At 43.1% G+C, this 66315-nt stretch overlaps 3 long non-coding RNA genes across 5 annotated transcripts; all 3 read right to left on the bottom strand.

Moving 5' to 3' along the window:
- Window positions 1–20714: 20714 nt before the first annotated feature.
- Window positions 20715–22260, bottom strand: LOC143122434 (uncharacterized). Its single transcript, XR_012986680.1, has 3 exons — window positions 22161–22260; window positions 21410–21475; window positions 20715–20994 (listed from the first exon to the last, which is right to left on the bottom strand). It is a non-coding gene; the product is annotated as an uncharacterized LOC143122434 (long non-coding RNA).
- An 11047-nt stretch (window positions 22261–33307) lies between these two features.
- On the bottom strand, window positions 33308–35412 carry LOC143122433 (uncharacterized). The gene is made up of 3 exons (XR_012986679.1): window positions 35337–35412; window positions 33453–33487; window positions 33308–33338 (listed from the first exon to the last, which is right to left on the bottom strand). It is a non-coding gene; the product is annotated as an uncharacterized LOC143122433 (long non-coding RNA).
- Window positions 35413–37636: 2224 nt separating this feature from the next.
- On the bottom strand, window positions 37637–41145 carry LOC143122432 (uncharacterized). Of its 3 annotated transcripts, none has more exons than XR_012986676.1 (4): window positions 40831–41145; window positions 40668–40751; window positions 40521–40581; window positions 37637–38827 (listed from the first exon to the last, which is right to left on the bottom strand). It is a non-coding gene; the product is annotated as an uncharacterized LOC143122432 (long non-coding RNA). The 3 variants fall into 3 exon arrangements; XR_012986678.1 differs by having other exon boundaries at window positions 40521–40578; XR_012986677.1 differs by lacking the exon at window positions 37637–38827 and adding an exon at window positions 39526–39934.
- Window positions 41146–66315: the final 25170 nt, after the last annotated feature.

Below are 66315 nucleotides of genomic sequence, written 5' to 3'. Positions count from 1 at the left end.
CGATGGTCAGGGACAGACCTCATGACCCACTGACCTGCTCCAGTTCTAACAGACTCCTAAGGAGGTCACTGACAGCAGTTTTCACTTGCTTAATCTTTGGATAGTATCCCACTTCTCCCCGTTTCAGTGAGAGTGTTAATTCAATAACAAAATGACAAAAAAAATGGACAAAGCAGATTTCTCTTCAGTTTCATTCACAATTAGCCCTGAAATAGATTTATCATCAAATGGAAACAGTGGTAGACATCTAGCTATAGTACTGACATCTACTCGACCTCTTGTAACTTCATGGACAAGTCTAAGATTAACACACTTCAAAAAGTATGTTCATAATGTTTAAGTTCAAAGACTTCAGTTCCATGTGAAGTGTTGGTCCTGTACTTTCATGGCAAATGTGCATTAAGACTTTTTGAAGGTGTTATGACTATAACGTGTGTGTGAGAGTATTTAAAGGTGGATTAACTATAACATACGTGTGTGAAAGCATTTGAAGGTGGAATGACAGTAGGTGGAATCCCATGATGCATTGCTTTCATTCTAATGCCTGTCTCCAGGCCAGGCAAACGAGGCCAGGATCAGCACTCCGTCAACAGCACATGATCACCCCATCCCCTCCATTCTGTCACAGATAAACAGGACAGTCACTGATGCAGCATACGTCTGTGGTATCACGTACACATACACATACACATATCTACAAACACACACATGCAAACACACAGAGGCACACATGCACACATAAGCGTCAACATGCACACACTCACACAGTTGCATGCACTCTCTCTCTCTGACACACACACACACACACACACACACACAAACACACACCTATGAGAACAAAGAGAATCTTAGAAATTAGTTACGAACTGGTTTTGCTCTCTCGAGTTACCAGATCTGGTAACAATTGCTAACAAACAGTAGCATTTTGAACACTAACAGCTCGATTTTTACTGTCATGTCAATTCCAGTTACCAGTTACCACTTACAAGATAACTGGAATGCAGCCAGCTCAGTTTTTCCATGGATGTAATGTCATTCCCAGTTACCAGTTACCACTTACATGACAACTGGAGTGCAGCCGGCTCGGTTTACTCAGATGTGGCATCTTTTCCAGTTACCAGCTACCACTTACGAGTGCAACTGGAGCGCAGCATTAGCCCACAGCCTACATGGTGCCTGGAGGGCGTTGGCCTGCGTTCAATGCTCCCTGCCCCAGGGGAGCCCAGGGTCAGAGGTCAACAGGTCTCTGTCACAGGGCCTTGGCCCCTAATGGAAGATAGACCTCCATCTTGAAATAACTGCCCCCCCCCCCCAACACACACACACACAGACAACACACACACCATACTCCAAAACCACGAGGGCTTGTTAAGTGCTGAGGTGAGGCTTACTCAGAGGGTCCCACACGAGGTTTGTTGACATTTGAGGGCAAGAGGTTACTGGTGGCAACAATTTATGGACACTAGTACACACAGAATTCTGTCAGTTTGGCCAGAAGGATGTCAGTGACCAGGTTCAACACAGGTTAGAGAGAGGGGAAAAACATATAAGAATGGGGAGTTATGATGATTTACATACATGTTTAAAGGGTTTAGTTAACAATGTATGACACTATTTTTCTTGAATTGTATTCGCCCCATCTATTTACCTCTTTTCATGTGAAAATCTAATGGCTTAGACCAGGATGATGAACTATAAAAGTATTCCCGTGTTAATCTCTCCTAAGTCTATATGTGTGCTTGTGTATGGTAAGATATATGTGAGTCTGGGTGTGTGTGTGTGTGTGTATATGGTTAGATGTGTGTGTGTGTGTGTGTCTGTGTGTGTGTGTATGTGTGTTACAGTGTATGTTTGTGTGGCTAGATGTGTGCGTGTATAATGTGTATGGTTGGATATGTGTGCACATATGTGTTTGTAAGCATGTGTGCATGAGTGTATCTGCATGGCTTACAAGTGTGTGTGTGTGTGTGTGTGTGTGTGTGTGTGTGTGTGTGTGTGCGTGTGTGTGTGTGTGTGTGTGTGTCTTTAGCTGTGGCATGTCCAGTGATCCCCCACCCTGGCAGTCAGTGTGTGTGTTTGTGAGTCAGGGCTTAGGGCCTCACCTGCAGACTCCTTTCATCTAGGGCCAAGACTGCCAGCTTGGGGGCAGCCCCACAGACGAGAGAGACCAGCTCCATGTATTCCCCCGCGGACCTGAGACCAGCCCCACCTCTTCCCCCACAGACCAGAGAGACAAGCCCCATCTCTTACCCCACAGACCAGAGAGACCAGCCCCATCTCTTACCCCACAGACCAGAGAGACCAGCCCCATCTCTTCCCCGTGTCCGTCCGCATGACAGAGGGCCAAGGGAACACCTCTGCCTAGCTGCTGCCTATTCTGTATCCTGTTACAAAAAAAACCTTTAACTGAAAAAGATGTGTTATTGTAAAGGTCAACTTGCAGCTGATTCAGTTCTGACATGGTTCTAGCCCATATCTGTCTGAGATACAGCAGATATGCCAAAAAAACTTGCAAATATGTTAAATCACTTTCAAAGACCACAAGAGAAATTCAGTGGTATTGACGGAGAGTAGGCTTATTCTGGGTTAAATTGTGATTTTATAATGTGAGCAGATGGGACAGGACATATTTTCCAGATTGCTGTTTGGTGCAGCAATGGCACACAAGTCAAACATGGATGAAATGCTCAAAATTGGTTCCAATGCTCACAATGACCCTGCAAAGAAATAAATGATCTCAAATTAACATCTACAATCAAGAAACCTGAAGATGCTCTTTCCTAGAGACTGGAGAAAGTAGGACCGTTCATTAAGGAAGCACACACACACAAACACACACACACACCTTCCTTGCGCAAAGAATAGTAGGCCACTTGAAAGAAGTCCTTTTGCTGCCTCCGATGCCTTTGTTGGTTTTGGTTTAGTGCCCCGCTCTCTCAACACCATGCAGGAAGCGTTTTAATCAGAGTCCCAACGCCCGCGACGCACGGGAGCTCGAGGCATTGTGCACCCACAGAAGGGCTCGCGGGTGTCTTTACTCAGGCCTGCTGCGCCCTATTTGATCTCTTTCAGAGACGAAAGAAAGGGAAAAATGAAGGAGGAATATTGGGGATAAGAGTCCCTTATGCGGGCCTACTGGGCGATCAATGGGTGCTTGTAATCTCCATTGTATCGCTCAGAGGTAGTCTCAAGACAATTAAATTCCCCCTCGGCGAGCACAGCTCACCTCAGAGTCCCCCCTTCGGAGACACCTGTGTGAAGAAATACGATAGGGTTTTGCCAGACAACAGCGTGTTCCAGTAAGACTATATATAGGCTACGGCCATATAAACACGTAGGCCTACATTAATTTGGGCTAAAAATTAATTTGAATTTACAATGGCTCGTTTAGATTCAGCTTTCTCTGAACCGAGTAGGCCTAGTGGTTTCACTGTGACAAGGCAGGCTAAGTATAGCTGAGTCTACACGGGTAATCTGTAAACTGAAAAATGGAAATGTACGAAGATGATACATTTGTTACAGATGAACTGAGAATATTAGTGATATAGCCTATCGTAGGCTAACTGTGGCTAAACAAGGTTATCGGGAATATTGAACAGTAGTAGGCTATAGGTCCCTAATGTCTTTTAAAAAAATAAGATGTGTGATGTGACTTGTCAGCAATTGTAAATAACACAATAATACACACAATAATAGTACTAGTAATAACAACAGCTTGCGTTATCTTTGAGCAATGTTTTTGTTACTGTATTACTAATAAAAACCTTGTCAGACAGCTATTGCCATCTAGCGGCAAGATTTAAGTAGTGCATCAGGATACCTGATAGGCTTGAAATCTTGCTGTTTTAAAAAATAACCACTTAGCCTACATCTTTATTTGCACACCACAAAGAAATTCCCTTATAGACATAATGGAAGTTGTATACAGTAAAGTGACACATCTAACATATCTGTTTTCTCCAAGTTTCTCTTTTCTCATATTCTTCCAAATAAGAAGGACTAGCACAGTTGGTGCAGACAATCTTTAGGATGTAGCCTAGGCCCTCTCATAATTTTATTTTGCAAGACTTTTTTGACCAATAGCCTTGAAACATGAACTGGTGTGTGTGTGTGTGTGTGTTTGAGAGAGAGAGAGAGAGAGAGCGAGAGAGAGAGAGTTAGTGAGTGAGTGAGTGAGTGAGTGAGAGAGATTTGCTTGAAGACAAGGTACTCAAAGAATTCAGAAAATTGGATAGGATGCCACTAGAGAGCTTTTATTTATAGGAAAGTTAGGCTACATAGCCCAAGTCTAGAGCCATCCATTTAACAAGTTGCTTCAGAAATAAAGAGGGAAGAAGTGGAATTTGATTGGCTGTCAGGCTAAAATGTCACCCAGAATTGCAGATTGGGGCCTAAACCTTTAAGATGCCTTGTTTTACCATTCACATCCTCTGATATTCACTCTGTGCTCTCCTGCACCACCCTGTGGTGAACAAAATTCTCATCAGGCAAAACTAGAAGTGAATGAGCCAGCCATAAAGCATCTATTTGGGCTTCTATGATCAATATCCTGTTTTCAAAATATTTTCACATAGTGAGGTTGTAGTCACTTTAGGACAAAAAATAAACATGGGAATCTGTGCCATCACAATCCTTCATCTGGTTTATTTAATACAAAAGCAATAACAGGCAGTATTCCACAAAGCACCCTGAGCAACAGCTTTGGTTACATTCAAGATGGTCATAAAGCACACATTTTTCAGTGTACAGCACACACAGTGCTCTTGCACGTCTCTTTCAATAAGGATATATGTATAAGGGGCATTTTACAGTTTTTCTCAGTTGCTTTGGCACATTTCTCAGATCAGAATGGTAATTCTAAAAACTGTTTGTTCAAACTCCATATCATCTTATCACGTGTGCACATCATTGAAGCAGTTTCTCCCTAATGTCATGTTGGTCAAAATGCACTATACTGGTTCCCTGCTGAATAGTCCTACCATTAAACAAATTGGCGTTATTTCATTGCTTGTGTCATTACATGCAAATGTGTTGAACTAGTTGTCACATATACGTGACCTGACAGACAGAAACGTCAGGATGTATAGAAAGATGTACAGTGGTGCACAGCTCTGACCAAGGGGTGTTTTGCTGTATATTGGCCATTTTTCAGTTGCACAAAGCCAGTCTTGCAAGTCTTGCAATCAACCCTACATACAAATTGTGTAACTTTGTAGTTTTGAAATAGAAAATAGTGCTGCCTTGTGCATTGTTCATTAGAAATTACTTACAGAGTAAACTGTCATATGACAACACAAAACAGTTTGACTATCTTGACATAAACAATGGCATCATGACTTGATACACGCTTTTGCAGGTTATCCATTATGTAGTGCAGTTTGCACTATTTGTTTTGAGAAATACACTAACAGTTGTGCAAATCAAATGATTATGATTCGAGAAATGCACTATAGCGACTGAGAAAAACTGTAAAAAGAAGATGTTAAACTGCCAACCCATCATTGGTGGATCAGGGCGGCATCAGTATTCGGTATGGGTGACATGATCGGTATCAGTGCCCACACACATACAGAGGTCTGAAAAAATCAGAATATCATGGAAAAGTTAAAGTGAAATATTTTTAATGATTACGGCTTACAGCTCAAAAAAAGCAAACAATCAGTATCTCAAAATATTAGAATAAAAAGGTTACAGAAATGTCGGTTTCCTGAGCCTTTATTCTCTTAGTGTGGTTCAGACGTTCAGTAAACACTACCATACTCATGGGGAATACTGCTGATTGAATAGTTGTTCAGAAGACACTCATTGACACCTCTACAAGGAGGATAAGCCACAGAGGGACATTGCTGAAAGGGCAGGGTGGTCACAGTGCTGTATTCATAGGAAGGTGACTGGAAGGGGAAAGCATTGTAGGAAAAGGTGTACAAGCAACAAAGATGACCGCCGTAACGTTTCCGCATTAGCATCCACCAACAGGTTATGGGATACTCAAACGTCAAAACTACTCCTCCCTAATCTAAGAACATTATACACATTATGCACTTATTTCTAACATAAAAACACAATCATACAAGTATTAACCCATACAAGTTACCTAAGCCAACCTAAGCCAACATGTCACATCAGAGTCCAACCCTTCACAACCGTGCAGCCACAGCTCCCCCCTCTGTTGAACAGAGGAAAGGAAAAAAGGACAATCAGAACTTACCCCTCTTTCCAGACACCCAAACTCCAGCAGAACCTACAGAACTACTGTAGGTTCTCACACAATAATCCCACAAAGGACTTGAATGTATCCAAAGGAAAGAGTAGGGTTATTTCATGCGCACCGGGAGGGGAATTATCCCCTAAAAGGACACCCAGACAAGGGAAAATGTCTTTAATCCATTCCCCACTGGAAGTAGTTTTATTGATGTTTTTGTGTCCAATATATAAAAAGTATAAAAATAAAATATAAAGTCAAAAATTACAAGTAAAAAATACAGATAAAAAGTTACAAAAAGGAAGAGCACAGTAATCCGTAAAATGAATCTCCTCAGCACACTTCACATGTGCCACAGGAACACACAAGGCTGCTCTCAAACCCCTTCAAACTCTATTTATATGTGACTACCCATAGCTATATATGGCTTGGTTCCCCATTCCTACTACTGATTGGTAATTTTTGTTATTTTATTTTTATTTTTTACTCTAACTTTCTGTCAGTCAGGTGGTTGACTGTGTTCCGACCCCCCACCCAACAGGATGTACATGTCTGGTTCTGCTCCACATGATGTTTCTCGGTACTGCTCCCCCGAGACATTGTCTAAGCACCCCATGTTCTTTTGTGGTTTTATTTTTTTTTTTTCAATTTAATTGTACTTATAGAGCGCCAAAACATTACACGTCTCAAGACGCTTTACAGAGTGTTAGACAATCGGAGAAAAGAAAAGAAAAGAAGAGAAAAGAAGAGAAGGCCCATGGGTAACAGGGGCGAGGAAAAACTCCCTAGAATTGGAGATACATATATGAAGAAACTTTAAGCAGATCCACGACTCAAGGGCCTGACCCATCTGCCTAGGGTCAGATACAGGACAGTAAGGTCTGTATACATGGCAAATGCGTATGTTAGTCAGGTGTAGAGAATAGGACATGGTGTTTAATGCCACCTGAAGTGAATGTTACAAGAGGTGGGATGGTTACGTATCCGGTATGATAATGCATTATAATCCTAATTTAGTGTCAGAAAGTTCAAATAGTCCAGCGTAGGAAATGGAATTGTCCAGGGGATTAGGAGTTGTCATAGGGCTAGTGGTGGGTCGTCCGTACGGGCCAGGAATCCAGGCAGAGTTGTCATAGGCCAGGTGGTGGGTCGCTAGGCTGTGCGGGCCAGGAATCCAGGTAGGAGGACAGAAATACAGATGATAGGGCAGTTGTAGGGATGGGACTTCAGGCGAGATGAGTGAGATAAGGGCCAAGCACACAGATGGCTGATGACTGGTGATGGTATACCTCACAAGTGAGGTAAGGGGGAAGAAAGAGAGATGTAGAGTGGGTTAGTATTACTGAAAATCAAAATGGTTAATGTCAATAAGTAAATCAATGGTACTATATATTTTTACAGTATACCATAGTGAGAATAGGCAAGAGAGGGAGAGTTGAGAGAGAGAGAGAGAGAGAGAGAGAGAGAGAGAGAGAGAGAATAGGAGGGGGGGGGTTGTACGGTGTGGCACATGAAAAGTCCATGACAGCACTATGCTATAGCAGCATAACTAAGGCATGGTGAGGGGTTGTCAACACCAGCACAGGTATGGTCAGTGACCACCATCGCACGCATGACTTGGGTGCCAGTCACACGAGGACACAGCAGGGTGGTCCATTCAAAAAATCCCTGAGGTGGGTGAAGTTCCTGTTCCTAACACAGCAGCCTGTGTACCTGGTTGACTTTATGTGCCATAGTTCATACATGGTTACATAACATATCTAAACACTTTAACTTTATCTACTAACAAGTGATTATTTTGTATACCAAAATTACCTGTCAAAAGTTTGGTTATGTTGCATACCAAAGCTGTTTGTTATACAAAGGTTATATGTCACACACACCGTATCCATCACAGAGCTGCAGTATGCAGACGATAATGCTATTGTAGCCCTCTCAGAAGAGGACCTACAGTGCACCTTGACTGCTTTCGCGAAAGCGTACAAACAGCTTGGTCTGGCCATCAACATCAAAAAGACTGAAATCCTCCATCAGCCACCACCAAACAGCAGCACTCCCCCAAACATCTCCATTGACAACACCAGGTTGGAAAATGTGGACCACTTCCCATACCTTGGCAGCCTCCTATCATCTAAAGCCACCATTGATGAAGAGGTACACCACCGTCTTAACTGTACCAGCGAGGCATACTGTAGACTAAAGAAAAGGGTCTTTGAGAACCGGGACCTCCAGTCAAAGACCAAAATCTTAGTCTACAAAGCAGTACTGCTCCCCACTCTCTTGTATGGGTCAGAAGCCTAGACCACATACAGCAGGCACCTGGGAGCACTTGAGGCCTTCCATCAGAGGTACCTCCGGAGAATCCTCAGGATAACCTGGGAGGATCGACGGACCAACACCAGCGTCCTGGAGGAGGCTGGCATCTCCACCATCACTGCCGTCATCGTCCAACACCAGCTCAGATGGACTGGCCACGTGATTCGAATGCCTGACTCTCGCCCCCCCAAACAAGTCATCTACTCACAGCTTGTCCAAGGAAAGCGTGCCCCAGGTGGCCAAAACAAACGATACAAAGACAAGATGAAAACAAACCTCAAGAAGTTCCACATAGGCCTTAATACCTGGGAGGCCACAGCAACTAACAGGGCAGCCTGGAGACAACTTGTCCGAGATGGAGCTGCACAGTACAACGACGACCTCCGTAGTGCTGCAGAAGACTCCACTACGGAGGTCGTCGTTGGCGCAGAAAGGAAATCGCCTCCACCAAAAAGGCTCCACCCAAACCCACAAGCGCTATTGCCCACCCATGTCCACATTGCCCCAAAATATGCGGGTCCAGGATTGGCCTCTTCGCCCACCTGAAGACCCATAAGGACCAAGAAGGAGGACCGACATACTCGACCACGAGTGTCCGCCGATGATGATGATGATATGTCACACAAAAGTTATATGTCAAACAAAGGTTATATGTGACCAGTTGACTATGTTGCAAACCAAAAGTTATATGTCAAACACAAGTCATATGTCATACAAAAGTTACAGGTCAAGCAAATGCAATTTCCCATTTTGCCTAATGCTTGAGGTGTGTTGTAAAGCAAAGCAATTGCGAAGCGCAGCAAAGCATAGCAGCAGCAATATTGGTTTGTCAAGGCAGATCTCTCATTCAACATTCATAATCATATTCTCAATGATTTCCCTCACCATTCCCTCGTGTCTTATTAGTCTCTTCTTTATTAACACAAGGTTCAGGTGTTACATCTCACATTTCAGTTTCTCCAAAGTCTTTTGACAGCATAGTTTGTTACATTGTTATTATTTTCCACCACAGCCTTGAGAGAATTGTCAAGCAAAGTCAATTCAAGAACTTGGGGCAACTTCACAAGGAGTGAACAGAATCTGGAGTCTGCATCAAGAGCCACCACGCACAGACGTGTCCAGAAAAATGGGCTTCCATAACCCCCAAACAGTACCATACCACACCACATTAATGCAGTAATTTGTGCAGAAGCAGTCCGACCAATTATTGAGTGTATAAATTAACTAATTTAGATTAGTCAGATTATTAGTGGGCCGTGGCCCACTGGTTAGCACTCTGGACTTGTAACCAGAGGGTTGCCGGTTCGAGCCCTGACCAGTGGGCCATGTAGACATGCAGGCATATACATACACACACAGGCACTCACACACACAGACTCGCACACCACACACACACACATAAACACAAACACGTACACGCATGCATGCACACACACACACACACATAAAAACACACACATGCAGGCAAGCAGGCACAAGCTCACACACACATAAACACACACACACACACACAGTCCATTACCCCCACACACCCATTCACAAGCGAACCCACACACGCACACACACATATACACAAAAGCAAACGCACACATCCACACACTAATTTACATACACAACAGTTTTTAAGGAGAAAATGTGCAGGACTGGGCGGTGGTCATATTTTATTTTGTAAAATATATGGTTTTTGTACAATTTTCTACAAATGTGGGTTGAGAAGGTGAAATGGTATGAATGAATCATTGAATCATCAAAAAAATTGTTGCCAAGTTCAGTCGTCATGACCCAACCCAACCATTACCTGAGGCAGAGGGCAGTAGTCTGAATGTCTGGTCCATACACATTGCACACAATCCTAAAACACAGTTCAGGTATTCTTTGTGTTCATTCAATAACAATTTACCAGGCTAGGCTGATTCAGTATGTAACCCATCAGGATATGAAGAACATTTATGGATGTTTTTGTATGTTCATGCTATTCCGAAATCACATTGGTGAATTGGTTGGACATTCTGGTAAACTTAAAATACATTTTACAAAGTGTTTGTCGTTTTCTGTATTTTACAGTTTTCTGTCTGTTTGTGTATTTGTCAAACATCCATGCCCATAGGAAAATGACTCAATGCAGTAAAGACACACAGCCTATCTGCATGCATATGTTTACTCATCTCTGAATCTGACCTGTCAATAATATTAATAATAAAAAAAAACTATGGTCACACCAAGACCCTCCCTAATCTCACTCTGATTATGAGCTCTGCAAGCAGGGGCGCTGCTAGAAAATTTAGGCCCTATGACAAACAATAATTCTGCCCCCCTCCCTTCTCTGGGGGGCCCCTTAGAATCGTCCTAACTCCCCTAGCGGCACCCCTGTCTGCAAAGCTCTAGCCTACTCATCTCCACTTTTGGGGCAATAAAAAAATACCTCAGTCGAATGTGGTTTGTTTCTATTTCGTCCATAGACTCTATACAGTCTATGGTTTCGCCAGTAGGCTATTACAGTAAATGCCATTCGGCCCTGGCCTTCCAGAAGACAGACTAGGCTGATACCAGACAGTCACTATTTCTAGGAGACAATAGAGTAGCCTACTGAAGCCATGACATAGCGTTGTCAAGGTAGCATCTACACAAAGCAAAATATTCATCATGGAAACAGTATGTGACAGTTCGGTACTCTATCCCCACTATAGTTTTCACCATAAGGTATTCCGTTCCACTTCTTGTTTCTGTTACTGCAAGAATTTCTTGGTGTGGTCCAGGCTAGCTTTCCTATGTTTCGGATCAGGCTGACCGATCTTTGGGCTTATGAAGTCGAAAGTAAAAGTGAAATTCAGATGACTTTAAATGAAAAGAAATAAAATAAGATAAAAAGTGTCAATGTAACCCCCTTTACTCATCGGAGTTGTGTTTTCCTTCAGTGGAGCAGCATGGATATCAATACAGAATGTGCTAATCCTAACAGAGACTTAATGAAGACTTTGTCTGTATGCAGCCAGTGTACAGTGCAACCAGTTTTACACATTTTAAAATGGATTCAATTCATGTTTTTTTCCCCCAATTGTATTAATCTATACACAATGCTCTAATACTCCACAAAAAAGCAGGTGTTTTGAAATGTATATACAAAAAAAAGACTGAAATATCCCATTTACATAAGTATTTAGACCCTTTTGTTATAACGCTTGCAATTGAGCTCTGGTGCATCCTATTTCTGTCAATGGTCCTTTACTCTTAAAATTAATGTGTTGAGGCACCCCTGTAGAGTGGATTGGTTGAAAAATCCTTACAGGCATTCACATCACAAATAGTTTTTACAGTCTTTGTTTTGTCCTTCTTTACACTTCTCTCATCTTCTCAAAGGAACTCTAGATCTCATTCATAGTGACCATTGGGTCCTTAACTACATTTGCAAAGACAGTTTTGAATCTGTATTGAATTATTTTCTATCAGTTTCAGTTTTTGTGTATTTGTCACACATTCATAATGCCAAAGGAACGTAAAGTAATGTTGTAAACTCACAGCCTACCTGCATAGTTTCTTGTCTCATTGGAGACCAACAAGTCATTCAAAAACTGCAGGCCTTTTGAGCAGCTGTGAGAATGCATGAAAAGAGAGTAAGGGGCATTTAGAAGATGACGGACAACTGCTTATGTGAAAGGAATTGGTGAAATTAAATCTAAATGATTTGCAGTTTGAATGAAATAAATTTTTCTAAAGGTTTTTAGACCAACATGTTTTAAATTGGTATATTCAGTAGCCCTAGACGTGGGCTTCCAATTCACAGTGTTTAGGTAATGTTCCCTGAAAGTTGATGTTCTGTTTATGCAAACTTAAACCTCTGCCTCTTGCAATGATGAGCTTGAATATGCTGTAGGCTACATACCATGCAGCCTTTTTTCGCCACAGGAGCGCCAGTTATAGCCTACATTGGATGAGTGCTACGTTACCGTTATCCTTTAGAAAATAATAAATCAGATTGTCAAAGGCTGCCATTGACATTATTGCTTTTGGTGTTGACACGGCTTATGAGAAAGGACAATTTTTGCCTCCACAACATTTTCCAAAGTAAAAACACATTTTGACAGTTGGACAGAGAGGGGTCGCAAGACTTAGCCAATGTTTTTCGGGGGGTCACCAGATAAAAAGTTTAAAAACCACTGATTTAGGCTATATTCGTGAATTGAATTTGTTTAATCAAAAACATAGCATAGAAGAAAATTAAAGAAAAAAAAAACATATACAAACTTTAAAGTCAGTCACCCGCCTAAACACAGATTTGCACCCCATTTACACCAAAAGTGGCAGTTTGATTGACTATATTTATAGCTACTTAGTTTCAAATACGACTAAAGAACCTGTTGGGGGATTGGGAAAAGCAGTGCATATTTAACAAGGCCTTGCCTGTCTCTTGTGCAAAAAATGTATTCATTTTGGAGTCAATTTGGATAAAAGTGCCAGCTAGATAAAATAAATGTAAATATCAGGAAAAAAAGTAAATAAAATATAATATTCAAACATACATTTTCATTTTCATTTTAGAGATAAAAGATTACAAAAAAGTGCATGTGTGTTTGGGGCCAGAATCATATACATTGGAGACCAAATGTAATAATGAAACTGGTTCATATTGCCGGATGTATTTTGGACATCATTTTAAAGTGACTTAAAAGATCTGAAATAAAATCATAAAATGTCATTGCAACGTTAATCACTTCCATTGCATCTGCATGTTAACAAAGTCTTCACAGTAACAAGATTTGACAGTGATTCACAAAGTACCCGTATTAACAATTAGGCAGTAACAACGTAAAAGGCACATTATGTTTTGGTTTTGGAAGACTGCGCACACACACAAACTGCTCCCTTTGATCATGCATGAATTTCCCCTTGGAGATTCATTTTAGAAACAGGAATCACCATCTTCATGAGGTTGGCCTCACTGTTTGGCACTACTGTAATAGACAGAAACAATTGCAATGTCAATAGAGAGAGCAGAGTCCTGTATAACATCACAGATCTGTAAATACAATAGAGGTCAAGTCTTGCCTGAGCAACTTTCGGTGGAGGCAAATTTGAGGAAAATTATTTGTAAAATATACTTCCCAAAAATATAGACTACCTCTGAAAAAAGACACTTTAGACCCAATTTATCATTCTCAGACACATATGATGGATCAAAGCATTAGGTTATGATTCAAGCAAAGGGCTGGTTTATAATATGAGTAGCTGTCTAAATGTTTTAGGCATAAGGTGTTCTTGCCTGAGGGCTCATGAAAAAGGTCTTGTCATAGTAAACCATGACGTCATGTCCCTCTGGGTCGTCTTCACATTGGACCGGGATCTGTAAGACAACAGCCATAATCTCTCACAATCCTACATTTTGTGGATATACGGTAATCACGCTAATACCTTCGACAACTACCCTAATTCAAGTAGGACAGTGAGGAGTAAAATGTGAAATGGTAACTTTGACCAGAATACCACTGCTTTTTAATTTACACTTCACCTTATCCCTAATTTTGAATGTTTTTTATTATTATGAATTAACCATTGCACCATCAAAAACATTGTTGCCATGTCAGTGGTCATGATCCAACCTTACCTGAGGCAGAGGGCAGTTGTAGAATGTCTGGTCCATGTAAACCCTCACCCCATGGCCCCTGGGGTTTTCTACACATTGCACAGGACCCTAGAACACAGATCAGGCATTGATTGTGTTCATTCAATTAAAAATAAGTTATGCAAAACATATATTTAAAAGGATTTATGGTTCTTTTCATAACTTCATGCTTTTCAGAAATGACATTGGTGACCTGGTAGGCTAGGACATCCTTTGAAAACTAAAATACATTTTACAAAGTGTTTCCATGGTTTTCTGTATTGTATTGTTTTCTGTTTGTCACACATTCATGGCTCAATGCAGTAGACACACAGCCTACCTGCATACGTTTACTCATGGCGTTGCAGACCAGGAAGTCCTTCATAACCTGTAGACCTTTTGAGCAGCTGGGAGAAAGCATGAAAGGAGAGTAAGGGGCATTTAGAAGGTGACTGACAACTCCGTATGTAAAAGGAAAAACATGTTCCATGTATTCTTCTATTTCTTACTTCATCCTGACGGGACACTCTGGATAATTTAAAACCTAATAAAGCAAGAAAGGAGAATCAAAATATGTAAACACATATGCAACAGTTACCACATGCGGCCCAGAAGCAATCTCCGACTAAGAGTGGCCCAGCTTGTGGGAGAAAACCGAGAAAAGAAACTATTTTGTGAGCCTTCAGAAATTCCTACAGTGGTAGCCTACAGACTATGAATGCAACCCTCTGCATAGTCAAACAACGGTTACTTGGCTCTTAATTTTTGTTTATTTGGGTGTGCTTGTAAATTCAATCTGTAATAGTAGAAAGAGCAGTAGAATTTGGCTATGTACTGTATAAGTGTAATTACTCTGTACAGGCGAGTCTAGTGTAAAGCAGATACAGTTTGAAAAACACAAGCATTCTATAGGCCTATACACCTATGAATTAACAAACCGTTTCAATAGGTCAAAATAGACAATAGCACAAAAAGCAGGTTGAAATAAGGTTTTATATTTAATTCAAGAGCTTGACAACAGTGACTATGATTAAGTTAAATAGCTAAGTATGGCCCCTATATTTTATAGCCTAAGTAAATCTGGAATCTGTCCTATTTCCTCAAAACACTGTCTTCCACTGTTTTCAGTCTGACTCTGCCACTTTGTCCTTTCATGGAGCAAGGCAACAAACTACAGTAGAGGAGAAGTCTGTCTGCGGTGTGAAAGAAAGGGATGGAACGTGTAGGGGCATATTTTTCTAAATTAACCCTAGAAAACCACAGCTGCCAGGGCAGAAGGTTGGATCCATAGCATGTTCACACCAGTTTGTACAAAATAACTTCCCAAACTGTTACACCCAAGATGACCAATTATTTATGGTGTGTTGGTCTCAAGGGACCGCTTTGATTTGTGATTTGCCGCTTTTATTGCCACTATCTTCGGTTGAGATTTTCTGGACTGCACTAAATTGCATGTGTATGATTATGCTGACAGCCTCTGGGAGGGTGCCAAGTTTCGTGGAATTCCATCCATGGGGGGCCTTTCAATAAATGAATGTATGTGTACATTTAGTGACTGTACAACGCATCGGCCTGTAGATGGTGGTGTTGAACAATGGGTTGCCGGGGTAGAGACAGACAGACAGACACACACACGCACATACATACACAGAAACACAGACACACAGAGAGAGAGAGAGAGAGAGAGAAAGAGAGAGAGAGGGAGACACACACACATAAAGGTACATGCACAAACACGCGCGCACGCACGAACTCCGTTCGCGTTGCGTCTGCTGCAACAGCTTCAACAATGGAAGTAGCTACACCAGACATGATATAGCGGCGCACGTTCGAAAAAAAGACCAGCCCAGTCTTCCAGTCTTCTAAAATGGATTTTACGCGTCGCGAACGGAACGGAAAGGAAAGGAGAAAACTGAACTGTTTATTTAATCCAGTCATCCAGATGCAAAACACCAACTACCAGGATTGTTTCTCTTTACCAGAATATTTGATTATAATGTGCTTCTAAGCAAGAAGTAGAAACGTTTTACACAGACAATCAGAGTAATCAATTTTCGCTGATGTCTCCGACGCCGATCAACATGTTCAATCTGCCACAAGCGATAGCCTTACACACGTGTTCCTAATGGGTGCTAGCTAAACTCCTAAGTCAACATGGGGGTGAGCATGCGCAGACCCACAACAACCATGAAATGCGCAAGTTTGTTCAGCGGGGCGCTCGTCCACCACCTGACAGCCGCGGCGCTCTGTCGAGTTTGCTACGAGGAGGAGAGGGTAATACAGCAGACTAACAGTTAGACTAACATTGCGCAGCAATGTTATAACTAGCCTACCTGGCTAAAGTTATCGCACAACTGCATTTGAAATTGAATGACCGTTTTAGACTCAATAATACGACTATCTCAACTACAATCGCTACAGCCTAATAATATCAACAGAATATCAAAAAGTCCCAATTGCTGAAGACGAGGCCAGGAAAATGACAAGTTGACGGATTCCATTTCTTATAGCCTACTTACAGTTTCGTTAAATGTGAACCCAGGTGACAGTGTTGTCTCCTCTCGACGGTAAGACTGCTCCAAAGTTTGAGAACATTGATGAGCGAGATGACGCGGGAGGGTGCAGATGAGAGTAAGGACCGCCTTTTGCTACATCGGCGGAGCGAGGGGTGGCTTCCCTGTTTTCACCGATGGAGTTTTTAAGAACTGACAGTTAGACTAACATTGCGCAGCAATGTTATAACTAGACTACCTGGCTAAAGTTATCGCACAACTGCATTTGAAATTGAATGACCGTTTTAGACTCAATAATACGACTAAGATCTCAACTACAATCGCTACAGCCTAATAATATCAACAGAATATCAAAAAGTCCCAATTGCTGAAGACGAGGCCAGGAAAATGACAAGTTGTCTGATTCAATTTCTTATAGCCTACTTACAGTTTCGTTAAATGTGAACCCAGGTGATAGTGTTGTCTCCTCTCGACGGTAAGACTGCTCCAAAGTTTGAGAACATTGATGAGCGAGATGACGCGGGAGGGTGCAGATGAGAGTAAGGACCGCCTTTTGCTACATCGGCGGAGCGAGGGGTGGCTTCCCTGTTTTCACCGATGGAGTTTTTGAGAACTGAATTGGGCAGAGTACGAGCAGGAGGACAGTGTAATGCAGCAGACTAACAGTTAGACCAGTGTTTTTCAACCACTGTGCCGGGGCACACTAGTGTGCCGTGAGAGATCATCAGGTGTGCCGCAGAAAATTACCCAAGTGTCACTCACTGGTCCAGAAAAGCAACTGTTGCATCAAAGAATTTATAACCACATGCTCTCATTGATTGTATGATTGCACTATTTGTGGTATGCAGGCATTGTACAACGGGGCCACATATCCAGTATTCAGAGACAGTGAGACAGAAGATATGAAAGGTAAGATAAACCTTTAGCTTAAAAGGGACAAAAACTGATGAAACTCCTAAAACAAATATACAAAACAGATCAATTTTCAATAAATAACTTTATTATATTTACATACAGCAGTGGTACTCAAAGTGTGGTCCGCAAGCTATCTCCAGTGTTCCACAAGTAGTAGTAGTAGGTAAAATATAATAGATGAGTTGTTTGCAATATTGAACCAACTTGTATGTAAATCCAAACAGTTCTGCAACACTGATGTAACCTAATGGCGTTTGTAACAAACGGAAGTTCGGGAGGAGCATGACGGAATTTGCCACGCCTCCTTCAATCAGACAGGTTACTTATTCGCAGTCTGCCTCTATCTGCCGAAGTTGCAGCATCGCCGTCACTCCGCTTGCAAGGAGAGCTACTCCGCGGACCATATCTTTGATTAGAGCAGGGTTGGATGGAACATAGCTGCACAAATGTTATTTTTAACGACACAAATCAGCACAAACATAGCACAAACGATTGAGACCATTTTGGTGAGTTTTGGACATTGATGGGGGGCTGGTGACCTCACGCGAGTAATAAATAAACCATAATAACTTAGAAAACATAGTAGCACAAATGTTTATTTTAACGGCACAAATCAGCACAAACCTAGCACAAACGATTGAGACCATTTTGGAAAGATTTCGACATTGATGGGGGGCTGAATGACGTCACACGTGTAACAAATAACGTGGAATATCTTAAAAAACATAGTAGCACAAATGTTACTTTTAACGGCACAAATGAGCACAAACGTAGCACAAACGATTGAGACTATTTTGGGGAAATTTGGACAAGTATGGGGGGCTGAGTGACGTCACTGGCCAGAAAAAAATAAAGTTTAATTACTTAAAACCCTTAACAGCACAAACGATCATTTTTACGGCACAAACCGGCACAAACGTAGCACAAACGAATAGCAGTGTTTTTAAAAAAATTTGAGTAACATGGGGGGCCAGCTTCAGGCAGGTTTGGATGTAGGATCGATTGCCCTCGTTTCGCAAGGAAAGCAGGCCTACGTCGCCTCCTCCAACAATCAGTTTATCTTTCCTCTCTTACTATAGCCGATCAACCGAGCACCAGCGCCGCAGCGCGGAGCTCCGTTCCTCCGGCGTCTCCCCCTCTGTTCATGCAACATGTTTTTCAACTCCGCAAGTTATGGCAGCCCGCTACTGCGGCCTCTTTCTCTATTCCTAAACAGCTTTCCCCCTGCTCACCCAACTCGCAAGTTATGGCAGCCTGCGTGCAGCCCTCTACCTTGCCTTCCGCTACTACGGCCTCTTTCTCTTTCCAGCTAATCAACCCTCCCCACTTTTCTCTTTGCCTACCTAGGGTGCTGCGCAACCTCCTCCCCCTTCCCCCGTAGCGACCGCGTCGCTACTTTTTTCCCTTTCCCCATCATCTCCCGCCGGCGCGAACCGCGTTCGAGCCCGCGTTTTTCCCCAGCCAGGGACCGCGTCCCTGGTTCTCCCTTACCCCTCTTTCCCTGGATTGGTGCCACCACCCTATAGGCTACCGTATCGGCATCTCATCTGAGACCATGTCTACATTAAATAGTAATACAATTTAATCTACGTGGTCATCACAAAATGTATTTAAGGGAGCATCGCTTTAACTCAATGCCGGCGTTGGCCGTAAGGCAGCTGATACACAGGAGCTGTTGCTCTGTCGCTTATTGCCAAGAGGGCAAGGAAGTAATTTGTCTCCTTTAAATGTCAGCATATTAAAGCCCTTCCCTATCTGACCAAGGGAGCACCTGCACCTGCGTGTAGCTCTGTCCTGTTCCTCGGAATCCTCTCTAATAACGTGTTGCTGCTCATTACTTCTCTTGCCGTTATAGCTACCGCAGTTAGCTACAGCAGCCTATTTTAATTGCTTAGGCCTTACTAGCCTACTAAACATCGGGGTGCATTAGATGTTGAACTTCACAACCGCGCGTGTTTGGGCTGTCATTTTCAACATCTACTCTCTCCTGCAGCCCATTTGGCTAATTAGTTTTCCATCGCATGGAAAGATCCCCCTCCAGACTACGGACGCTCCGTTAGTCGCTTTCAAACGCAGCTCAACGCTGTTCTAACGCAAATCGGAATCCCAGCAGGCCGTTACATATTTTATGGTGCAGCCACCAACGCGGCAAATAACGGCCTGTCCGATCAAGCGCTCAAAACTCTCGCCCGTGGTCCTCCGACGCCTATCACTCTTATATCAGATCAAGTCTCTTTGATCTGAGGGAATTAGCGCACCTCGCGCTCTCGCGTCGAATTTGTTCGCGTGGTCCTGGCTATAGGGTCCCTCATCTTTAACGCATTTTTTGGGGTGTATGGCGGAATCCTGCACGACTCCTGCCTGCGCAGTTGACTCCTGCACGATCCCGCAAATCACTTCAGGACCCTGGCCAGAGACTTCGCCAAACATGCTTTTCTATTATGCTATTATATCTGTTTGCAAATTACGGAATGTGAACTAGTGAAATGGCGTTTGTAACAAACGGAAGTTCGGGAGGAGCATGACGGAATTTGCCACGCCTCCTTCAATCAGACAGGTTACTTATTCGCAGTCTGCCTCTATCTGCCGAAGTTGCAGCATCGGCGTCACTCCGCTTGCAACCCACCACCTCCCCTTACGCCTCCCGTCTTCCATAGTTCAAGAATAAGGGGGTGTAGCCTATGGCGGAATCCTGCACGACTCCTGCCTGCGCAGTTGACTCCTGCACGATCCCGCAAATCACTTCAGGACCCTGGCCAGAGACTTCGCCAAACATGCTTTTCTATTATGCTATTATATCTGTTTGCAAATTACGGAATGTGAACTAGTGAATGCCAGTTTAAATCATATGAATCCTCTGACACCATAAGCAAGGTGCAAAGACAATAAGCAAGGTGGTTCAGTGAGAAGGCCTATTGTGTAATATACTGTTGAAGTAGGTCTACTGTTTTTTTCTTTTTGCTAGGTGGTCTGTGAAACACTGACAAATAGTAATATTGCAGTCTATTAAAATAATGCAAACACAAAACAAGAACATCCAAACTATGCACAGAATTAACAATGTCCTCTTTTTGCCAGACGATGCAGACATCTGGCCTACAGATCCTTTGTAAGATGGTGCTGGGATTATTTAGGGGAAAAAGTCTGAGCTGTTGTTTCGGGTTGTATTGTCCTGGGGATCCGAAGGGACAACACACAAAACACATTCATTGGCTGTGATGATTCTATTACATTGCTCTTTGATTGCGCTGGGCCATAGGTGGAGCCATCAGGTGTTATTGTGGAGATGTCGCTTTCATCCTCCTCCTCATCTTGATCAACCCGAGGTCTTCTAGCTGGCCTTGGATGAACAGGCTTGATGGCAGTAGAGGTAGCAGGCCCCCATGCCCATGGTGTATCCGAAGTGCTTGTATCAATACTCATACTTTTCATGAAGTATTCTGTTTGGGTACCTAAAGTAAATAAATGTGTATTACTGTCAAGTTACAAGATACTAATAGTACACAGGACATTCACTCTCTTACACAAAACTGTACTGGCACAATGGAAACAAAAATATTTTAGTGACTGCGGTAAGGTGTATGATGTACTAAGTAGCACACCCACAAGAAGACATTCGGTAATATCAATTCTATCTGTTATGCAATTCATGGGTTTCATCAGGTCCATTTACACAGGTGTATTAATCAAGCACCATGCAGTCTGCATTCATAATCGAGGTGCTTGATTTTATACACCTGTGGAAAGTGACCTGAAGAAACCCATGAATTGACTTTCCCAAACATTGATGAGCACATAAGAACCAGTATTAGCCTACTAGAAAAAGACTTCTAGAACTAGCACAACAAAAAAAGTTAGATCACAAACCTTTGCTTCTAACGTGATGACCTAATGTAGGCTAGAAAGCTGTGTAGCCTGACATGAGGATGTGCTCTGGAAGACATACAAAACACTAAGTAAACAGCAAGTAATCCAACAAAACATCATTGTAGGCCTACAAAGGTTAATGTAATAATGGCAAGAAGACATAAATTAGACTGAAATGTAAATACCTGAGCTCTAGTGATAGCAACTTAGCCTAATAGTGCACGGGTATTGTGTTTTTGATTTTCCCTGTTTAGACTAGAACAATATCTGTACTTAGTTGAGCATAAGATATTGTTGCTAATATTATTATTTGTGGTTTAACGCTTAGGTTAGAAGATTATAGGTTCAACAAGCTAAATCTCTGGGTAGTGTGGTCAGTTTCTTATGAGTGTAACGTTAGCTACACCAGGCACGTAACTGAAGCATTCCATTCGCGTTATGTAGGCTACTGCAACAATAGCTTCCAATAGGCTTAATCAATGGAAGTAGCTACACCTGGCGTGTTAGTGGCCTGTAGGCTACGTTTGGGAAAATAGACCATTCCTCTAATGGATTTTACCAGAGCCCTTCCTATTAGACATTCTCTGATTTTACACGTCAACAGAACACTTCAGTTACGTGCCTGGTGTAGCTTCCTGTAATATAGGCTAGCCTAAACCTAGCTTGTACCCTTTTCATGCATGCTAACGTGAAGAATATGAACATGCTATTTTGTAACAGACGTTAGGTGGAAAAGTTTGTTTGTACTTACAGCCTGTGAGCTGGTGGTCGATCGTCATGACAGTACAGAACCAGGTTTTCAGAACATCGATGCAAAACCACTTTCTAACTGTAGGCAGTGAGTGTGGTCGTAATGATTGGAACACAGAACTAATGTTGCACTACTTCGGTGGAGGTGTTCCAACGATAAATCCGAACCATTTCTTCCTCAACTCGTTTCTAAGGCAAGACATGCAACATTGATGTGTTATTGCCACAAATAACACAGGCACGATTTTTTTCTGCCATGTTAGCAACTTGCTGTTAGCTCCTACTAGCTGCAGAGAGACAATCCCCTAGCCGCAAAATCTTCCAGTCTTCCTGTAGGCGGTCACAAGCCAAGGTGGGCGAGGCCATGAATAATCAGTTTCCCTTCGGCGTCATTGGGAAGGGCTCTGTCTGATTTGCTTGTTTTTCCGTGTATTTTCTTTCATTGGCTAATGCGGGTAATGGGGGTAGAAGATCATTTTCACGTGCAGCATGCATATGCAACTTGGAGTGAGCTATAGTATTTCGAAAGTAACAAGTATTAAACGGTTTCTCAGTGAATGAGACCTTTAATATCTTTGGTCGTATTTAAGTAGACCATTCATGTTTGGATGGCTGTAAGATTATACATAATTACATGATATGATCTATTTACGTTTCCATAGCTACACCAAATCTTAAGAATAAAACATTGTTACATTTGTACCGCTGTTACAATTGCACCAGTTCTCCCCTACTCATTATAGGCTTTCCTACCCAGTACTGTTAGCCTGCCAGCGAGAGTCTAACCTCTCAAGTTTTTTCTCTTGAAGTTGAGAAAATGCTTTTATAGATTTAAGCATTCTTAGATTATGTTGAGATTATGTTGAGAAATATAACTTGGACAGTAGGAAACCAGGCCCTACGGTCAGCGTGAGAAGACGTGCTGAAGGTGGGCTGGGCTCAACGTTGCGCTCTGCCCCACGTTGAGCCCAGCCCCGATCTGCAAGCTGCAGCCAGGGGCTTCTTGCCAGGGTCTTCTCGACACCGGTGGCAACATGAGTGCGCCTGTCACTTCACTTGCCACTCACAGGTCCCCCATAACTGGCGCTTCTGTGGCGTCTGAGGCTGTCACTGGTAAGCTTATGCAAAACATCTTCAAGCTCATCATTGCAAGAGGCAGAGGTTTGAGTCTGCATTGCAGAACATACACTTTCGAAGGAACATTATGGAAACACTGAATTGGAAGCCTACATCTAGGGCTACTGAATATCCCAGTTTAAAACATGTTGGTCTAAAAACATTTAGATGAATGCGGCGCACTCGACATTAAATTGCATTGTTGTTCTCAATACAACTACGCACACCATCAGCATCGCATTTTGCCGCCGCCGCCGCCGTGTTGAGTTTTATTTTGTCGGCGCCGCTCCATAAAATTGGTCATCCAGTGTGTTAAAACGTTGGCGCTAGTGTGCGTGGCACATGAGCGCACTCATCTGCACATCGTCAACCGATGCCATTAAGCGCTGTGGACACCGCGGCGCCGCTATCATCGACAAACACCCGCATCCCAAACCCAGATGTGTTCATAAGCTACCCATTCAGGCTACACAAAAAGTTAACACACATACATAATGTAAATTAATTTTAGCCTAGACTATAGGCTCACCCACTTTTACCATTATTGGCAGCTATAGCCTAATAGAAACGCACATTAGGCCTAGCCATATACAAACAAACCTTAATTGCTTCAGTGAGAAGTTGATTTGATTGAGGTTGATTGATTACATTTCTTATAATTACAAATTCTTAAATCCGGCCAAAAAACGGAGAAAAAGTTCTCCTACCAAGACTGTCAGGTAGCGTGGCCCGATCAGTGTTGCACTGGCACTGCCGCCGTGTGACTCGTTTCTCCAAGTGTCAAGTGGTTCATTGGCCCAACTGGAACCACCTACAGCGAGGAGGGGCCAATAGGTTTAGCGAGGAGGTGCTCACTGCTGATACACACGCCTCCTGTACACTCACTCACACACACACACACACACACCTTTTGTGTGATGGGACAATATAACCCACTGGTCTGTTTTGTTTCGTAGGCCTGTTCATTTGTTCATTTTTCTTCACTGAGTCTCATGGGGTTCGTCCACAGCAGTCTAGCGTTACTAGCCCAGCTAACGTTACTATTGTAAATGTAGACTTCTGACATGAACACAGGGCGGGATATGGCCATCGGCATCACCTCCTCCCTGTACATCATCCATGCCACCACCTTTGTTCAATCATTCAATAATCCAATAATCCCCTCGGGTCAGTTTTTACCTGCCTTCAAATCTAGCTTCCATGACTAAGATCAAATCAGTAAAATAAAACGACAGCAGTGATTGGCTGCAAAAATAAACAATGTTGCGCGGCTTGCGCCTCTCACACTGTCAGATATAACCTACAGAGGAATTGACCAATGGCAGCAGTTAAGGCTTCACTGTGGTTTATTCAACAAATATGAAATATGACAGAGGCATTAAAATGCTGCTTGTTTGTCAGGATACTGTTTCACAGATTTATTTAAAAAATATGAGCTATGGCAGAAGTTGGGTGTGAATGTTATATATTCCATCCCGTAATACTGTTTTACTGGTTTATTTGACAAATAATCTATATGGACCTGCTCTATAAGCACCTTATGTCTGATTGGAATAGTTGTAAGAGCGTATTGATGTATCACAGAATAAAGGAATGTCCACCACATCCAGTCTTATTTGTGTGTGTGTGTGTGTGTGTGTGTGTGTGTGAATATATTTCACTTAATTCATTAAATGTAGCTGGATACTCATGAAAGCATGTCTATAATAGCTACAATAGGAGTAATTTTAGCAACACCGTATTTTGAGTGGCCCACGACAACCCAGTGGTTTTCCTGTCTGGCCCACTTGGTAATAAAGTGAATAGCCCTGCTATAGACATTGTCCAAAAAAAAAAATTTGTCCGACAAAATTAAATCTCTCCAGTCAAATTGTCCGATTGAAATTGGCTAATAATCCCGTTCCCCTAACACAATCTGAATTTGAGAATAAGCCTAAAATGTAGGCCTATAGTAAAGCAAGAATACACCGTGCATTGGCTATGTTTTAAAGGAACAGGCTCTACCATTTGAAAGTTATTAAACAACACGCATATGCTGCATAAAGTGCACGCTCACACAGTAACAGTTACACAGAGGTTAAATCCTCTAGTCATTTTTCAACATCGGAAAGACAACATAATACAGTAGGCTAAACTTAAATAAAAAGAAAGTGTGTAAACATTTGTACTGTAAGTCAGAGTCAGAGAATGTCTATGAAAACTATAGGTACTTTGTTGAAAATGCCTATATTTACAGTTAAAACAATGATTAAAAGGTTCTAATCATCTGGAAATGTGACAAACATGCTTGGACAAAAACCTATGGTTATCTTGCCCCCACGTACAGTATGGAGGAGAAGGCAAAAACATCCATAAGAACCACTGTTGGAGAGTTACAGACAAAGGTATCATCTTGGGGTCACCAAGTCCCCAAAAAAATCTTCAAAAGTGACCTCACTGCTAATAGATTATTTAGAGGCCATGCCAGGTAAAAGCCTGTCCAGTCATTTAATTACCAATGTAAATGGCAGGAGTTACTGAATGGTACAGTGACTGTCTGGAAGTGTGGTCTATTGTCAGATGAAATGAAAATTGCGCTCTTTGGGTAGAAACACTTTAGGTGTGTTTGGCATACATAGAAAAATGACTACCGAAAATAATACTTTCATTGTATAAAGTTTTATTTTGATAGGAGTAAAGGAAAAAATAGCCCCATTGTGGTGTATTGTTGTTTGGCCTTACTGGCACTCATCTTGGATTCATGTGAATTAAACATATTTCCTCAACTAGGATTTCTTAGGACTTTTAGAATGCTATTCTGACCTCATATAAATGATCTATGCGGAAAACAATTAGTTTTGTTTTGGCTCCAAAATGAGTTACTTTGCCTGGACTAGTAGGCCAACCCGCTTGTTGGTCAGCTCCACTAATGACCTCAGACACAGGTGACTCCATATGGCGTGGTATGGATGAAGGTGGGACATGTCTCAGTGCATATTAAATCACATCTAAAGGTAGCCTATAGAACATGTAAAGGCTATTTTATCTGTTGAATCTGAGAAAACGAAACTGAGAAGGATGAAGCAGCTGTGCAACGAAAAAGTGCTCTGGCCAGTGCAGGACCATGCCTGGGTGAGGAAGGGGGAAATCTCATACATGTGGTCCTGAGCTTGCCATGAATGCTGACAGCAAATAATCTGTACTTAGCATAATCTGATTGCAACCATAAGAACTTCCTGACATCCGTTTATCTTAAGACCACCTAAAATACACAATAGTACTACTTTTGTGAATTATTGGGTTCTATGCATAAATAAAGAGCAAACCAAAAGGTAGGTGGACATGCTAAGCCAGTAACAGGAATATACTGACATCTCTTTTTTTCCAAGTTCCTCTACTCTCATCTTGTTCCAAATAACAATTACAGTAGGGAGCAAAAAAGGGCTACCAAAGTTGGTTTCGAAAATCTTAAGGATGCATCACATTTCATTTTGCAAGACTTTTTTGACCAACAAACTTGTTGAAAGCTTTGAACTGGTGTGTGTGTGTGTGTGTGTGTGTGTGTGTGTGTGTGTGTGTGTGTAACAGAGAGAGAGAGAGAGAGAGAGAGAGAGATTTGCTCAAAGACAAGAATTTGATAGGATGCCACTGGAAACTGAAGCTTTCATTTACAGACTGTCCAGAGAGCCATCCAATTAACAAACTGTTTCAAGAGCACAGAAGGGAGAAAAGTAATGTAATTGTCTGTCAGGCTAAAATGTCATTCAGAATTGCAGATTGTGACCTACCATTAAGCTGCCTTGTTTTTACACAGATATGAATTCCATTATTTATTTATTTTTCATCTATTCACATCCTCTGATATTCACTCTGTGCTCTTCAGCACCACCTTGTGGTGAACAAAATACTTACAGCTGGCAAAACCAGAAGTGAATGAGCCAGCCATCTATTTGGTATATATCCAAATATTTCAAAGAATTTTCATATAGTGATGTTTCTATGTGATGAAGACAAATAATACAACACAGAAACCCATGCCATCACAATCCATCTGACTTATTTAATTCAAATGTAGCAACAGGCAGTAGGCCTACTTCATAAAGCACCCTCAGCATCAGCTTTGGTCACATTCAAAATGGTCATATAGCGCATATTTTTACAGTGTACAGCACACACAGTGCACATGCACTGCTCCTCCAAGGTGATATAAGTAGAAGAGGCATTTGTTAAACTGACAACCCATCATTGGTGGATCAGGGCAGCATTTGGTATGGGTAACATGGTCAGCTGTCCAGGTTAGTATCAATGCCCACACACATAAATCAGATTTATATGATTGACTTACTATGCCTTGTTAGCATTACATCAATGATATTGTTGCCATGTGGTTCAATGACCCTTGGAGTGGACATCCGGAGAGTAGTTTGTGAGCTAAAGGGTAGGGGAAGCAAGTAAATCAGTAGAGCAACTTCAAGTTTGTACAGTAGCTGCAAATTTCAATCAATAAATCAATCAATCAACCTACCTACCCACCCACCTACCAACCTACCTACATACAAATCCGTGTGAATAATATAAAACTGGTCTTCATCCCAGACTGGGAGTGTGTCTGTCGGGGCAGGATTCACTAGCTTGGTTAACTAAACTCATTCACAAAGTGAATAGAGTCTGGTAACGCACGATTGCGAAACCTTTCCAGGACTTGGTGGCAGGCGCTAACTTTGAAATCATTTTTCCAACCTGAACATTGATCAAGAATTCATAACGTTACTTCCTGCTTCACCTAAACTTTACAAACTGACAATAAACAGCATTGGCAGTCAGGAAACAGTGTGTGTGGGCCTACCTTTTTGCTGTATTTTTTTCACATTCTTCCGACTGCAATTTTTTATGTTTACAGGCGTAGCTAATATGTTTACCTCAGCCCCTTTCGATTTCGAAACTATAGTGTCATCCTCTCTCGTCGCTGATTGGGCAGGTAATCTGCCGACCAATGGAAACGTTAGTGAACTATGGTGTTCCAGACTAGTATCTCCCTAAAAAGAGATCTAGGTGAGCGTAATCAGGCTAGGGATTCGCTAGAACTGGAACCCCACCGTACCCCATTTCACTGTCCAGATATTATGCCTTTTTTTTACCTGAGCTTGGATGTGAATAGCCCGGGTCAAGTCCTCCTCAGAGATGTGTACTCACAGATATTTAAAACTACTCACTCTCTCATGGGTTCCACCAGTCATGAGTAGGGTATAAATCTGCCGCTGCCTCAAGTCCACCACCAGCTCCTTGGGTTTGCTGACGAGATGGAGACAGTTTTCACCTGGCTCCAGGTTTCCAGGTTCTTCACTTCTTCACGACTAAAGCAGTCTCATTAGTCGTTGGAGATGTGGCTCCTACACTACTGTATCATGTTTATCTTCTTCTGTACTGCCTACTGTATTATGTTTATCTTCTACTGTACTGTATGTATCATGTTTATCTTCTACTGTACTGTATCATCTTCTACTGTACTGTACTGTATTATGTTCATCTTCTACTGTACTGTACTGTATCATGTTTATCTTCTACTGTACTGTACTGTATAATGTTTATCTTCTACTGTCTCTATTGTACAGTGGAGTTTTTATATGTATATTACTTTTTCTGCTGTAAGTGCATGTTGTGTGTGATGTCTGTTTGCTACTGAGACCTTGAATTTCCCCTTGGGGATCAATAAAGTATCTATCAATCTATCTATCTATCTATATATCTATCTATCTATCTGTATCATCAGCAAACTTAATGATGGAGGTGGAGCTGTGAGAAAACATGAGTACAGAGAGAGAGGATCGGGACTCAGCTATACCAGGTCTGCATACTATAACTTTTGAAGGCTTCCTCAATCAAAAATCTTCAAAGGAAGTAGTTAGCTCAATAAAGTAGGTGATGCACTCACACTCAGAATGCAACACCTTGTCTGGTCTCAAAGAAAGCGATTTTAAAACCTGATTATGTCTGCATGTGTAGCGACCCAGAGTCAAGCTACTCTTACAACGTCTCCTGTCCACTTCTTCCCTGTTTTCACTGTTGGAGTTCTTGATGACTGAATTGGGCAGAGTTCTTGATGACTGGACAGTGACGGCAACAGTCATCACCAGACTGGTGTTGGTGCATTTGAACTCCTCTACCAAGCTTGTCATAACTCCAAAAATTCCTTTTCCATACATTGTTGACGTAGCTACGACATGGAACCCTAACAACATAACAACATGGCACTGTAAGCCATTTCTCAACTCTGTGACCAGACTGCTCTGTTGATTCATTCCTTCAGTCCCACAACAGACCTGCCAAATGGAACTGGCAGAGTAAACTCTTATAAGTTCTTATATATTTTCTTATTTCTTTCTTATATCTCTTATATTAGCTCTCGCGGTTGAGATATTCTACAAACCATGTCACTTTGATAATACATGATCTCTCATGACAAAATCTACATCAAGTACCACAGGAATATATGCTCCCAATTTGGAGAAATTATAATAGAACTGTAAGCCATTGTGTGGCGATTTTTGATCCTCTTATATTGAATTTGAGAATTATCAAAGACCAAATCGATGGCCCAAAAAGACCTTCTAATGAGGAAACATAGCACTCAAAGAATCCCTCATAGAAATGTATGGGGTAAGTTTGTAACACAAACATGGCAGTCATCTACACATATTCTGCCCCTTCTGCCACCAAAAGTTGACATGTGAATACATCGTGCCAGTCGTGGTATGTTGTGAATACATTGTGCCAATCATGTGTTGTGATCTCGCAGCTGGAGTGAGGTTGATGTGTTGTGATTCGTAAAGCATTGCACACGCGTAGTTCTACCCGAAATAAAATAAAAATAGATGCCTGATAAGTGCCCAAAAAGAGTTGCAATATGTCCACCGACTGGACAGACTTGCCTAAAAGGACTTTGGATGGGCTAGATTGCAGGGTTGTGCACAATTCGAATTGCAATTCTGCTTCCTGTTTGCTACCTCAATTGAAATGCATGTGAAATTCAAGAATTGAATTGGAATTAAGAGCCAGTTTCAATTCAATTCTGGAATTTTGCACAAGCCTGCTAGATTAAGGAAATAGCTTTATATGATTTCCCAAAGAGCACATAATATCGTAGTGACCTGATACGTCTGAGGTTTGGCGCAGAGGTGTAGTTGGAGAACTGCCTGTCCATTGCTGGCATACTGCCAATCATCAGTGTTTGTGTTCTTTCACTCTGGGGCACTGGCTACCCATAGCCACCTACATCTAATTCATAATGTCATTAATGCTTATACAGTTTTGGGTCTTCACCATCCTTCATGTTCTCATAAAGACTTATGTTACCCTTCAGTTAATGCAGTCATAAAGGCTTATGTTACCCCTCAGTTAATGCTGTCATAAAGGCTTGTTACCCCTCAGTTAATGCAGTCATAAAGGCTTGTTATTCTTCAGTTAATGCAGTCATTGTTATTCTTCAGTTAATGCAGTCATAAAGGCTTGTTACTCTTCAGTTAATGCAGTCATAAAGGCTTGTTACTCTTCAGTTAATGCTGTCATAAAGGCTTGTTATTCTTCAGTTAATGAAGTCATTGTTATTCTTCAGTTAATGCAGTCATAAAGGCTTGTTACTCTTCAGTTAATGCTGTCATAAAGGCTTGTTATTCTTCAGTTAATGAAGTCATTGTTATTCTTCAGTTAATGCAGTCATAAAGGCTTGTTACCCTTCAGTTAATGCAGTCATAAAGGCTTGTTATTCTTCAGTTAATGAAGTCATTGTTATTCTTCAGTTAATGCAGTCATAAAGGCTTGTTACCCTTCAGTTAAGGCAGTCATAAAGGCTTGTTACCCATCAGTCTCTGCGTTCCTCTTAGGAAAGCTGTCTGGCGCTGCCGTCCCAACAGACAAGGCAGTTCAGATTATTGTTGTTTGTGGCTCCCCAATGGTGGCACAGGCCATCAGCTGCTACCAGAGCGGTGGCATCCCTCCATCTTCTAGAATATCTTGACTCATGTCTTCTGAGAGTACCTATACACTCTTAATATACCAATGTTATACTATGTATTAGACTACCACCTCTAACCTTAACATATTGTACTTGTACTTACTATGCATGTCTTTCTCCCTATTAGTATATCTCTTAATAGTATCTTCTGGTTATTCTCTACTCAAATCTCCTGCATTATTATTTTGGGTATCCTGTGTTGTTTGTAAGAATGCCATATGCCTACTATTTATACTATTGCACTGTAGCTTGAATGTTGTTGCCCACTTGTAAGTCGCTTTGGATAAAAGCGGAAGCTAAAAATAAATGTAAACGTCATGAAATGAAGGAAATCAAATATAATATTAAATCATATATATTCATTTTAATTTAGCAAAGTTTAATTAAAAGCATGTCAGAAGGCTTCTGAATATATAATCAAGTATACCCAGATATAAAAGATTACAAGAAAGTGCATGCGTGTGTAGGTCAGAATCATACATTGGGGACCGACTGTAATGATGGAACTGGTTCATAGTGCTGGATGCACGTATTTTGGACATAATTTTAAAGTGACATTAGGAATAAAACCATAAAAGTCAATTGGAAATTGTTCTGACATTGCAGTTGTAGCATTCACATATTAACAATTAGGCAGTAACAACTTTGAAGGCACATTATGTTTTGGTTTTGAAGGACACACACACACACACACACACACACACACACACACACACACACACACACACACACACACACACACACACACACACACACACACACACACACACACACACACACACACACACACACACACACACACACACACACACACACACACACACACACACACACACACACACACACACACACACACACACACACACACACACACACACACACACACACACAGAGAATAAGTGCAAAGAAACTATTAAAAACATTGCTCCCTTTGATCAACCATGTAACAGACAGTGTACAATCTGTGCCCTTTTAGAAACAGGAATCACCATCTTCATGAGGTCGGTCTCACTGTTTGGCATACTGCAATAGACAGAAACAATTGTAATGTCAATACAGGGAGCAGCAGAGTCCTAATATCACAGGTACATCAGAGGTCAAGTCTTGCCTGAGCAACTTTTGGTAGAGGCAAATTTGACTCATAATTTTGTTAAATAATATTTAAAAAAATACTTCCAAAACATAGACTACCTCTGAAAAAGACACTTTATGCCCAATTTATCATTCTCAGACACATGATGGTCAAAGCATTGTATTAGGTTATGAGAAAAAGGCCTGGGTTATAATATTAGTAGCTGTCTAAATGTTTTAAGTGTAAGGTGTTCTTGCCAGGGGGCTCATGAAAAAGGTCTTGTCATAGTAAACCATGACGTCATGTCCCTCTGGGTTGTCTTCACATTGGACCGGGATACCGTCAACAACTTCCTTCATTCAGGTAGGACAGTGAAGAGTAAAATGTGAAATGGTGAAAATGTGAAACTTTGACAAGAATATCTGATATTCCTTTTGTATTGACACTTTATCTTATCCCTAATTTTGTTAATTTCGTCTTTTGTTTTTAATTACGAATGAATCATTTCACCATCAAAAACACTGTTGCCATGTCAGTGGTCATGATCCAACCTTACCTGAAGCAAAGCAAAGTTGTAGAATGTATGGTCCATGTAAACCCTCACCCCATGGCCCCTGGGGTTTTCTACACATTGCACAGGACCCTAAAACACAGTTCAGGCATTGATTGTGTTCATTCAATAACAATTAACTAGGCTATGCCGATTCAGTAAGTGGCACATCAGGATATAAAGAACATATAAGAACAAAGAACATGGTTCTTTACATAAGCTCTTGTTTACCAAAATTACACTGATGACCTAGTAGGACATTCTGTTAAAACTAAAATACATTTTACAAAGAGTTTCTGTTTTGTGTCTGTATCATATTGTTTACTTTCTGTTTGTGTATTTGCCCTGCATGCGTGCCCATGGGATACGCCTATGACTCAATGCAGTAAAGACACAGCCTACCTGCATATAATTCTCTGTAGAGACCAGGAAGTCATCCATATCCTGCAGACTGAGTGAGAATGGAGGATGAAAAGAGAATGAGGAAAATGTAAAAGATGACTGACATATGCTTATCTGAAAGGAAAATTGTGTGTCAGGACAATTGTGGTAATTTATTTCTTACCTCATCCTAATGGGACCCTCAGGATCATTTAAAACCTAAAGCAAGACAAGAGAATCAGAATCTGTACCACTACCATCCACGCAACATAGACTAGTACAGGGGTATTCAATTAATCTTCAGCGAGGTCCAGTTACGGAAAATTTCCTCAAGCAAAGGTCCGGAGCATCATAATGTTTAACGTGCGTGTTTAGGCTGTGTATGTATGTATGTATGTATGTATGTGTATATAATATATATATACCATCCAATCCATCCATCCATCCTAATATATATATATATATATATATATATTAGGATGGATGGATGGAGCCTAGTTGTAGGCTGTTTAATGTGAAATAAAAGGAAAAATAGGCAAGATAAGAGTAATTGTGGAGAAAAACTGAGTAGCCTTGGCTACTTAAAATAAAATTTGAGCTGAAACAAGGATGGATATTCCACAACTGGTTCCTCATTAATCAGCAAGTTTCATTTTATTTTTTTAGTTTTTTTATGTTGACCCGAAATGCTGGAAACCCAGGAACATCACGTTGTTGGGCAGTGAATGCATGTAGGCTTAACTAGATTGTGGTGGATCAAGCATTGCCTTCTTAAATAGTAAAATATTCTGTGGTCTGAGTTCTCTGTTGAATGGGCCTAGCCTACCCTATGCTTGCCCAAAATATATGCTTTGTCTAGTAGAGGTGCTTCAAATTGGCGCTTTTAAAAATCGCCTGTCTCAGAATATGTAGAAGAGGTCCAGGGCAATTCCGCGCAAAACTGTCACATCCATATTTAGTTGGCGTTACGGACATGACAGTTTTGCGTGGTATTGCCCGCGTATCGTTATATAAAGCTCTGTTCTCGCTGTCTTTCTCCTCTTTGAGCAATCGATGATTTGAAAATAACTTAGGCTACTTATCGTTAACTTATATATCCATCTGATTGTTTCCCGTCTCCTCTCCTCGTTCGTTTCAGGATATCAGTGAGTCTCTTCCCATAGCAGGCTACTTTACTCACTGACTCGACGCTCCTGAAGTAAATGCTGTTATCCTAACCAACGAAACATTTAGCGCAGCTGACATCTTACGTGAAAATCTAAATTAGGCTTTGGTCCGGATCCGGATAGGATCACGTCAGTCAGGATCCGGACTCGGACCGCGGTCCGCCATTTGCTGATCCCTGGCCTAGTATATAGCTAATGTTTTGTTCCAAAAAAAAAGCCCCTTTCCTCCAAACCATGCATCATTTGGCAAGTTGTCTGAAGTGTATGCAAATTGACTAGGCCTATAGATAGCCTATGCCACAGAAGGCACTTCTGCCAGCAAGCCCATATATTTTCGATGGAGCGTCAGCTGGGTTGTAACGGCTTCTTTCGTTATTTTCAGCTCCTTTTGTGTTCACTCTGGCATTGAATATATTGTCTGTTGAATATCAATAAGTGTGCCACTCTGAGTCTGAGGATGCGTAGGCCATCTCTTCAGTAAGGTAAAAGCAACGACCGAAATGCAGTGTTTCAAGGAGTGTATGAAACACTGACACCTGACTGGAGAAAATCCATTCCTTGAGAAAACTGACCTGACCCAAAAATAAAGTTTTTCCGAGTCTAACTATTAAATCATTGGCTACGTTAAATCATACGTATTCGCACCCCATTTACACCAAAAGTTGTTACTAATACTAGGCTATATTTAAAAGAACAGAGACCCAGTGCAGTCTTTCTTGAGTCCCAGGTGCCTACACCAGCCTGCGGTGATTTCACATTTTTTGATGATATTTAGCCCAATTTTACACTAGGCCTATAGGCTAAAACTTTTACCACCAGAGCTAAAATAAAACCAACAGTAGCCATTCAAAACTCCCAATTATAAGGCGAGCTGGTAGGTTGATTGATTTAGTTATACTTACAGTTTCATGAATACGACCATAAATTCAAGTGGGAAGCCGTGTCAAAGAAAGACCGTCAGACCAGACAGGGCAGCATTAACGGGGGAAAAAGCCTCCAGTCCTTCCTGCGAAGTGCGAACTGCAGTGCGAGAACTTAGGCTAGGGCCTATATACCTGGTCCAGAAAGAAAAGCACTACCCCTATTGGCTAGGATTTTCCGCCTTTGGATTCTCCGCCTTTTGTCAGCCGGATAATACGGTCACACCCACATAATGCTTGTTGCGCGGGTTAAGGTTTTTTCACATACCTGACCCGTCAGGAGAATCTATCCGCACCGACCCGACCCTCAAAAATATGCGCTGATTAACGAACCGAGAAAAAAACAAAAAAAACAAACAATGTTGTGCCTATAGCCTATAACCACCGCAAGTCATCTGTCAGCCGGCATGGAGGACGCACTGGTTGAGCCGTCATGTGACCGCACTTTAAAGACAGATTTTAATTCCAAGACGCTTGCTGAGTTCTGGATTTCAGTCGAGAGGGATTATCCACAGCTATCCAAGGCCGCGATGAACGTACTGACGCCGTTCTTTGCACTGACATATTAAAAACAAATACAGATCGCGTCTAAATGTGGAGGATGATCTCCGTGTGGCCGTCTCCACAATTAAACCAATAATGGACTTGCTGTGTTCCGCGCATAGCGCGCATCCATCTCATTAGATGAGATTAACGCTGAAACGTAGTTGCCAAAATGTAAATTTGCGCAGCAACAATGTACAGTTTGTGGATATTACCCTGACTGAGATATTCTTCTGTTAAAGCAACACCAAATAATTTTTTGTACATTAAAATATTGTTTCCAAAATCATCAACTCGTAACAGGGTGAACGGCACTTCTGCATTCTCTTCGCGACCCTCTATCGGCTATAACCGCACTATGCAAGTTTGCCAGATCGGGTAGCGGATCTGTAGTTCGATGGAATGAGACATAAGAAACTACAAATTTGACTTGCTTCTGATGTCGCAATACATTATACTTTCATAAAATCATGCAACGTACTCTACCTTGTCTGTAGACATTTTATTTCCAAAGCCAGTGCTGGATAAACAAGCGTGCGTGCGACAGGAAAAGTGCTTTGGTGTTGCTTTAAAATGGAAATTAAAGTAATGTTTCAAAGTTAAGTTTGCACATGACAGCAATAATGTGCACTCATGGATATTATTTTTTGACTAAGGTATTCTGCTTTTATCATATAGTAAAGTTCTATATGTAAAATCATAACAGGCTGCTCTGTTCTTTTGTGTTGTCGTTAAGCCCGTGTTTGGATAAGCCTAGTGCGTATGGCCGGTGCGCACATTTTATTTTATTTTTTGAGTCACATCCAGGGATAGTGGGGGTCGCCAGTCTCTGGCACGGTTATTTTGGGGGTCGCGGGTTGAAAAGTTTGGGAACCCCTGTCCTAGGCTATCCTTTGTAGTTCATATGGTAGAGACAATTAACAGGAGCGTGCGGTCCATATGGGCAGGTGGGGCAGCGAACTACCTGAAGCATCCTCCACAAAAATAGTTCCTCAGTAAATTATTGCTCCAAGTCTACTTTTAATAACATGATTGTCACATTAATTATCTATAGTTTATGTAGGCTTTCCAACTATTTTTGGTCTATTGACATCAACTTTTGGATAACGGCGGCGATTCTCGTTGAGTTTAATGTGCCATGCAATGTTGGGGCAGGGCACCTCGACGATCGCATTCCTCAATATATTCATCGCATAACCCTGGCGGCTTCAATAAGGATTGCAATCCGCGCTAAAAGACGCCTCTATGGTCGTAAAGTAGGCCTAGTCTGCCCCATGGTCATATTCTAGAACTGCTCAAATTATTCCGCCAGTATAGGACTATCGTTTCATTTCAAGATGCAGAAATGGCGAGTATAGTGTTGGACATGTTAACCGTGTTGAGTTTGTTAAAAAAAACAAAAAACAATTTGAGAGGTTGAAGTGTCTTCCTTGGTTTAGCAGCTAGCTTCTAGTGGATTTAATAGCATTAGCAATAGCGCAAAAACGAGAAGGCAACGGTGTTCAAAGGTATGGCATATAGGCTGCTGCATTCAGAATGAACTATATGTGGCAAAGCGGTAAAGGGAGGGGAGTGTAAGTCCCCAAATGATAGTCGACTACGCCACCCCAGAGGATTACTATAAATTACCACCCAGGGACAGTATTACCATCACAGGTATTACCCACACAAGTTCAAATGCACTGACAGTAGACGTGAATTCCTTTAAACACATTTATTGAGAATAAAGGCAGGGGAAAGGGAAAGGGGGAATACCTGTTGAGAGAACAGTCTGACGACTCCACCAGTTAGCAAGAGTACAAGAAAATATGTATTTATGTTTATAATGTACCAAATTAGTCAAGACATTAACAGGTTCCTTAATTAGAATAGACTGAGGAACCACATATGTGGAAGGATGAAAGGTACGGCTAGGTAGGGCTTACCTGAAGGGGGCAGTCCGTCCACCAATGTGGGCCTACCCCAAAACCACACCACTCGTGCACGCACACAGTAAGGGCCCGTCCCATTTCTCCCCCCTTAAAACTTCCACTTGGTTTTGATTGCCCTCAACATTAAAGCCCCCTCGACAAGGGAAATGGAGGTGAAGATCTTTCCCTATGAATTGGGACACCACTAAATGCAAATTAGCGTAGCGAACGTGCTCACCTACGTCACGCGGAGCGCCGACGTGTCTACCGGTAGTAGCCTGCTACTATTTTCATTCAGGAACATGCCCATTCCAGCGGTCGTTGTTGTGTGGGCTGTGCTGGTTTATCTACGTCTAGTTAATCAACAAAGATATTCGTGTTCACGTGAACGCCAGAACACCCACCTTAAATATTGACGAAACTACCCAGATCAGATATATAACGTTATTTGATGGGCAGACTCTCTCAAAGCACTCAGCAGATCATGAACATCGTCAGATAGCTTCGTGAGATATTTAACATTAGTGTTCAAAACTCAACAGTCCATCAGATGTGCATCCAGCTAACATATTCCAACATATTCCGAAATTTTAATATGCTTATTTGCGAAAATATATGAAAAATGTGGCCGGCTCGCTGAGCTCCCACGGTATCCAGGGTAATTTCATCTCCCACTTCGTTTTAAGCCTGCATCGGTCCTGGCTATGTTTTGAGGGTTGATTTTAAGGGGAAAATAGCACTTCCCCTTGCTCCCTAAAGTAATGGGACACCCTAGCCCTACACGTGCACGCGCAAAAACGAGGGTTAGGGCAAAAATCTAGGGGTAGGGGAGGTATTGGGACGGGCCCTTAGTGATCTCTGTGAGGGAGGCACTGCACACACAAACAGAAGCTCACACACACAGATGCACACACACACTCCAAGAGGGGTACAGCCTCTATAATACAGCACACCATGCATGCAATATCTGGACCCGCCACCAGGGGACTTCGGCCTCCCTTTTGGACCACCCACACCTGCCTAGAAACAAGAGCAGAAGAGTGTAAGAGACAGGACAAACACACATATAATAACAGTAAGCCAAACTAAAGCTCATGCGAGCCACGGCACAGCAAACCCGACAAATTGCAGTTACACATTCAATAACCAGACATAAAATAATAGCAACATGCAGGCCATGCAATGCAACGCATGAGCAAAACACAAAAGAAAGAAAACCACAAAAGAAAAGGGCAAAACAAAACAAAAGCGATACCCAGCAGCACTAAGCAAGGCAAGCACACACATGCAACATGCACCAATCACCACTCAGGCGACATGCAACAGGCACCATGTCCATTGACCTCTCCAGAATAAGTCCCGCCTCCGTAACTTCCGTATCCATCCAACTTCCGGGCGTGGATTGTCTATGAGAAATAACATGGCGTTTCGAAATATCATACCGGTAAAACATCTGTAGGTAGCGAAGTTGAAAAAGCTGGTGGGCAGATTGGCCTACACACTTCTGCCATATAGTTTCCACTGGATTTTTTGATTGTCGGTGCCGTTTAAGTAGTATACTATAGACTATACTACTTAAACGGCACCGAAAATCTAAAAATCCAGTGGAATCTAGATGGCAGAAGTGTGTAGGCCAATCTGCCCAGCAGCTTTTTCTACTTTGTCACCTACAGAGTTTGACAGGTACGATCTTTCAAAACGCCATGTTATTTCCCATAGACAATCCACGCCCGGAAGTTGGATGGATACGGAAGTTAGGAGGCGGGATATATTCTGGAGAGGTCTATTAAGCCTCCAGTGGGCCATGTGTGACAGGACCGAGAACTGAGCATCAAAACTATGATTACTTCTTGTAGAGGATTAGGCAGGGCAGGCAGTCTGAAGGACAGGCGGAGGCAGAATTATAAATCCATACAAAGTTTTTATTATTTTAGTTTCTAAATAACTTCAGTTAACCTCAGTTCACAGTAAAATGGTACTTACAGTGGGCCCACTACATTCCCCACAGATCAGGCTACACAAGACAGAGACAACAGGCTGACAAGTTAACTGGATTGAGCTTACCGGATGTATACAAACCAATTGGAGCACAATCCCGTACTTCAAGGGATCAATAAAAGAAAATGACTAAACAAAATAATAGAAATTACAGAAATTATAAGCAAACAAAAACCCACAGCAAACCAAAGAAAAGTATCAGAGACACCACAGCAAACCAAAGCAAATAAAGAAACACCACAGCACAAGCAAAGGGATTTAGCACCAAATGACATACACATTTACCCAAGCGTAGCCACCAGCAAGGCGGAGCCAGCATGCAGACAACACAATAACTAAACAAACACAAGCAGTTAAACACTAACATTGACTAAACAAAACAAAAGCGACAGAACACACACATACACGTACATGCTCGTTCTCACATACAAACATGCACACATGCACAGAGACACACGCACCTGCACCGCAACCAACAAATTGAAACCCAAGCACCCACAGATAGCGGACACCCTTCGGCCGACGATAGTCGGCAACAATCTGTTGCCCGCTGAGGAAACTACAGGGCCTTAGCAGAGGCAAGCTAGGCTAGAACACGCCAAGCAGCAGAACGGAACAGAACAGCAGCAGTCCATGAATAGCCTACGACAAATACAGCGTCAATACAATGTCTTAATTAACATCAAATACTGAAATACTATCTTAATAAACCTACCTTGTAATTATGAGAGAGCGAGGAGAGGCCTATCCAAGTGCTAGGATGAGATGGATGACTGCTGTAAACAATACCCAGAGCTTTAGCCATAGCTACCATGGCCAACATCATACAACGGCAAAACGTTAACAAAGTAAATATCTTTACCTGAAAGGGGGAGCTTAGCGAACCCACAATTACTGAGCAGAGCAGTGGATGAGTGCACGCCGGACAACACAAGCTGTATCAGTGCTAAAAAAAGTAAACAGAACGTTCTGAGTATCCAGAATCCCTTAACGAACAACGTAGTCCGAATTAAATGCAAGCATACCTGTAGCACGATGTCAGCAAGTGCGAAGGACCCTGGGGAGACAATGACCAGACACGGAGCTGGAATTCGCAGCGTCTACGGAGGAGAAGCTTTCCGCCATTAACCACTGCACACTATTTATGGAGCCGTGTTAATTTCCCCATTTACAAAAGGGCGGGGCAGAAATGGGAACCAGACAGCCCCACACCCACTGCTCCGAGTCATACTGTCACACATGCATACAGACCGACAGTTGAGATGAGGCCGTGTCACAATCTAGACAAAACCGCAATGCCTATTGGAATGGACTTCAGTAATTATAGCATATCACCTGAAAGGCAGAATTACGACGGAGTATAGACCTCTCCAGAATATATCCCGCCTCCTAACTTCCGTATCCATCCAACTTCCGGGCGTGGATTGTCTATGGGAAATAACATGGCGTTTTGAAAGATCGTACCTGTCAAACTCTGTAGGTGACAAAGTAGAAAAAGCTGCTGGGCAGATTGGCCTACACACTTCTGCCATCTAGTTTCCACTGGATTTTTTGATTTTCGGTGCCGTTTGAGTAGTAGGCTATAGTCTATAGTATACTACTTAAACGGCACCGACAATCAAAAAATCCAGTGGAAACTATATGGCAGAAGTGTGTAGGCCAATCTGCCCACCAGCTTTTTCAACTTCGCTACCTACAGATGTTTTACCGGTATGATATTTCGAAACGCCATGTTATTCCCCATAGACAATCCACGCCCGGAAATTGACCGATCCCAAGCCCCTCCTCCCATTGTCAGTCCCATAGTTACTGTTGCTAAGTCGGACAAGTTTGCAGGAAAGTGCGAGAAGAACGCGTGTTCAACATGGGGACGCAGCACCCCCATTTAGCCTAGTGCAACAGTGTATGCTGGATTTCTGGGCGTCAAGTAATATTGATATATTAAAAAAACAGAGGTCAGAAAGGCCTTCAGTATGCAGAAGGACACATTCACAATGTCCGCTGTCATCAACGAGGTGGAACACCACAAATTGAGGACAAAAAAATCCGGTGTCGTGGATCTTAATGGGATGCATGTTAACTGGATAAACAATTAGCACGTTATCCCGAGCAGGTAGTTTACCTTATTTGCTGCAGATGTGACTCTGATTCAATAAACAGGTCTGTGCGAACATATGGTGTTGACGTGTCCATAACAAAATCTAACCATATTTCGAGGATTAGTAAGACGGGACCAAGTGCTGCAGATCCAAGTTCACGCAACTTGGGAGAGTGACTAGCCTGTTAAGCAGCTCATGTTGGGGAGGTGGAGAGAAGCTTCTCTTCGGTAGGCCGAGAGTCTACTTATTTTTTTGAATGGCTGCTTTAGAAGGAAGAGTTCAAATAAACATGATACAAGTGTATTGAAAAGAACCCACTCCGAGCACCCATACCACGCATGACATAGGCTATCTGCAGTTTGCAGACGCGGTTTGTCTTGCACTAGACTTCATCATTATGCTATAATTAATTTAAACGTGGGCAATGTAGTAGGCTAGGTCTAATATTGGCAATTTCGAGACTGCATAGCCTATAGCAAGGCATAGTTTTGAATCAGCACATGATTCGATCTTTAGAAGACATTGTCTATAGTAGGCTAGTATTGCGTTTGTTGAAAAAATGATCATTAGCCTATTTCTGTCAACAGTCTTCTATCCCAAGTTAAACATGGCAATGTAGCAAAGCTGAAAGTATGTTCTTGATGTGTGTAAGGCGATACGTGATTGAAGGTGTAGCCTTTTGCGCGTCTTCCAATCGTATGAATGTGCGAGTTCAGTTCCTGCAAGGTAGGTATATTTTTTTGCGTAGGCTTATGTTGTCGTTTCATCAGTGGAAACCAGATTTAGTTCTGTTTTTGTGTGTAGTTATGAACACAAATAAAGGGAACATTTTCGTACACACTCAGATTTCTTTACTGAAAAGTAGCAGCCTATCCAAAGTTATGCAAAGTTAGGCCTATGTGTGTTAACGTTTTACACGGTCAGGATATCGGATGTCACTTCTACAAGTATCTCAGGCTTATCTTTGAACCTTTTTGAGCTCTTTAGTTATTTAGTTTCTTAGGCTACTCGCAAAAGAAGCATTATAGCCTTCGCATAACTGGCGTATTGTCATACAGAACGGACACTAGAAAATTCAAAATTGACCGAGGTTGACCGAGGTCCTCCGAAGTCCTCATTGTGACATAGTAAAAGGGGGCGGGGCTTGGGATCGGTCAATTGGATGGATACGGAAGTTACGGAGGCGGGACTTATTCTGGAGAGGTCTATTAGGGCCACACATGAAGGAAAAAATATTTTTGCCATGACGAGATTAAACTCGCCATGTCGAAATTAAACTCGACATTTCGAGAATAAATTTGAAATGTAATGTCGACTTTAATGTCAATGTATCGACTTTAAAGTCGCCATGTCGACATTAAACTCGACATTTCGAGAATAAAGTTGAAATATCATGTCGACTTTAATCTCGACGTGTCGACATTAAACTCAACATTTTGAGAATAAAGTTAGTTTGGAGAGAGAACGACCGCTCGGGACGATTGAAAGGGAGGACGAATTAAACATTCCAGTTTTGTTCGACTGCAACAATGATTAGACATAGGCCTATATCATGTGAATAAAACATTAACCTCCGTTGCTCAGCCAAATACTTTCCTGTAGGCAGGGGCGTCAGTTTGTTTTTAATAGTGGTGGGGACAATAACCATAAGCTTGAGTGTGGTTTGAAAAGTGCGGGGTACCCTTATGTAAGCTATTCATCCATTCAATGGTGCATTAGGCTACAATATTAGTGTTGCGCCGGTTAAGGTTTTTTAACATCCGCACCCACCCGACCCGTCAGGAGAGTCAATCTTCACCCACTAGACCCTCAATATGCACTGATTAACTACCCGAACCTGACCCGACCCGACAAAAAAAACAAAACAATGAGACATCTTTTTGCCGCAACGTGTGTCTGAAAACGAGGTGAAACCGACTGCACTTTGGTTAGCTTGCATTTGCTTTGCTGTTTAGAATGTTAGATTATTGCGATAGATGTCTTCAGACAATAAAAAGTAATTTGGAAGAGAAATTGAAGAGAAGAGTTGGCCGTGATTCCCCTTTGAAAATCAGAGGTTCACAGGCTACTGTGGCCTTGGTCAGTGGCGCCGCAAGCCGCAATCCTGTAGCCTATGTGCGTACAATTCATTCATGAAATCATTCAATACAACAATAAAAATAGCTTGTGTACTGTCTTAATTGAAACATGCTTCACGCACAAATGATAGCCTAGGGCAAAGAGAATGGACATCTCAACATAAGGATACATTAGAAGATGATGATTGGTGTAAACTTTGTCACACGACGTGATAAGCAGTTCGGGCGCTTAAAAACGCAACGTTCCATTCAGTCATAAATCATTCAAACGTAGGCCTAGTGCTCGTCATGAAAAGAAAACAGCAGCTTAATATTTTTCAGGTGTTTAACAGTAGGCCTAGGCGCACTGTAGGCTATCAGTTATGCCGTAGGCAGTGAGATTATTAGGCATTGCATCCTGTCACTCTGTTTGGAACATCGCAGTTCGGGTTGATAAGATTCAGTTAATGCGAGTATGGGTCGTCTCAAAGTTTGGGACAACCAAACAGCAGAGTAGGGAAAGCAAATACTTGTTAGGTTACCAATAGCTGTCTTTTCTCTTGGCCTAGGCCTATCGGAAATCGTGACATAAGCTCGTTGGTTTCTTTTTTCTTTTCTTTCTTGTTCGCGTGTTGGGTAAAGCGATAATGCATTTAAATCAATGTACATCAGAGCCGATATGGCCAGCCCTGATCTGCTGCTCTGTAAAGGTATTTCTGTCCCACACAAATTTGCTGAACTACTTGCGAAGTAGCCTATTCCTCACAGACATCACATGTATCACACGAAAGAGCTTTTTCTCAGCTTTTAAACGATGTTGGTGGTTAGTTGTTGTGGTAAACGGTTCGCGAGAAAAGTTTCTTTAATCATAGGCCATTTGTTGCGCCCGTCTCCCTACCCATTCATCTTGGCTTCGCGAACTTTCCCTCAACACATGACAAACCATATATCAGAATAAACAGCAGACCTTACCGAACACAAAGGTGTAATTAAAGTTTAAAGTTTTCATTAAAGTTTAAAGCACTCCCCTGTACAGTTAGCCATTCCAGAGTAATCCGGTTTTAAATTTGCAGCAATGTCTATATGCATGTCTCCAACTTGTTCACAATGTGTTTAAATTGTTCAATAGGCCTACATGATTTTATAACAGGCCAAATACAAAATAAATGTCGCCTAGATAGCCTATCTGTAAGCATTACAATATACATATAGGGCAGAGCAACGCTCGAGTTCATGCTTTGTTTTATCGCTGGATTTTAGGATAGCCTACTATGGCAACCGATTGCATTCCGAGCTACAGTCAACTCAAGCAGGCATTAAATGACTGGAGGGTCGGGTGGGTGCGGATGTTAAAAAACCTTAACCACGCAACACTCGATCCACACATATCCAGGCAGGTGTGCATGCTGTGAGGATGTCATTGTGCGCGCCTATCGCATGGTTTAGACTCGATGATTTCAGTATGTGGGGATTTTTTCGGTCGCAATTGGTTTGCACTTTTTTAGAAGTGGTTGGGACAAAATTCAAATCATAAATATAGCTGCAAGCAGCAATGAGGGGGCCAAGCAGTATAGGACAGAGTAGCCATGGTGACAAGATTAAACTCAGCAGATACCCGCCATCAACACTTTCAACAAGTGTCACATCAAAATATAACTGACTTTGTAGGGCTGAAACAGAGTATTGCCGCTGCCGCCTCCGCCAGCCAGCCCCCCCCACCTAATCACCCCTGCCCGTCCCACCCCGTCCCGCCCCGCCCCGCTGTTGCACGGACACATTAGAATGAACTGGATGGAACATGTTGTCATCAGTTTCACATCAAAAAATAAAAGATTGATAAAACACATCAGCAACTACTGATCAAAAGGCAATTGCTAATTGCAGCACCCCCTACAGGTCAAAGGTCACCATATTTCTTGGGCGTCCCCCTGATTGGGTCCTGAGTCCATGCACCAAGTTTGGCTTTGATACATGCAATGGTTGCTGAGATATGAGCTCACTTCCTGTTTGGCGGCTTCGCCACCAATTTCGATTGGCTGTTACGGGCGAATGCTTTTGTCAATTTTTCCAAAAAGCAATGCACTGATAAGGCATGGTCTGAAGATGGTCTCTGCCAATTTTGGTGAGGATCCGCTAAAATTTGTGACCTGCGAGAACTTGTACGTGTTTTTGATTAAATCCAATATGGCGGCCGAATCAATTATGATGACATCACAAGTTGGCTTGGGTCGGCCTAAGGACCTCCAACAGTATTACCAGACACCACTAGTGCATTTTAATTCTAAGCACAACAGCAGCTACAGGCCAAAAGGCATGTTTCTAAATTACAGCGCCCCCTAGAGGTCAAAGGTCACCAAATTTATTGAGCGTTCCCCTGATTGGGTCCTGAGTCCATGTACAAAGTTTGGTTATGATAGATTAATGGGTTGCTGAGATATGAGCTCACTTCCTGTTTGGCGGCTTCGCCGCAAATTTTGATTGGCTGTTACGGGCAAACGGTTTTAGTTCCGAAGACGAAAAGGAGTATCTTTTGTGAGGCTTGGTCTGAAGAGCATGTGTGTCAGGTTTGGTGTCGATTGGACAAAATTTGTGACCTGTGAAAACCTTTTAGTGTTTTTGATTAAATCCAAAATGGCGGAAAATCCATCATGGCGGAAAATGACGTCATAGGGTGCGTTGAACTCGGCTTGGTCCAAGGATTCCAACGATACCTCATTTTTGACAATCGGCCATACGGGTCAAAAGTTACGTGTGTGAACGCAAGTCCAACTTTGGCCTATTGGTGGCGCTAGAGCGGTTGAGGTGCCATCATGAAACTTGGTGACATTAATCATGGGAATGTCCCTAATCAGTGTGCCAAATTTCACAACTTTTCACCAGACGGTTCTATGGGCTGCCATTGACTTCCATGGCGGAATAATAATAATAAATATAGCTGCAAGCAGCAATGAGGGGGCCAAGCAGAATAGGCTGGAGTAGCCATGGCGACAAGATAGAACTCAGCAGACATCCGCGATCAACAGTTTCAACTAGTGTCACATCAAAACATAACTGATTTTGTAGGGCTGAAACAGGGCTGAGAATTGCCAACGCCTCCGCCAGCCAGCCCCCCATCTAATCACCCCTGCCCATCCCCGCCCTTGCACGCACGCATTAGAATGAACTGGATGGAACATGTTGTCATCAGTTTCACATCAAAAAATAAAGAATCGATGAAACACATCAGCAACTACAGATCAAAATGCAAAATTGCAAATTGCAGCAACCTCTACAGGTCAAAGGTCACCAAATGTTTTGTGCGTCCTCCTAATGGGGTCATGAATCTATGTAGTAAGTTTGGTTATGATACATGGCAGGGTTGCTGAGATATGAGCTCACTTCCTGTTTGGCGGCTTCGCCATCATTTTTGATTGGCTGTTACGGAAGAATGCTTTTGTCAATTGTTCCAGAAAGCAATATATTGATAGGTTATGGTCTGAAGATAGTCTGTGCCAATTTTGGTGAAGATCAGATGAAATTTGTGACCTGTGAAAACTTTTTGATGTTTTTGATTAAATCCAATATGGCGGCCGAATCAATTATGATGACATCACAAGTTGGCCTGGGTTGGCCTAAGGACGTCCAAAAGTATTACCTGAAACCACTAGTGCATTTTAATTCTAAGCACAACAGCAGCTACAGGCCAAAAGGCATGTTTCTTAATTACAGCGCCCCCTAGAGGTCAAAGGTCACCAGATTTCTTGAGTGTCCCCCTGATTGGGTCTTGAGTCCATGCACCCAGTTTGGCTTTGATACATGCAAGGGTTGCTGAGATATGATCTCACTTCCTGTTTGGCGGCTTCGCCGCAAATTTCGATTGGCTGTTACAGCCGAATGCTTCTGTCAATTGTTCCAGAAAGCAACGCACTGATAAGGCATGGTCTGAAGATGGTCTCTGCCAATTTTGGTGAGGATCCGCTGAAATTTGTGACCTGCAAAAACTTGTACGTGTTTTTGATTAAATCCAATATGGTGGCCGAATCAAGTACGATGACATCACAAGTTGGCTTGGGTCGGCCTAAGGACCTCCAACAGTATTACCAGACACCACTAGTGCATTTTAATTCTAACCACAACTGCAGCTACAGGCCAAAAGGCATGTTTCTAAATTACAGCGCCCCCTAGAGGTCAAAGGTCACCAGATTTCTTGAGCGTCCCTCTGATTGGGTCTTGAGTCCATGTACAAAGTTTGGTTATGATAGATAAATGGGTTGCTGAGATATGAGCTCACTTCCTGTTTGGCGGCTTCGCCGCAAATTTTGATTGGCTGTTACGGGCGAACGGTTTTAGTTCCGAAGACGAAAAGGAGTATCTTTTGTGAGGCTTGGTCTGAAGATCATGTGTGTCAGGTTTGGTGTCGATCGGACAAAATTTGTGACCTGTGAAAACTTTTTAGTGTTTTTGATTAAATCCAAAATGGCGGAAAATCCATCATGGCGGAAAATGACGTCATAGGATGCGTTGAACTCGGCTTGGTCCAAGGATTCTAAAAATACATCATTTTTGACAATCGGGTCATCTAGTCAAAAGTTACGCGCATGAACGCACGTCCAACTTTGGCCTATTGGTGGCGCTAGAGCGCTCATGGTGCCGGTATGAAACATGGTGAAATTAATCATGAGACTGTCCCCAATCAGTGTGCCAAATTTCACAACTTTTCACCAGACGGTTCTATGGGCTGCCATAGACTCCAATGGCGGAGGAAAGATGTTAAATAATAATAATAAGAAATCATAGAAACACAATGGGTGCCTTCGCAGCTTCGCTGCTTGGCCCCCAAATATAGCTGCAAGCAGCAATGAGGGGGCCAAGCAGTATAGGCCAGAGTAGCCATGGTGACAAGATTAAACTCAGCAGATACCCGCCATCAACACTTTCAACAAGTGTCACATCAAAATATAACTGACTTTGTAGGGCTGAAACAGAGTATTTCCGCTGCCGCCTCCGCCAGCCAGCCCCCCCACCTAATCACCCCTGCCCGTCCCACCCCGTCCCGCCCCGCCCCGCTGTTGCACGGACACATTAGAATGAACTGGATGGAACATGTTGTCATCAGTTTCACATCAAAAAATAAAAGATTGATAAAACACATCAGCAACTACTGATCAAAAGGCAATTGCTAATTGCAGCACCCCCTACAGGTCAAAGGTCACCAGATTTCTTGGGCGTCCCCCTGATTGGGTCCTGAGTCCATGCACCAAGTTTGGCTTTGATACATGCAAGGGTTGCTGAGATATGAGCTCACTTCCTGTTTGGCGGCTTCGCCACCAATTTCGATAGGCTGTTACGGGCGAATGCTTTTGTCAATTTTTCCAAAAAGCAATGCACTGATAAGGCATGGTCTGAAGATGGTCTCTGCCAATTTTGGTGAGGATCTGCTAAAATTTGTGACCTGCGAGAACTTGTACGTGTTTTTGATTAAATCCAATATGGCGGCCGAATCAATTATGATGACATCACAAGTTGGCTTGGGTCGGCCTAAGGACCTCCAACAGTATTACCAGACACCACTAGTGCGTTTTAATTCTAAGCACAACAGCAGCTACAGGCCAAAAGGCATGTTTCTAAATTACAGCGCCCCCTAGAGGTCAAAGGTCACCAGATTTCTTGAGCGTCCCCCTGATTGGGTCCTGAGTTCATGTACAAAGTTTGGTTATGATAGATTAAAGGGTTGCTGAGATATGAGCTCACTTCCTGTTTGGCGGCTTCGCCGCAAATTTTGATTGGCTGTTACGGGCAAACGGTTTTAGTTCCGAAGACGAAAAGGAGTATCTTTTGTGAGGCTTGGTCTGAAGAGCATGTGTGTCAGGTTTGGTGTCGATTGGACAAAATTTGTGACCTGTGAAAACCTTTTAGTGTTTTTGATTAAATCCAAAATGGCGGAAAATCCATCATGGCGGAAAATGACGTCATAGGGTGCGTTGAACTCGGCTTGGTCCAAGGATTCCAACGATACCTCATTTTTGACATTCGGCCATACGGGTCAAAAGTTACGTGTGTGAACGCAAGTCCAACTTTGGCCTGTTGGTGGCGCTAGAGTGCTTGAGGTGCCATCATGAAACTTGCTGACATTAATCATTGGACTGTCCCTAATCAGTGTGCCAAATTTCACAACTTTTCACCAGACGGTTCTATGGGCTGCCATTGACTTCAATGGCGGAATAATAATAATAATAATAAGAACAAATAGAAACACAATGGGTGCCTTCGCAGCTTCGCTGCTTGGCCCCCAAATATAGCTGCAAGCAGCAATGCGGGGGCCAAGCAGTGCGCTATAGCAGGAATGACGTTGCCATGGCAGGAGCAAGCACTCACAGCAAGTTTGATTGCAATTGGATAAAGAACGGCTGAGAAATAAGCTCATTTACTTTGTTAGAGCGCCCCTAGATGCCAAATTACACCAATGTCCTTGTGTGTTCTCACAATCAGCTACCATGTCCCTCTACCAAGTTTGGACTTCATACACCAAAGTGTTGCTGAGATGTGAGCTCACATTCTTTATTACAGCACCCCTAGAGGTCAAATGAGACCACTTTCCTTACATGTCCTCACAATCAGCTAATATGTCCATGTATCAAGTTTGGACTTCATACAACGAAGCGTTGCTGAGATTTGAGCCCACTTCCTGTATTACAGCGCCCCCTATAGAGGCCAAATGATGCCAATTTCCTACTGTGTCCTCACAATCAGATACCAAGTCCCTGTACCAAGTGTGGACTTCATACATCAAAGAATTGCTGAGATACAAGCTCACATCCTGTATTGCAGCGCCCCCTGTAGAGGCCAAATGACGCCAGTTTCCTAGTGCATCCCCACAATCAGGTACCAAGTCTCTATACCAAGTTTGGACTTCGTACATCAAAGCGTTGCTGAGATACAAGCTCACTTCCTGTATTGCAGCGCCCCCTATAGAGGCCAAATGATGCCAATTTCCTAGGGCGTCCTCACAATCAGATACCAAGTCCCTGTACTAAGTTTGGACTTCATACATTAAAGCGTAGCCGAGATGTTAGCCCACTTCCTGTTTGGCGGCATCGTCGCCATGTGTGATTGACTGTCACGGGCAAATAAACTTGAAATTAAAAAATCTGACAAGTATTGTTTGTGTGGCTCGGTCTGAAGATCATCTCCGCCAAGTTCTGTGAAAATCGGATGAAATTTGTAACCGCTGAAACTTTTCATAGAGTTTGGACTAAATCCAATATGGCGGAGGTCCAATATGGCGGAAAGTGACGGGATAGGGGTCGATGAACTCAAGATTGTTCAAGGATTCAGACGCTACCTCAATTGTGAAAATTAGACAAAAGAGTCAAGGATCACGAGCATGAACGCATGTCCAGCTTTGAACTGGTGGTGGCGCTAGAGTGTTCAATGTATATGCATGAAAATTGGTGCGAGTGATTGGGACAGTGTCCTGACTAATGGTATCAAGTCTTGTTATGTTAACTCAAAGCGTCACCTAGATGTTTTACCACTTCCTGTTTGGTGGCTTCATTGCCATATTGGATTGGCTGTCACGAGCAAACAAAAATGAAATTAAAAAATCTGACCAGTATCGTTTGTGCGGCTCGGTCTGAAGATCATCCCCTCCAAGTTCTGTGAAAATCGGATGAAATTTGTAACCGCTGAAACTTTTCGTAGAGTTTGGACTAAATCCAATATGGCGGAGGTCCAATATGGCGGAAAGTGATGGGATAGGGGTCATTGAAATTAGGTCGGTCCAGGGATTCCAACGGTGCCTGATATGTGAAAATCGGACGCACCATTCAATGGTCACATGCATGAATGCAATCCAGGTTCGACCCATTGGTGGCGCTAGAGTGTTGGGCATAGAGTTCTGGAAATTGGTGAGAGTGATCATGGGACAGTGCTGAATCAGTGTGCCTAATTTCATAACTTTAGACCCAGCGGTTCAATTTTCGGCCAGATTTTGACCTGTTGGTGGCGCTAGATGGCTGGGTTTAGAGGTCCGTAAATGAGTGTGAATGGTCAGTGGAGTGTCCCGAAACTTTCTGCCAAAAAATCTGAACTTTTTAGCCAGGCGTTCTATGGGCTGCCATAGACTCCAATGGCAGAAGTTTTATAATAATAATAATAATAGGAAAAACTACTAACTCAATGGGTGCCTTCGCAGCTTCGCTGCTTGGCCCCCAAATATAGCTGCAAGCAGCAATGAGGGGGCCAAGCAGAATCGGCCGGAGTAGCTACGGCGACAAGATAGAACTCAGCAGGCATCCGCGATTAACACTTTCAACAACTTTCACATCAAAACATAACTGACTTTGTAGGGCTGAAACAGGGAGTTTTGCCACCGCCTCCGCCAGCCAGCCCCCCCCACCTAATCACCCCAGCCCGTCCCACCCCGTCCTGCCCTGCCCTGCTCTTGCACGCACGCTTTAGAATTAACTGGATGGAACATGTTGTCATCAGTTTCACATCAAAAAATAAAAGATTGATAAAACATAACTACACATCAAAATGCAATATTGCTAATTGCAGCACCCCCTACAGGTCAAAGGTCACCAATTTTTTTGAGCATCCTCCTATTGGGGTCATGAATATATGTAGTAAGTTTGGTTATGATACATGAAAGGGTTGCTGAGATATGAGCTCACTTCCTGTTTGGCGGCTTCGCCACAATTTCGATTGGCTGTTACGGGCGAATGCTTTTGTCAATTGTTCCAAAAAGCAAGGCACTGATAAGGCATGGTCTGAAGATGGTCTCCGCCAATTTTGGTGAGAATCCGCTGAAATTTGTGACCTGCAAAAACTTTTTGATGTTTTTGATTAAATCCAATATGGCGGCCGAATAAATTACGATGACATCACAAGTTGGCTTGTGTCGGCCTAAGGACCTATAACAGTATTATCAGACACCACTAGTGCGTTTTAATTCTAAGCACAACAGCAGCTACAGGCCAAAAGGCATGTTTCTTAATTAAAGCGCCCCCTAGAGGTCAAAGGTCACCAAATTTCTTGAGCTTCCCCCTGATGGGGTCCTGAGTCCATGGACTACGTTTGGTTATGATAGATGAATGGGTTGCTGAGATATGAGCTCACTTCCTGTTTGGCGGCTTCGCCGCAAATTTCGATTGGATATTACGGGTGAACGTTTATAGTTCCGAAGACAAAACACCACAACTTTTGTTAGGCTTGGTCTGAAGATCATGTATGTCAAGTTTGGTGACGATCGGACAAAATTTGTGACCTGTGAAGTTTTAGTTTCACTTTCACTAAAATCCAATATGGCGGAAAATCCATCATGGCGGAAAATGACGTCATAGGGTGCGTTGAACTCGGCTTGGTCCAAGGATTCCAACGATACCTCATTTTTGACAATTGGGTCAACGGGTCAGAAGTTACGTGCGTGAACGCAAGTCCAACTTTGGCCTGTTGGTGGCGCTAGAGCGCTGGAGGTGCCGACATGAAACTTGAGGAAATGAATCATTGGACTGTCTCCAATCAGTGTGCCAAATTTCACAACTTTTCACCAGACGGTTCTATGGGCTGCCATAGACTCCAATGGCGGAAGAAAGATGTTAAATAATAATAATAAATATAGCTGCAAGCAGCAATGTGGGGGCCAAGCAGTAGTTCAGCAGGCCAGATTTGCCATGTAAGTCAATGCCGTTGCATCAGACAAATAGCCTTAAGCAGTCACAGCAAGTTCCATGCCATACAACCCAAGATTGGCTGAGTTACAAGGTCAAGTTTCACATCAAAACATAACTGATTTTGTGGAGCTGAACCAGGGCTGAGTGTCGCCACCCCCTCCCCCAGCCAGCCCACCGCCGCAACCGCCCCTGCCCATCCCACCCCGCCCTTGCACACACGCTTTAGAATGAACTGGATGGAACTTGCTGTCATCAGTTTCACATCAAAAATAAAAGATTGACTGAGATATGATCACACTTGCTGTGATTTAAACAGAGAGGTCAAAAATTGACGTCATAGGGTGTGTTGAACTCAGCTTGGCCCAAGGATTCCAATGATACCTCATTTTGCCATTCGGGTCAACAGGTCAAAAGTTACGTCCGTGAACACAAATCCAACTTTGGCCTGTTGGTGGCGCTAGAGCGCTTGAGGTGCCGGCATGAAACTTGGTTAAATGAATTATTGGACATAGTGTGCAAAATTTTATAACTTTTTACCAGACGGTTCTATGGGCTGCCATTGACTTCCATTGCAAAATAATGCGCATCAGCAACTACTGGCCAAAATGCATTTTTGTCAATTACGTAGCCCCCTAGAGGTCAAATGTCACCAAATTTCTTGAGCGTCCTTCCGATGGGGTCGGAGGTACATGTACTAAGTTTGGTTTTGATGCATGAAAGCGTTGCTGAGATATGAAATCACTTCCTGTTTGGCGGCTTCGCCACGAATTTCGATTGGCTGGTACAGGCCAATGCTTCTTTCAATTGTTCCAGAAATCAATGCACTTATCAGGCATGGTCTGAAGATGGCCTCTGCCAATTTTGGTCAGGATCCGCTGAAATTTGTGACCTGCGAAAACTTGTACGTGTTTTTGATTAAATCCAATATGGCGGCTAAATCAATTACGATGACATCACAAGTTGGCTTGGGTCGGCCTAAGGAACTCCAACAGTATTACCAGACATCACTAGTGCGTTTTAATTCTAAGCACAACAGCAGCTACAGGCTAAAAGGCATGTTCCTAAATTACAGCGCCCCCTAGAGGTCAAAGGTCACCAGATTTTTTGAGCGTCCCCTTGATTGGGTCCTAAGTCTATGTACTTAGTTTGGTTATGATAGATGAATGGGTTGCTGAGATATGAGCTCACTTCCTGTTTGGCGGCTTCGCCGCAAATTTCGATTGGATATTACGGGTGAACGGTTATAGTTCCGAAGACAAAACACCACAACTTTTGTGAGGCTTGGTCTGAAGATCATGTGAGTCAAGTTTGGTGACGATCGGACAAAATTTGTGACCTGTGAAGTTTTAGTTTCACTTTCACTAAAATCCAATATGGCGGAAAATCCATCATGGCGGAAATTGACGTCATAGAGTGCGTTGAACTCGGCTTGGTCCACGGAATCCAACGATACCTCATTTTTGACAATCGGGTCAACAGGTCAGAAATTACGTGCGTGAACGCAAGTCCAACTTTGGCCTGTTGGTGGCGCTAGAGCGCGGGAGGTGCCGACATGAAACTTGGTGTCATGAATCATTGGACTGTCTCCAATCAGTGTGCCAAATTTCAGAACTTTTTGCCAGACGGTTCTATGGGCTGCCATTGACTTCCATGGCGGAAGAAGGTATAATAATAATAAGAAAAGATAGAAACACAATGGGTGCCTTCGCAGCTTCGCTGCTTGGCCCCCAAATATAGCTGCAAGCAGCAATGTGGGGGCCAAGCAGGCAGTTCAGCAGGCCAGATTTGCCATGTAAGTCAATGCCGTTGCATCAGGCATATAGCCTTAAGCAGTCACAGCAAGTTCCATGCCATACAACCCAAGATTGGCTGAGTTACAAGGTCAAGTTTCACATCAAAACATAACTGATTTTGTGGAGCTGAACCAGGGCTGAGTGTCGCCACCCCCTCCCCCAGCCAGCCCACCGCCGCAACCGCCCCTGCCCGTCCCACCCTGCCCCACTCTTGCACGCACACTTTAGAATTAACTGGATGGAACTCGCTGTCATCAGTTTGACATCAAAAATAAAAGATTGATTGATTGATGTGATTTCAATGCCCCCATAGAGGTCAAAGGTCACCAAATTATTTGTGCATCATCAGGATGAACCAGACGGTTCTATGGGCTACCATTGACCTCCATTGCAGAATAATGCAGCAACTACAGGCCAAAATACATTTTTGCAAATTCCAGAGCCCCCTAGAGGTCAAAGGTCACCAAATTTCTTGAGCGTCCTCCTGGTGGGTCCTGGGGACCATGTACTAAGTTTGGTTTTGATACATGAAAGCATTGCTGAGATATGAGCTCACATCCTGTTTGGCGGCTTCGCCGCAAAATTCGTTTGGCTGTTACAGGCGAACGCTTCTGTCAATTGTTCCACAAAAAAATACAGTGATAAGGCATGGTCTGAAGATGGTCTCTGCCAATTTTTGTGAGGATCAGCTGAAATTTGTGACATGCGAATACTTATTCATGTTTGTGATTAAATCCGATATGGCGGCCGAATCAATTATGATGACATCACAAGTTGGCTTCAGTCGGCCTAAGGACTTCCAACAGTATTACCAGACACCACTAGTGTGTTTTAATTCTAAGCACAACAGCAGCTACAGGCCAAAAGGCATGTTTCTTAATTACAGCGCCCCCTACAGGTCAAAGGTCACCAGATTTCTTGAGCGTCCCTTTGATTGGGTCCTAAGTCCAGGTATTTAGTTTGGTTATGATAGATGAATGGGTTGCTGAGATATGAGCTCACTTCCTGTTTGGCGGCTTCGCCGCAAATTTCGATTGGATATTATGGATGAACGGTTTTAGTTCCGGAGACAAAACACCACAACTTTTGTGAGGCTTAGTCTGAAGATCATGTATGTCAAGTTTGGTGTCGATCAGACAAAATTTGTGACCTGTGAAGTTTTAGTTTCACTTTCACTAAAATCCAATATGGCGGAAAATCCATCATGGCGGAAAATGACGTCATAGGGTGCGTTGAACTCGGCTTGGTCCAAGGATTCCAACGATACCTCATTTTTGACAATTGGCCTTACGGGTCAAAAGTTACGTACGTGAATGCACGTCCAACTTTGGCCTGTTGGTGGCGCTAGAGTGCTCGAGGTGCCGGCATAAAACTTGGTGAAATTAATTTTTGGACTGTCCCCAATCAGTGTGCCAAATTTCACAACTTTTCACCAGACGGTTCTATGGGCTGCCATAGACTCCAATGGCGGAAGAAAGATGTTAAATAATAATAATAATAAGAAATCATAGAAACACAATGGTTGCCTCGCAGCTTCGCTGCTTGGCCCCCAAATATAGCTGCAAGCAGCAATGAGGGGGCCAAGCAGGCAGTTCAGCAGTCCAGAAGTCCAGATTTGCCATGCAACTCAATGCCGTGGCATCAGGCATATAGCATTAAGCAGTCACAACAAGTTCCATGTCAAACAACCCAAGATTGGCTGAGTTATAAGGTCAAGTTTCACATCAAAACATAACTGATTTTGTGTGGCTGAACCAGGCCTGAGTGTCGCCGCCCCCTCAACCAGCCAACCCACCGCTGCAATCGCCCCTGCCCGCCCCTGCCCGTCCCACCCCGCCCCACCCTTGCACGCACGCATTAGAATTAACTGGATGGAACTCGATGTCAACAGTTTCACATCAAAAATAAAAGTTCGATTGAGATATGATCATGCTTGCTGTGATTTCAATGCCCCGATAGAGGTCAAAGGTTACCAAATTATTTGTGCATCATCAGGATGAACCAGATGGTTCTATGGGCTGCCATTGACTAAGAATAATGCAGCAACTACAGGCCAAAATACATTTTTGCCAATTACAGAGCCCCCTAGAGGTCAAAGGTCACCAAATTTCTTGAGCGTCCTCCTGGTGGGTCCAGAGGACCATGTACTAAGTTTGGTTTTGATACATGAAAGCGTTGCTGAGATATGAGCTCACTTCCTGTTTGGCGGCTTCGCCGCAAATTTCGATTGGCTGTTACAGGCGAACGCTTCTGTCAATTGTTCCAGAAAAAAATACACTGATAAGGCATGGTCTGAAGATGGTCTCTGCCAATTTTGGTGTGGATCAGCTGAAATTTGTGACTTGCGAATAATTATTCATGTTTTTGATTAAATCCAATATGGCGGCCGAATCAATTACGATGACATCACAAGTTGGCTTGGGTCGGCCTAAGGACCTTCAACAGTATTACCAGACACCACTAGTGTGTTTTAATTCTAACCACAACTGCAGCTACAGGCCAAAAGGCATGTTTCTTAATTACAGCGCCCCCTAGAGGTCAAAGGTCACCAGATTTCTTGAGCGTCCCCCTGATTGGGTCCTGAATCTATGTACTTAGTTTGGTTATGATAGATGAATGGGTTGCTGAGATATGAGCTCACTTCCTGTTTGGCGGCTTCGCCGCAAATTTCGATTGGATATTACGGGTGAACGGTTATAGTTCCGAAGACAAAACACCACAACTTTTGTGAGGCTTGGTCTGAAGATCATGTGAGTCAAGTTTGGTGACGATCGGACAAAATTTGTGACCTGTGAAGTTTTAGTTTCACTTTCACTGAAATCCAATATAGCGGAAAATCCATCATGGCGGAAAATGACGTCATAGGGTGCGTTGAACTCGGCTTGGTCCAAGGATTCCAACGATACCTCATTTGTGACAATCGGACATACGGGTCAAAAGTTACGTGCGTGAACGCACGTCCAACTTTGGCCTGTTGGTGGCGCTAGAGCGGTCAAGGTGCCAACATGAAACTTGGTGAAATTAATCATGGCACTGTCCCCAATCAGTGTGCCAAATTTCACAACTTTTTACCAGACGGTTCTATAGGCTGCCATAGACTCCAATGGCAGAGGAAAGATGTTAAATAATAATAATAATAAATATAGCTGCAAGCAGCAATGTGGGGGCCAAGCAGTCAGTTCAGCAGGCCAGATTTGCCATGTAAGTCAATGCCGTTGCATCAGACATATAGCCTTAAGCAGTCACAGCAAGTTCCATGCCATACAACCCAAGATTGGCTGAGTTACTAGGTCAAGTTTCACATCAAAACATAACTGATTTTGTGGAGCTGAACCAGGGCTGAGTGTCGCCACCCCCTCCCCCAGCCAGCCCACCGCCGCAACCGCCCCTGCCCATCCCACCCCGCCCCACCCTTGCACGCACGCTTTAGAATGAACTGGATGGAACTTGCTGTCATCAGTTTCACATCAAAAATAAAAGATTGACTGAGATATGATCACACTTGCTGTGATTTAAACAGAGGTCAAAAATTGACGTCATAGGGTGTGTTGAACTCGGCTTGGCCCAAGGATTCCAATGATACCTCATTTTGCCATTCGGGTCAACAGGTCAAAAGTTACGTCCGTGAACACAAATCCAACTTTGGCCTGTCGGTGGCGCTAGAGCGCTTGAGGTGCCGGCATGAAACTTGGTGAAATGAATTATTGGACTGTCCCCAATTAGTGTGCAAAATTGTATAACTTTTTACCAGACGGTTCTATGGGCTGCCATTGACTTCCATTGCAAAATAATGCGCATCAGCAACTACTGGCCAAAATGCATTTTTGTCAATTACGGAGCCCCCTAGAGGTCAAATGTCACCAAATGTATTGAGCGTCCTCCCGATGGGGTTGGAGGTACATGTACTAAGTTTGGTTTTGATACATGAAAGCGTTGCTGAGATATGAAATCACTTCCTGTTTGGCGGCTTCGCCGCAAATTTCGATTGGCTGGTACAGGCCAATGCTTCTTTCAATTGTTCCAGAAATCAATGCACTCATCAGGGATTGTCTGAAGATGGCCTCTGCCAATTTTGGTCAGGATCCGCTGAAATTTGTGACCTGCGAAAACTTGTACGTGTTTTTGATTAAATCCAATATGGCGGCTGAATCAATTACGATGACATCACAAGTTGGCTTGGGTCGGCCTAAGGAACTCCAACAGTATTACCAGACATCACTAGTGCGTTTTAATTCTAAGCACAACAGCAGCTACAGGCTAAAAGGCATGTTCCTAAATTACAGCGCCCCCTAGAGGTCAAAGGTCACCAGATTTTTTGAGCGTCCCCTTGATTGGGTCCTGAGTCTATGTACTTAGTTTGGTTATGATAGATGAATGGGTTGCTGAGATATGAGCTCACTTCCTGTTCGGCGGCTTCGCCGCAAATTTCGATTGGATATTACGGGTGAACGGTTATAGTTCCGAAGACAAAACACCACAACTTTTGTGAGGCTTGGTCTGAAGATCATGTGAGTCAAGTTTGGTGACGATCGGACAAAATTTGTGACCTGTGAAGTTTTAGTTTCACTTTCACTAAAATCCAATATGGCGGAAAATCCATCATGGCGGAAAATGACGTCATAGGGTGCGTTGAACTCGGCTTGGTCCAAGGATTCCAACGATACCTCATTTGTGACAATCGGACATACGGGTCAAAAGTTACGTGCGTGAACGCACGTCCAACTTTGGCCTGTTGGTGGCGCTAGAGCGGTCAAGGTGCCAACATGAAACTTGGTGAAATTAATCATGGCACTGTCCCCAATCAGTGTGCCAAATTTCACAACTTTTTACCAGACGGTTCTATAGGCTGCCATAGACTCCAATGGCAGAGGAAAGATGTTAAATAATAATAATAAGAAATCATAGAAACACAATGGGTGCCTTCGCAGCTTCGCTGCTTGGCCCCCAATAATAAGAAATCATAGAAACACAATGGGGCTTCGCAGCTTCGCTGCTTGGCCCCCAAATATAGCTGCAAGCAGCAATGAGGGGGCCAAGCAGAATAGGCCGAAGTAGCCACGGCGACAAGATAGAACTCAGCAGACACCCGGGATCAACAGGGCTGAGTATTGCCACCGCCTCCGCCAGCCAGCCCCCCCCCCCCACCTAATCACCCCAGCCCGTCCCACCCCGTCCTGCCCTGCCCTGCCTTTGCACGCACGCATTAGAATTAACTGGATGGAACATGTTGTCATCAGTTTCACATCAAAAAATAAAAGATTGATAAAACACATCAGCAACTACACATCATAATGCAATATTGCTAATGGCAGCACCCCCTACAGGTCAAATGTCACCAAATGTTTTGAGCGTCCTCCTAATGGGGTCATGAATATATGTAGTAACTTTGGTTGATACATGGCAGGGTTGCTGAGATATGAGCTCACTTCCTGTTTGGCGGCTTCGCCACCAATTTCGATTGGCTGTTATGGGCGAATGCTTTTGTCAATTGTTATAGAGAGCAATATATTGATAGGTTATGGTCTGAAGATGGTTTGTGCCAATTTTGGTGAGGATCCGCTGAAATTTGTAACCTGCGAAAACTTGTACGTGTTTTTGATTAAATCCAATATGGCGGCCGAATCAATTACGATGACATCACAAGTTAACTTGGGTCGGCCTAAGGACCTCCAACAGTATTACCAGACACCACTAGTGTGTTTTAATTCTAAGCACAACTGCAGCTACAGGCCAAAAGGCATGTTTCTTAATTACAACGCCCCCTAGAGGTCAAAGGTCACCAGATTTCTTGAGCGTCCCCCTGATTGGGTTCTGAGTCCATATACTAAGTTTGGTTATGATAGATTAATGGGTTGCTGAGATATGAGCTCACTTCCTGTTTGGTGGCTTCGCCGCAAAATTCGATTGGCTGTTTATGCGCGAATGGTTATAGTTCCGAAGACAAAAAGCAATGCATTAATGAGGCATGGTCTGTAGATGATATCTGTGAAGTTTGGTATCAATTGGACAAAATGTGTGACCTGTGAAGACATTTAAGTTTTTCTGATGAAATCCAATATGGCGGAAAATCCATCATAGCGGAAATTGACGTCATAGGGTGTGTTGAACTCGGCTTGGTCCAAGGATTCCAACGATACATCATTTTTGACAATCGGCCATACGGGTCAAAAGTTACGTGCGTGAACGCACATCCAACTTTGGCCTGTTGGTGGCGCTAGAGCGCTTGAGGTGCCGGCATGAAACTTGGTGAAATGAATTACTGGACTTTCCCCAATTAGTGTGCAAAATTTTATAACTTTTTACCAGACGGTTCTATGGGCTGCCATTGACTTCCATTGCAAAATAATGCGCATCATCAACTACTGGCCAAAATGCATTTTTGTCAATTACGGTGCCCCCTAGAGGTCAAATGTCACCAAATTTCTTGAGCGTCCTCCCGATGGGGTCTGAGGTACATGTACTAAATTTGGTTTTGATACATGAAAGCGTTGCTGAGATATAAAATCACTTCCTGTTTGGCGGCTTCGCCGCAAATTTCGATTGGCTGGTACAGGTCAATGCTTCTGTCAATTGTTCCAGAAAGCATTGCACTCATCAGGCATGGTCTGAAGATGGTCTCTGCCAATTTTGGTGAAGAACAGATGAAATTTGTGACCTGCGAAAATTTGTACGTGTTTTTGATTAAATCCAATATGGCGGCCGAATCAATTACGATGACATCACAAGTTGGCTTGGGTCGGCCTAAGGACTTTCAACAATATTACCAGACACCACTAGTGCGTTCTAATTCTAACCACAACTGCAGCTACAGGCCAAAAGGCATGTTTCTTAATTACAGCGCCCCCTAGAGGTCAAAGGTCACCAGATTTCTTGAGCGTCCCCCTGATTGGGTCCTGAGTCCATGGACTAAGATTGGTTATGATAGGTGAATGCGTTGCTGAGATATGAGCTCACTTCCTGTTTGGCGGCTTCGCCACAAATTTCGATTGGCTGTTACGCGCGAACGGTTTTAGTTCCGGAGACAAAAAGCAATGCATTAATGAGGCATGGTCTGTAGATGATATCTATGAAGTTTGGTGTCGATTGGACAAAATATGTGACCCCTGATACATTTTAAGTGATTTTGATGAAATCCAAAATGGCGGAAAATCCATCATGGCGGAAAATGACGTCATAGGGTGCGTTGAACTCGGCTTGGTCCAAGGATTCCAACGATACCTCATTTGTGACAATCGGGCATACGGGTCAAAAGTTACGTGCGTGAACGCAAGTCCAACTTTGACCTGTTGGTGGCGCTAGAGTGGTCAAGGTGCCAACATGAAACTTGGTGAAATTAATCATGGGACTGTCCCCAATCAGTGTGCCAAATTTCACAACTTTTTACCAGACGGTTCTATGGGCTGCCATAGACTCCAATGGCAGAGGAAAGATGTTTAATAATAATAATAATAATAATAAGAAATCATAGAAACACAATGGGTGCCTTCGCAGCTTCGCTGCTTGGCCCCCAAATATAGCTGCAAGCAGCAATGAGGGGGCCAAGCAGGCAGTTCAGCAGGCCAGATTTGCCATGTAACTCAATGCCGTTGCATCAGACATGTAGGCTTAAGCAGTCACAGCAAGTTCCATGCCATACAACCCAAGATTGGCTGAGTTACAAGGTCAAGTTTCACATCAAAACATAGCTGATTTTGTGGGGCTGAACCAGGGCTGAGTGTCGGCGCCCTCTCCCCCAGCCAGTCCACCGCCGCAACCGCCCCTGCCCATCCCACCCCGTCCCACCCTTGCACGCACACATTAGAATGAACTGGATGGAACTTGCTGTCATCAGTTTCACATCAAAAATAAAAGATTGACTGACATATGATCACACTTGCTGTGATTTAAACAGAGAGGTCAAAAATTGACGTCATAGGGTGTGTTGAACTCGGCTTGGCCCAAGGATTCCAATGATACCTCATTTTGCCATTCGGGTCAACAGGTCAAAAGTTACGTCCGTGAACACAAATCCAACTTTGGCCTGTTGGTGGCGCTAGAGCGCTTGAGGTGCCGTCATGAAACTTGGTGAAATGAATTATTGGACTGTCCCCAATTAGTGTGCAAAATTGTATAACTTTTTACCAGACGGTTCTATGGGCGGCCATTGACTTCCATTGCAAAATAATGCGCATCAGCAACTACTGGCCAAAATGCATTTTTGTCAATTACGGAGCCCCCTAGAGGTCAAATGTCACCAAATTTCTTGAGCGTCCTCCCGATGGGGTCGGAGGTACATGTACTAAGTTTGGTTTTGATACATGAAAGCGTTGCTGAGATATGAAATCACTTCCTGTTTGGCGGCTTCGCCGCAAATTTCAATTGGCTGGTACAGGCCAATACTTCTTTCAATTGTTCCAGAAATCAATGCACTCATCAGGCATGGTCTGAAGATGGTCTCTGCCAATTTTGGTCAGGATCCGCTGAAATTTGTGACCTGCGAAAACTTGTACGTGTTTTTGATTAAATCCAATATGGCGGCCGAATCAATTACGATGACATCACAAGTTGGCTTGGGTCGAACTAAGGAACTCCAACAGTATTACCAGACATCATTAGTGCAATTTAATTCTAAACACAACAGCAACTACAGGCCAAAAGGCATGTTTCTTAATTACAGCGCCCCCTAGAGGTCAAAGGTCACCAAATTTTTTGAGCTTCCCTCTGATTGGGTCCTGAGTCTATCCACCAAGTTTGGCATTGATACATGCAAGGGTTGCTGAGATATGAGCTCACTTCCTGTTTGGCGGCTTCGCCGCAAATTTCAATTGTATATTATGGATGAACGGTTATAGTTCCGGAGACAAAATACCACAACTTTTGTGAGGCTTGGTCTGAAGATCATGTATGTCAAGTTTGGTGTCGATCGGACAAAATTTGTGACCTGTGAAAAATTAGTTTCACTTTCACTAAAATCCAATATGGCGGAAAATCCATCATGGCGGAAAACGACGCCATAGGGTGCGTTGAACTCGGCCTGGTCCAAGGATTCCAATGGTACCTCAATTTTCAAAATCGGGCCAACGGGTCAGAAGATACATGCGTGAACGCATGTCCAACTTTGGCCTGTTGGTGGCGCTAGAGCGCTCGTGGTGCGGACTTGAAACTTGGTGAAATTAATCATGGGACTCTGCCTAATTACAGTGCCAAATTTCACAACTTTTCACCAGACGGTTCTATGGGCTGCCATAGACTTCAATGGCAGAGGAAAGATGTGTAATAATAATAATAATAGTAGGAAAAGATAGAAACACAATGGGTGCCTTCGCAGCTTTGCTGCTTGGCCCCCAAATATAGCTGCAAGCAGCAATGAGGGGGCCAAGCAGAATAGGCCGGAGTAGCCACGGCGACAAGATAGAACTCAGCAGACATCGTGATCAACACTTTCAACAAGTGTCACATCAAACATAACTGACTTTGTAGGGTTGAAACAGGGCTGAGTATTGCCACAGCCTCCGCCAGCCAGCCCCCCCACCTAATCACCCCTGCCCGTCCCACCCCGTCCCGCCCCGCCCTACCACACACGCATTAGAATGAACTGGATGGAACATGTTGTCATCAGTTTCACATCCAAAAATAAAAGATCGATCGATAAAACACATCGCAACTACAGATCAAAATGCAATATTGCTAATTGCAGCACCCCCTACAGGTCAAAGGTCAACACATTTTTTGAGCGTCCTCCTAATGGGGTCCTGAACCTATGTAGTAAGTTTGGTTATGATACATGGTAGGGTTGCTGAGATATGAGCTCACTTCCTGTTTGGCGGCTTCGCCGCAAGTTTCGATTGGCTGTTACAGCCGAATGCTACTGTCAATCGTTCCGAAAAGCGATGCACTGATAAGGCATGGTCTGAAGATGGTCTCTGCCAATTTTGGTGAGGATCCGTTGAAATTTGTGGCCTGCGAAAATTTGTACGTGTTTTTGATTAAATCCAATATGGCGGCCGAATCAATTATGATGACATCACAAGTTGGCTTGGGTCGGCCTAAGGACCTCCAACAGTATTACCAGACACCACTAGTGCATTTTAATTCTAAGCACAACTGCAGCTACAGGCCAAAAGGCATGTTCCTAAATTACAGCGCCCCCTAGAGGTCAAAGGTCACCAGATTTTTTGAACGTCCCCTTGATTGGGTCCTGAGTCTATGTACTTAGTTTGGTTATGATAGATGAATGGGTTGCTGAGATATGAGCTCACTTCCTGTTTGGCGGCTTCGCCGCAAATTTCGATTGGATATTACGGGTGAACGGTTATAGTTCCGAAGACAAAACACCACAACTTTTGTGAGGCTTCGTCTGAAGATCATGTGAGTCAAGTTTGGTGACGATCGGACAAAATTTGTGACCTGTGAAGTTTTAGTTTCACTTTCACTAAAATCCAATATGGCGGAAAATCCATCATGGCGGAAAATGACGTCATAGGGTGCGTTGAACTCGGCTTGGTCCAAGGATTCCAACGATACCTCATTTGTGACAATCGGACATACGGGTCAAAAGTTACGTGCGTGAACGCACGTCCAACTTTGGCCTGTTGGTGGCGCTAGAGCGGTCAAGGTGCCAACATGAAACTTGGTGAAATTAATCATGGCACTGTCCCCAATCAGTGTGCCAAATTTCACAACTTTTTACCAGACGGTTCTATAGGCTGCCATAGACTCCAATGGCAGAGGAAAGATGTTAAATAATAAATATAGCTGCAAGCAGCAATGAGGGGGCCAAGCAGAATAGGCCGGAGTAGCCACGGTGACAAGATAGAACTCAGCAGACACCCAGCAGACACCCGGGATGAACAGGGCTGAAACAGGGCTGAGTATTGCCACCGCCTCCACCAGCCAGCCCCCCCCACCTAATCACCCCAGCCCGTCCCA

This window comes from Alosa pseudoharengus, unplaced genomic scaffold (genome assembly GCF_046254945.1).
Source record: "Alosa pseudoharengus isolate Yale_2024_CS ecotype anadromous, Long Island Sound unplaced genomic scaffold, YU_APseudo_1.1 YU_APseudo_1.1_scf_14, whole genome shotgun sequence".
In the NCBI taxonomy this organism is placed as follows: Eukaryota; Metazoa; Chordata; class Actinopteri; order Clupeiformes; family Clupeidae; genus Alosa; species Alosa pseudoharengus.
The sequence above is the reverse complement of the archived record's forward strand: the minus strand, read 5'-3'. Positions and strand labels throughout refer to the sequence as shown.